Genomic DNA, 72,089 nt, shown 5'->3' on the forward strand with positions numbered 1-72,089 from the left:
AGTAAAAAAACTTACACTGGCAACATACACCATGACCAAGTGAGATTTATTCCAGGGATACAAGGCTGGTAGAATATTGCAAATCAATAAACGTGATACCTCACATAAACAAACTGGAAAGACAAAAATCACATGATCATATAAAAGATGCAGAAAATATATTTGACAAAATCTAACACCCATTTCTGATAAAAACTCTCAGCAAAGTGGGAATAGAAGGATCATACCTCAACATAATAAAGGCCATATATGACAAACCTACAGCTAACATCATAGTCAATGGGCAAAAACTAAAAACATTTCCCCTAAGAACAGGAACAAGACGGGTGTCCACTTTCACCTCTCTTATTCAATATAGTACTGGAAGTCCTGGAAGTCCTAGCCACAGCAATCAGACAAGAAAACATAAAAGGCATCCAAATTGGAAAGGAGGAAACAAAACTGTCATTAGATGACATGATACTGTACAAAGAGAACCCTAAAGACTCCACCAAAAAACTACTAGACTTAATAAATGAATTCGGCAAGGTAGCAGCATACAAAATTAACATCCAGAAATCGATGGCATTTTTATACAATAATGTACTCTCAGAAAGAAAAAACTAAAAAAGCGATCCCACCTACCATAGTAACAAAAAAATTAAGATACTTAGGAATAAACTTAACCAAGGAGGTGAAAGACCCGTACTTGGAAAACTGCAGGACTTTGCAAAAAGAGATAGAGGAAGATATAAAAAAGTGGAAGAACATACCGTGTTCATGGATTGGAAGGATAAACATCATTAAAATGTCCATATTACCCAAAGCAACCTATAAATTCAATGCAATCTCTATTAAAATACCAACAGCATATTTCACAGACCTAGAACAAACACTTCGAAAATTTATATGAAACCAAAGAAGACGCAGAATAGCCACCGCAATCTTGAGAAGGAAGAACAAAGCTGGAGGGATCACAATACCAGATATCAAGTTCTACTACAAGGCCATTGTAATCAAAACAGCCTAGTACTGGTACAGGAACAGGCATATAGACCAGTGGAACAGAACAGAGAACCCAGAAATCCACCCAAGCCATTACGCTCAATTAATATTTGATGAAGGAGGCAAGAACTCACAATGGAGTAAAGACAGTCTCTTCAATAAATGGTGTTGGGAAAATTGTACAGGTACATGCAAAAAAATGAAACTAGACCACCAACTTACACCATATGCAAAAATAAACTCAAAATGGATAAAAGACTTAAATGTAAGACATGAAACCATAAAAATCCTAAAAGAAAACATAGGCAGCAAAGTTTCAGACATCTCTTATAGCAATGTGTTTGCCAATACATTTCCTAGGGCTAGAAAAACAAAGGAGAAAATAAACAAATGGGACTACATCAAAATAAAAAGCTTCTGCACAGCCAAAGAAACCATCAACAAAATGAAAAGAGACCCCACTGTATGGGAGAACATATTTGTCAATGATACATCTGATAAAGGGTTAACATCCAAAATATATAAGGAACTCATACAACTTAACAAAAGGAAGACAAATAATCCAATTAAAAATGGGCAAAGGATCTAAACAGACACTTCTTCAAAGAAGACATACAGATGGCCAACAGACATACGAAAAAATGCTCAAAGTCACTAATTAGCAGAGATGCAAATTAAAACCATAATGAGATATCACTTCACACCTGTCAGAATGGCTACTATCAACAAATGAACAAACAAGTGTTGGCGAGGGTGTGGAGAAAAGGGCACCCTAGTACACTGCTGGTGGGAATGCAGACTGGGGCAGCCACTATGGAAAACAGTGTGGAGTTTCCTCAAAAAATTAAAAACTAGACTGCCATTTGACCCAGTGATCCCACTTTTAGGAATATATCCTAAGAAACCTGAAACACTGATCAGAAAGAACTTATGCACCCCTATGTTCATAGGAGAACAATTTACGATAGCTAAGATCTAGAAACAGCTCAAGTGCCCATCAACAGATGAATGGATAAAAAAGCTGTGGGACATGTATACCATAGAGTACTACACAGCTGTAAAAAAGAAGCCTCTCTTATCCTTTCGCACAGCATGGAGGGAACTAGAAAGTATTATGCTAAGCAAAGTAAGCCAGTCAGAGAAAGACAAGTACCACATGGCCCCACTCATATGTGGAATATAATAAACAAAATAAAACTGATGAACAAAATAGATCCAGAGATATAGAAGTGTGGAACAGACTGAGGGATCTCAGAGGGAAGGGGGGGGAGAGGGAGTGGGTGGGGAGAGATTCATCAAAGAACTTATGTTTATAAGCATAACCCATGGACACAGACATTGGTGTGGGGAGGGCCTGGGGGTGGGGTGGATGTGGGGTGGAGGGGATCAATGGGGGGAAAAAAGGGACCTCTGTAATACTTTCAACAATAAAGATAAATTAAAAATAACAAAAACAACACACTAGAAAATAAAACAAAAAAGTTACACTGGCAGTCCAAAAAAGAAAAAAATCCAGTGACCAATATGTATGTAAAAAGATGCTCAAGTTCATTGGTCACTGGAAATCGCAGGAAAAAGGCATTTTTAAAACTCCATGGCAATACTATTTCACAACACCAGAATTGTTGAAATGAAAAAGACAAAACCAAATAGTGAGGAAGATAAGGAATAACTGGATTTTTCAGGTACAGCTGTTTTAGGGTGTAACTTGGTACAGCTTTGGAAAACGAAGTGGCAGTACTGATTAAAGTTGAATTTATGTATATACCCATGAGACTAGCAAAAGTACCAGAAGATATGTGAAAAAATGTTTATAGCAACATGGTTTTGTAATTGCCAGAAATTAGAAACATTTCCTGTATTTGATTAGAAAAAAATGAATAGAAAATTGTGATAAAGTTATACAATGAAATGCTATAGAGCAATGGGAATAATGAAAAGGCAATAATACACAAACTAGTAACATACACAATAATATGGACAAAACATAAATATGATATTAAATGAAAAATAAGATATTAAATGTCTTATTCCTTTATCACAAACAATTTTGAGATTTTTGGACATATAGAAAATTCCAAAGAAAGCCACAATAAACACCTTTATATCTAACACTCGAGTTTAACAAATACTACTTATTTAAGAACGCTTTTTAAAACAGAAATTAAAAAATGTAAGCATGGTGAAAAACCCATACTCTATGTCATTCCCCTTTTTTCTCCCTAGGTTTTACTTTTACTCAACTGAGCCACAGCCAGAGTGTAATTCACTAATGTTTTTTTTTTATTTAAAGATTGTAACATATTGCTCCAGATGCTGTCTGGACCTTCAAAACCAAAAAGTTGTTTGCTCGGCAGGGCGTGGCTCAGCGGTTGAGCGTCGACCTAGGATCCAGGTGATGAGGGTTCGATTCCCGGTCAGGGTACATGCCGGGGTTGCAGGCTTGACCCCCAGTAGGGGGCATGCAATGACTCTCTCATCACTGATGTTTCTCTCTCTCTCTCTCCCTCTCCTTTCCTCTCTTTGAAATCAGTAAAGATATATTAAAAAAAAAAAAGTTGTCTTACTGGGGCCTGACCCAATAGGAAACTTCTTTTCCTCCCGAAGTCCATTAGGATAAAACAAACCATTCTCAAGGAATTCCAGTCTTTGTTTACTCCTCTGGTGGACAGGATGATATCTTTCCTTCCTCTTTCCTGAGTGCATATCAAGGAAAAGAGGTAATTTATCAAAATGTTAATCTATAATAATCTCAATCCCCTCCCTACTCTGATGTGTTAAGAAGATGAAGTTCCTTCCTTCATCTTGTTACATGCAGATAATTTTGTCTGTTTTTTCTTAAGTGAAGTCCAACAAAGAAGCATTCCTTTGGCCTTTGTTATCCACTTGACTATTTCATTAACTTCTTAATTAGAAAAAAAATATTTCTCTATGTGATGTCAGGAATAGCTGAGTAATAATAATGACAATAATAATACTCCCAGTAATTCAATGTGTATGTGTGTACACGAGTGTGTGAGGTAATTATTTGACATATCTAGAGGTGAAGGGAAAACCATTTAGAAGAGTGTTTCTCCTGAGAATGTATTAGAAACACAAACCAAAGCAATGATTTTCCTGTCTTTGGATAGTGGGTGTGAAGTTGCGCAGAGATTTTGGGATTTCAGTGAAATGCTGGTTTTGATGATTCCAGATACATGAAAAGTACTTAAACAGAGCCTAACACAAAGGGTGGGGGAAACGTCTTACTAAAACCAGATGCTTTGCTAGAGTCTTATGCAAAGGCCTTTCTTCTGTTAAGATATAAAATGTGTGCGCGGCTCCGTACGTGGTCTTACTGGTTTATTTCACTGTCAGGCCTACACTAACGGGGAGAAATGGATACGAGGTGGAAATGCAACACAGTGGTTGCCTTTAACGCCCTTTTTGCTTTCCTCTCTGCTTTTTCTTTCCTCTCAGTGCTGTCAAGTAAGTGGAGCTTATGAGTCATCATCTTCTAGAAAGGCCCGGTGGTGAGTCATTTCTGGGGAGTTTTAGGGAGTTGTAGTACGTGGCATTTGAAGCACATAAAGTATTTAACCCATGATTATCCTTAGCTGTTCATCGTAGCATATATGAGGTTTTCTTTTATTTCCACAAATGCACTTGACATTATCATTATAAAGGAGGGGGAAGTTTCTGACATTATTCACAGCAATATTCACACATGATTAGTGACTTTCTTTTCTTTTTCTGTTTGGGAGTTTCATTTGCCTTTAGGGTTACAACTAGAATTTTGGAAAAAATGTTTTTTCTAATTTTTTTTCTTTAATACTTCCACAAGCACCACTTTTATTGTTGCTATAGTAGGTTTTCCAATGTATCACAAATTCAAATATATAAAGCAATTCCTCTGGGTTTATGCTATTGGTAACCGCAAAAACAAAACAAAATGAGACTATGGGCTTCTTTTTAGGTAGTTTAATTGTTTAGAAGGCATGTGGACTTTTTTCTTTATTTCATAAGTGTTACTGTGTAGAAATATTCTATTTCCATTACCCAAGTTAGGAATAGAAATACAAAAAGAAAAACAAATTGTGAGTAATTATCTGTTCCCTTCTCACCTGACAAAATAACGTGGTATTAGAAAGCTGGTCTACATTTGTAATTATATCAATCAATTCATCAGTTAGTAGCTAATTAATTAGTTCAACACATACTTATGGTAGGTGCCAAAAAATATAGACAGGCATTTTCTCAAATATTTAGATTAGATGATTACCTACTTCAAGATATGTTGATTTTATGGAAAATAGAATTAAAAATTTAGAATGTGTTATAAAAAATTGACAATCTTAAAAAAGTATTGTCACTGATTTTTCTAAACCTAACATATATATATAAATACCTGAGATATCTATAAGAAAAAGGGCAAAAAGATCAAACCACTAAGATGTAGCCTAGACTGAACCATACATAATGCTCTGAGAGAGTTCATACCTGTGCATAGTTTAATGAAAACATCATATAATATTTTGTAAGATTTAGTGAAGAATAAAAATGAATCACCATTGATATTCCCAGAACAAATTTCCTTTCCTTGCATCAGGTGGGAAATGTCTTACAGTACCTGTTCCGTAATAGTTGCTAGTCCATTAATCCTTTTAATTTATTGTTCTAGTTTATTGTTCAAGTACTCTAGAATGTTAAAGATCCGTTTGTACCAAAATTTATATAAAATTGTTTCTACACAGATGGATTACTGTAAACAGACCTTCTTGCAATGCCAATACTTATTTTGAATGTCATGATTATCACCATGTCTTTGAAACTGGTCAATCTAGAGCTTCATTTCTTTTATATTTCTTCCTTATATCAACAAGCTATATAAAGTCTTTTATTTTGAAGGCAGGAAAAATGCTGGTAAAATATAAATTATTCAGCGCTGCATAACATTAGAATTTACAAATATACATTCTTTCTCAGTTTTCACAAGAATTCCATTCAGTGGGCAGTCTAGATAATATTATCCCTATTTTACCAAAATAGAAATTGGTTCAGAAAAATTAAATATGTCCCCAAGGTCACATAGTAATAAGTGATGGAGCTGAGATTCAAACCGAAAGATAGTTTTAAAAACTTTTGGTTCTGTTTTGTTTTGAAGTTTAAACATTTTGCATTTCAAACCTGTTTAACTAAAATACACACACACACACACACACACACACACACACGCGTGCCACTCCTTGGTATCAGAAAATACATTGCATTCCACTCCCTCTGGAAATAAAGATGAAAACTGTGCAAACTAAAGAGGGGAAAAAAAAAAAATCTGTCCTTCCGTTTCTTTTCCTTTGGGCTGTCAGCTATGAGTTGGTTTAGTGAGTAGTTTTGCAAGACTTGTTTCATTTTGTTTTGGACAAGGCTGAGCCATGTATTTCAAACAAAAGGCAGCCAATTACTAACTTCTGGTTGCTGGGTGTGGTCTCCCTTCACATTCTATAAAATCAGAAGCCCGAAGCTTCAGCTCTAGTGTGAAACTTTCAGAGAACAACCTCTCTTTAGTTCTTTGGAAGAAGGTGGAAAACAAAGTAAGTGCTGGATTTTCTTTTAGCTTTGGTTATTTTGAAAACTTTCTCATTATGATGTTACATGTCACTGCTTCTATAGGATTTATGGCAAATTGTGTTTAATATGTTTTGATAAATCTTTCTGTAAAATTACACTAGGTATTGATTTGTATTTTGGGAATCACAAATTGTAGTGTTTTGTTTTACTTAGTTAGGAAATATAATTTTGAAAATGTTAAGTTTGCTTAATACTGGCTTGTACTGCTGGTGAGTTACCATGGAAAAGAAGGAAAGAATGTATTTTCTTCCTACAAGTTTGAGTTTCCAAGAGCTGTGTGTGCCCCACATGGAAATCATGATGTAGGAGTTTCGTATAGGGAGGGAGCCAGGTCAGGGTGGGTTTCAGGAAACTTTCCAGATAGCATGGTTGACATCATTTATTTCTTCTTTTGTAAGGAAAACTAAATAGATTCCGACTTCATAGTGGTATCATGCCCTTTGTAATTAACGTTTTGAAATTAATGTTATTTTTACTCATGCCCTGTAAACAACTAAGAGGATCTGCTCATTAATCATGTCACTTAAAAAGGGTGTGGACACCTTATTTCCTGTAGAGTCTGTGTCATAAGCAGGCTTTTCAAGCGCTGATCTGAAAACCTACCGGAAAGGAAACATTTTCTGAGGTTGTCAGGTAGATAAATCACCCCTTGGGAATACCAGATGAGTCGTCTAAGAATTATTCTTCTTAATAGCATTTTGATTGTTGAATGAACTAATCGTTATAAAACTCCTTAGAAAAGCACAACACAAATCTCAAGTAGAGTTTTACTGATGTTGGATAAAAGATTTCTACTCATAACTATATATCTTATCTGGCTATGATTCATTACAAATGTTCCTTCAAGGATATTTCTCTTAGCCCATTTTGAATGTGAAATTAAGTGCCCCAATATCTATTTTCAAATGCTAGCTAATTAAAAAAGGTGTGTTCTTTCTTGCCTTGTTTATGTCTAAAATTATGTATGGACTTTGAAAAAATAATATTCCCCTCTGCCTGCATGAATGTTTTGGTGACTGGCAGGGAAGGCACATTGCAAAATGATTCAGATGTGGCGAAATGCTAGTTTCATAATTCTGAAATGGCCTCTTCTCTAGAAGTGTGTTTCCACCTTCCCTGGGTGGCAGCCACATCTCGCAGCTCTCCAACTTTTGACTGAGGTTGTCAAAATATCCCCTTCTAACATTATTAAGGAATCAGCTAGAGTCTCATGCTTATTAAATACTTTTTCAATCGAAAGATCTGCAAAGGTTGAATTCTGTATGTGATGTCAGCTTGCTGAGCTGGTTGTTTCAATCCTCTCTAGACCCGTTAATTTATGACTTATTTTAAAAATCAGAGCTAAAGCAACGGACCTATTACTTTCCAGTGACAAATCAAAAGCAGTTTTTGAAGGAAATGAGTTCCTCTTCCTTTAAAACAGGATAGATTTTTATCAGGAAGGTCAGAACAGACACAATTTATATAATACCTTCATTATGCTAATTTTCTCCTCTTCCGTCGTCTTGAGGTGAAGTTAAAGTTTGGCGCTTCAGAGCTACCATGCATTTTAGACACTGTTTATTCCAACATTCCCATTTTTACCATTGAAGACCCCTGGAGAAGTGTTTTCTTGAGGTCATACAACCAGTTAAAGAGAATCAAAATAAGGCTTAGAACTCCTCAATTCTTATTTTTTATATTCTATAGTTATGGGTAGAAACATTTGCTAAATTAGCATAGATGTGTCTCCTAAATAATTAACACTCATATACTATTTATTCATTCAATAATGCTTATTAACGTACTAAATGCCACGTGTTTTGCCAGGGATTGGAGGGACAGATGAATAGAGCTTATAAAGGCTTTCTGGAAGTTATAATGAGGCCTATGATGATTCTTAATTAGAAGCAATAGTTAGACAAGGGCTGTGGGTGTGGCGGAGAGAAACTGCATTCCCGCGAAGGGAACGCCCTACCCCGAGGCCTGGAAGCAGAGCATTTAGGAGACCGCTCTTCATAAAGTTCTTCTCCACTGGCCATGCCACCCTACAGTCTGATAGTCTTCTCTCACCCAGGTGGGTGTGAAAGGACTTGCGGAATCTATGTTTGAGGAGAAAACTGCATAAACCAAAGCAATGAAATATAAACTCCCTTGGGCTGAGGGGAAGCCTGTCACAGTCTCCATAGGTTAACCCTTAATGCATCTGATTCTCAAGTGTGAACTATTAGAAATAACATGGATCCTTTGCTCCCTAGTTTAAAAGAATATACAATATTCTGAAATCAAAAGGTATGACTTTACATATGCCTTAACGCTTACCGCCATTATCTAGAAAACTGCCGGAAAATGACACTGTTTTGTCAGGTACAAAACTGCAGCAATGACCTTGTTGGATGCCAAGATTAATGCTGCTGCTATCATTGCAGAAGTCTGGTCATGTAACTTGTCACCAGGAAAGCATGGTAGACCACAAAACTCGCTTCCTCTGTCACCAGTTCTGGAAGTAACCTTTCACTAGGTTGACAGAGAAAGAAATAGAGATTTAAAAAACTGAGCTTTTCTTTCATAATAATTTCAAACCTGCGGAAAAGCTGCAAGAATATTGCACAGAATTACCACATACTTTTACCCAGCTGTTAGCATTTCACCATATTTGCTTTGTTATTAAGTCTTCCCCTTCCTCCTTTTACCCTCTCTATATAGTTATTTTTTCTGTAACATTTGAGAGAACACTGCAGATACGATGTCCTTATGCCTCTAAATACTTCTTCCTGTATAAATTAAAAATGATACAACCATAGTGCAATTTTTAAAAATCAGGAAATGAACTTTAATGCTTACAAGCCCAGTGTTCTCAAACTGTCTAGTTGATGCAATTGCTAATGTACCATTTCTGGAATACCTTTTTCTTACATTTAGTAAGCATGGATGCCTCTAACATCTTGGGCATAGTTTTTGTGCATACTTACCTTCTTTAATTTTTTGCTGAATGAGATGAAGAGAGCTCTCTTTTGACACATGAGTATATAAAAAATGTTAATCTCTAGAAAGTTATACATATACCCACAGATAAATGAGATTGGTAGGCAGTGCATGATCAGAAACAAATCATTAAGCAGAAAAACTCTGGAATATTGTTAATTTCCATGGTCAGCCTATGTATAAGTGGCCAACTTCATCTCCAAGTGAGATAATGTTAAGGAGTGAACAGGCAGAATGGTTGGCTAAATATTTTTGCTGTGGAATTTGTAAGGCGTGTTGCAACTGCTAAGAATTTTTGTTTAAACACGCAGTTGTCTTTGCTTAATTAGCAGTACATGACAATTCCTAAGATTCCTTTAGAGCAATTTCGGACATCTTGGCAAAATCCTCATTTCTTTAAGCTTTGTTCAGAGCTGGTGGATCTAATTTGGCTTGGTTGGGGTTCCCTTTTCCTCTAACTGCTTTCCTGCGAGGGGTCCTATTCAGGCAGCTTCTTTTCCAGGCCATCCAAATTACTTCGGGCCAAAAATCTAGGAACTCAGGATGTGTTACAAAGCTGTCTCTTCCGTCGACACTGTTTTGTCAAATAAATTATTCAACTCCTTTATTTTTTATTTTGTTATGTAATTAATAGAGCAATAACATTTTCTTATACTTTCTCAAGTTTATGTTTTAAGAAAATGATGAGTGTTATGTGAAGATTTTTTTAGAAAGGAAAAAAAGTGACTGAAGCATGGGAAAGTTTTCATAAAATTCATTTTGAAGTTGTGAGTCTCACTTTTAAATTATATTTGACAACATCTTTAATCTTTGATCTCTCCTAAAGTTTTTATTTACTAATTGAAAAAAGTGGAAATATTCAATCGTGTTTCTGTAACTTCAGATAGTTACTTTTTTTTGAAGATTGATGAGTGATCACATCAAGCATTTTGAGGATTCTACTTTATGAAAGACATGGATGAGATGATAAAAGTGGAAACTTCAAATACCTGAAGCCTTGCCAGAAGTAGCGAGATGTTTTGAATGTGCCTATTAAGCAATAGGAAAGTGAAATTCTCTGCATGCCAACCACAATTGCACCAGGTTGTGCCTGCAACAGGAACTCCAACCTTGTGCACAATTGTACAACATGACTTTACCTTAGGAAACCACTTCAAATTGACCAATTGCTGAGTGGGGAGTGGGGAGAAATTAAACAAGTGCACAACATATTGTTTCTTCTCCCAGATGACAGAATAGTCATTTGGACAATCCCATAATAATTAAGTGGAGATAGTTTCTGCTTTGGATATTATTTCCCTCATGTATTTAATCTCATTACTTGGAACTGTGGTTATTTTTCAGCAGGTGTGCATTGAAATATTTTGTCTGGACATGCTGTTAAGGAGTCAGGTTACGGGTTTAACTCCTCATGAGTCATTTAGCTTCACATCAAGAATTTACAGTGGCCTAGATTACCCTTCCAGTCTCCCTCACAAGTATTTATGAGAGCAGTCTCCAGAGGGATAAACAAAAGGGTATGGAGAGATACCTGCTTATACCTTGAGCACAAGCTCCTAAAAACACATCCCCAGACAGAAAGGCTCATTGGTGGCTTCTGTGGATAACACAGAGAATACATCAGTTGTTAATACACTTTGGGTTTCCAAAATATTCATGGATGATTACATAAAAACACTGCTGACCCATGATAGCAATTCAAAACATTGCCCTTAAGATAGTTTCCAGTCATGTTGCAATTTCACCCTATGCTTCCTGTTAGAGCAAAGCACCTGGTAGAAAACAATCCATTTCCCAGGTCTTTGTGTTGGGTGGGAAAACATGTAGGCCTAGTAGTTGAACAGCTCAAGTAGGAAGGAATGGGAGCGCTCCATGTGCTCAAATAATTTTATATCAAGGAATGGAAAAAGATACTGAATTATTTGGGGGAGAAACAACACCTGAATATCTTTTAATGGATAGAATTTTAAGTCTAAATCAACTCCTGTAGATCACCACAGAGTGTTTTACCTTGTAAATGTAAATATTGTACTCTTTTTGTTCAAGCTGTGGTGGATCCATAAATTCTCTAATGGCCTATTAAACGATCTCGAATCTTCCATCTTGCCCGTCTCTTAGCCGTTCTCTACAGTAGAGGATGAGTAATCTTTTTGACATATAGGTGGAATCATATTGCTTTCTTTTTAAAAACCCATTAGCTTTAGGGATACATTTCCCAAAGCTTTAGGGATACATTTCAACTCATTTGCTGAAGCTTCTGTCAACCTTTCTTGTTCCAGTAAAATTCTTTCAACTCCCCAAGTAGGACCAGTGTCTCTGTTTTGTTCTCTTTAATTTTGCTGCCAGATTAATCTCAACTCATTTCAAGAGGCTCAGATCAGCCGGCACCTCCTCTAAAAAATTTCCTTAGCTCTTGTGTTTTCCCACTGAGAGCACACACAAACTTTAAGTTCACTGAGGCAGGGGATGATGTTTTGATGTTTTTTGCACCCCAGTGCTTGGCGTATAGTGAGTGGTCTGCAAGTTTAAAGCAATGAAGTGAATCCCCAGCTCCTCTCCTCAGCTTGTATGCTTGTAGTAGTCATCTGCTCCCTAAAATTTAAGACTGAGTAAGTCAAGAAAGAGCCAAATTTCTGAGTGGAGGCTTTGGGTTTCTATTCAAGGGTAAGACTCTTCTTTTAAAATACTTACATCTAGCATTTTATTATGTGTCTAAGAGTAATATCCTGGTAAGTCAAGTCAAGGCTACTCTATATCTTGTGTATGTAAAGGAATGGAGTGACGTATTATGTGTGGTGGATTTGTGGTTTGTAAAAGCATGTATTTATTTTCTTTCCAGAAACTTCTTTAAAAATGGCAATGGTATCAGAATTCCTCAAGCAGGCCTGGTTTATTGACAATGAAGAGCAGGAATACATCGTAAGTCAAGTGACAATAAAATAACTTAGTTAAATATTAAAAGAGAAACTAGTATGAATGAATAGATATTAATTTTTTCTCTCTCTCATACACAGAACACTGTGAAAGGATCCAAAGGTGGCCCTGGGTCAGCAGTGAGCCCCTACCCCAGCTTCAACCCATCCTCTGATGTTGCTGCCTTGCATAAAGCAATCACAGTTAAAGGTAACTAAGCCTTCCCCGAACGGTCCCCTCCTGCACATTGCAGAGTGGCTGTTTGAATGACTAGTGAAAAACTGATATGTGCAGTGGGAAGTCTGTTTCATTTTGAAGATAAAAAGATTTCTTTATCAAATGAAGCTATATTTCCTTTCTTATCACTGAAAAAAAGTTGGTTAAATCTGTAATATCTCTGCTGCCACAACAGACAGATATCCTTATCTGCTCATTTCTAGCATAAACTCAACACTGAAACCAACACCTCTGCTCACATTTAGGGTTTGAACTAAGATCAAACCCTAACACTGAGGGGAGGGAGAATTTCCTCTCCCTTTCTCATTCAAATGAGTAGTGTTGGCTGAAGCACTTCCTTTGATATATGGTGTTGCATCTATATAATTCGTATTTCTTAGTTTGTTAAGAACTCATTTGGAGCATCTTGATAATGAATCATTTAATGTTAGTTATTGATGAGGAACAAAATTGATTTTAAAAGGCAAGCCGCCCTTTATTTCCAGGTGTGGATGAAGCAACCATCATTGACATTCTAACTAAGAGAACCAATGCACAGCGTCAGCAGATCAAAGCTGCCTATCTCCAGGAAAAAGGAAAGGTGAGTTGGAGTGGTACATTTAGATATTTAATTTCAGTTTCATTTGTGTTAAACATGGATTTTGGAGCACAGTTACCTAGTTCTTTCAGTGTCTAGCACTGCTTTCCCATTACAACTCCAGCTGGAATTGCGGTATTTATCTACTTGATTGCAATCAAATCAATGCCAGCAAGTTTACTGGTTTCATATCGGTGTAGGTTCTTTGCAGATGTGGTGTTCTGCATTGGAGACAAGTCTTTAATTTCAAGATTACTGTCGGCAGTAAGGAATATGTACTGATTGAAATGTGTCTCCTGCTAAAATTTAAGCTGAGTTAATGCCTAAATGTAAAGTTTATACATACAATTATATTATCCACCTAAGAAACATCCAAACCTATAGAGAATTTTTATGACTTTATTTGATCCAAACTAACAACTAGCAGGAAGCAAAATCCCAACAGTTTTGCAGCTTATTTTATACATTAGAATCAAAGGAGGAGGCATAAGGATTGTCTCATGAAATTTATTATTTTTAGATTAAGGGGGCAGGAGAAAGCAAAATAGGGGAATCTTTGGGATTGGATGAAAAATAAACTGAGGAGACATACTTCTTTTCCTGGGTGGGTGCCGGATCGGAGTGACCTTTCGCAGCGCCTGGAGATGGCGTGTGGGGATGCAGGGAGCAGTGAGGGGTTCTGCCACCCAGGGCTCTGGTTGCTGCAGCCGCTCTGCAGGTGGTCGGGGCTGTGCCCTGAGGGGTCAGGAAAAGGAGATAAAGGAGATCACTCGGACATTTTAGATGCAAAAAGACATCATACAGGCTCACTTGAGGTCAAGATTGACCTTTGTCAAGGAAGCTCCAGGCCTCGTACCTGACTGCCTGCCATCACCCACTTTTCGTGAGGAATTTTTATGTTCATATTATCCTATGTGGTTACTTTCTGTCTCGAGGTTTGCAGGGCCCTCCTTTCAGGCCTCTGCTGAGCTTATCAGGTTTAGTATGTGGCCCTTTTTTCATCCACACTACTTTAAAAGTAAGCTTTATATTTTTTATACCAAATCGGGGTAGTGTTTTCTAAGGAATGCATTTAGAAAACTACATGTCAATGTCTGATTATAGTGCTTCTTTGAGAAGTGCAAACCTCAAATTTGGAAAAATTATTAATACATTAGGTATTTTTTAAGTGTTCTTACTGCAGTTTCTGTTAATACACAACCTTATGTTTTGAGCTTTGTGGCTTCTCGCCCACATAAAAGATTGGGAACCCTGTTTTATGGGGGATAAATGGGGATGGAAGGACACTTGACTTGAGGTGCTGAACACACGATACAATGTACAGATGATGTGTTATAGAATTGTACACCTGAAACCTATATAATTGTTATTAACCAATGTTACCCCAATGAATTCAATAAAAAATAACCTCACAGCTAAAAAAATAAATAAATAAAAATTTTAAAAAGGAGTTATCAAGGCATGCAATAAAATGTCATTCTAATCACCCTAAAAGATTAAGACAACATTCTAAATATCCTGCACGTTTTGGATGCGCAGGGAGGAGCTCTAAGGATGGTCGAGTTTAGGAACGAGCAGGAAGGTTACCTACAGTCCAGGTAGCCCTACACTGCTGTGGAACCTAACCTGCTCCTTGTTATAAAGCCTGATTCCAATCTCTGTGTCACAGCCCTTGGATGAAGCTCTGCGGAAAGCCCTGACCGGCCACCTGGAAGAAGTTGCTTTGGCTCTGTTGAAAACGCCAGCCCAGCTGGATGCTGATGAACTTCGTGCTGCCATGAAGGTGAGGAACCGGTTTAAGAAAAACTCCTCTCCTGAAAAGAATGTGTCGGTCAAGTCTACTTATGCCCCCTGTTGTATCCTCAGCATGTAGTGCAGGGCCTACCAGTTAGTGGGAATAAAGTGCATGAATTAATTCATTAATTAATGTTAGCATTAATAGCTGTGTTATTTCCACTCTCAACATGTTACTATATCAGTCATATGTCTCACTCTTTATATCTGTGTACAAAATATTGGTTTAAAAGCCATTTTGTTCCTATACTAGATAGAGCTAATTATAATTATTAAATATTGTGGGAAAGTTACTAAATGACAGATTCAAACAGATTTGGGGACACAAATCTTCTGGAATGAAGATTTTCCTACATATCTTCTCTTCAATTCAGGGCCTGGGAACGGATGAAGACACTCTGAATGAAATTTTGGCATCAAGAACTAACAGAGAAATCAGAGAAATTAACAGAGTCTATACAGAGGGTAAGTTTTAATGTCCAGCAGTCCAAGGGCCTTAGTTGGAAAAGGAAATGTGATATACTTTCCTTAAAATTGAATGTGGATGTTAATTACGGGGGACTTTGGAAACTTGACATACTACGATATTTCTTTATTGTTTCACATGTCTACCGTAAGCACACAGTGTAGCGTGATAGCATTCAAGTTGCTAGGGTGCTGAAGGGAGACAATGTTTAACAAGAATGTCCCCCTAAGACAAATGGCCACATAGTATTGTAATGGAAAAGTCAATTCAAAGCATTGAATTCAGAGAATTTTCTAAAAAAATTTTCTATTATTCTGAAATTTATTTTATTAAAATATTCTGTTGTTTTTTTTTTAATTTTTATTTTGAAAAGATAACAAAAGTAAATAAAATCTCCAAAGAAAATATTCTCCATTTGTCCTTGGAAGGGTAAAGAGCTAGGTGCTTATAATCTTGCAATGGAAACTTTTACTATTATGCACATCAATGATTCACTTTTTATCTCTAGTTGGATCCATAAGGATGAAAGACCAGCCACGGCTCATTTTATCTATTCAGTGAAACATCTCATTTAAATGATACGCTCAACGCTGTAAAGAGGGTAGCTGTAACCGGGTCTGAAAAGTGCAGGGTCTTTTACTGTTTTCCTTTTCTAGTTTCCCAGGCCAGTACGTGGCACCATAGGGGGAATCTTTCTGCTTGATTTTTATCTCAAGCAGAGAGAATACACCAGCCCTTGCATATTTTCAGAGCAATTTAATAAAAGAATCAGAATATGGAAGCTTTCACCCTTATTTTCTACATTTATTTCATTACCAATATCTTAGATCCATTTAGGAGTGATAATAAGAGGAGCATTATTTTTAGTTTTTTTATTCAATAAAACATAGTTTACAAAGGGAAATATCCATATTTCCCCCATTATACCCAAGACATAATCCAATGATGGCTTATTAAATTGCCCCATCTTCTAGTTAATTATAAATTCAGTTAATTTTTTCCTAATACAGCATTATTTTACATAGTCAAGTACGGGTGTTTACACAAATAAATATTTTAAATCTATCTATGTATATACATATATAATTAAACTATATTATATATATTTATAATTTTTAAAGTAAATAAATAATCTGTTCAGGCAAGTACCTCTGGTTTATTCTTTTAAATAATTATTCTATTCATCACATTTCTTAAATTCTGGCACATTTATTTCAGAATTAATTATTTAGTACTTATGCAATTCATATTAGCAAAAGCTCTGTGACTTGGAGGTTTTCATTCACAGTGTCATCTAAATGGCTTTCATTGCCCAGAAGAGGTAAATTTGATGATCCAGAGTTTTACTTGCTTCAATATCTCTATTTTTATTTTAAAAAGATAATACTTTGAATGCATTCCATAAGTCATTGAACATTTGGCATTGCAAATTTTAAGCCAATATAGAAATGTCTGATATAATTATCACCATTATTCATCATTAATTTACTGCAAATATACTTCTCTCATTTTTCAGAATTGAAGAGAGATCTGGCGAAAGACATCAGCACAGATACCTCTGGAGATTATCGGAAGGCTCTGTTCGCTCTGATTAAGGTATAACTCAAGTGGTTCAGGAAATGCCTCTTCATTTATGGAGAGTAAAAGTTTAGATTTCATCTCGCTCTAGAATTGAGCAGTTGACTCTTTTTCTCAAAGAATATTATTTACTGGATTTTAAGGGAATTAAGTGAATCTTGTGATTACATGCTAGAAAACAATTTACTGAGAGAATGGGATTTTTTTTTCAGGGTGACCGAGCTGAGGATTTTTCCTTAAATGAGGACATGGCTGATTCAGATGCCAGGGTAAGCAATGCCCCTAGAGTCACCTTTCTACCTCAGACAGTTCCTGCCTCAGGTGAGGTTACCACTGGATGACCTCCACATGGAAGCAAGTCTAAGATGCTTCGAGAGGCCAAGGGCACCTAATGTTCATCCCCTGAGTGGTGCGCACTGTTCTATACTTGAGCAGCCCAAGACAAAGATAGGTGGTCTTGGTGTTTTCAGTAGATCTCATCATTCATAAAGCTAGAGAGGATTGAAGGAAAACAATGAGAATTTTACGTGTTATTCTCAAGAACTGTTATGTTGAGAAAGTGGATTTTTAAAAAATTTTACCAGGCATAAGAAAGGGAAGTAATTTTTTATTAAGTGAAGTGGAAGGAGGAAGCACATATAGCATTCTTTTAACAGTGAATTTTGGAATGGTTTATAGATATGTTTATATTATAAAAATATTATAATTATAAAACAATTATAATAACATATTTATATACTTTCAAATATATTCTTATATATAGCATCATTGAGGCTGCTGGTTATAATATGCCAATCCATTGGCAACATTAGAAAAAGGTGCCATTTTAGGACCTGGAATTTCTGTTAAAAAAGTAAAGATTATTATTTGCATATGCTTTCCTCTTGGGATAGCATTGTCTCTATAAATTCATCACAGTGAATCAGTAAGAATAGAAATGCAGATTCTACCCCCACTCTGTTCATTGCAACAGTACATTATCTTGTACATAATAGGCATTCATTAACTTTTTGCTGAAAAGATGCATACATATCAGATCTGTTTGCCTGAAAAGTCCAAAATAGCTTCTTATGTCCACTGGAAGTTTGACCATTTTAATAGAAATTGTGCAAGCATACCAAAGAACAAAATTAGTATTCAAATAATTGCCCATAATTTAAAAATTATTCTTATTTGCTTGTGACATTTTTGAATGTGCTTTCCATTTTAAGACTATCAGAGCTCTTAGATTTATATTTATAGCAGCTACTTGGGTTAGTATGACCCAAGAGGAGGATGGTAATTAAGATTTCAAAGTTAACAGAGCAATTTGTGACAATAAGGTGGGGATTATCTTTTTCATTTATAAAACAGGAAATTATGTACTTTAATAAGGCTAAATTATTTGTCTAAGAGTACAGAGTTGTTAAGTTGCAGAGTCAAAATCTGAATCTAGAAATTCTAACATCAAAATTCAAGATCTAGGTTATGGTTGAATTATTGATTTATTAGTACCATTTACTAATAATTACTTTGAACAAGTAAAAGTAGAAAGACAATTTAGAGAGGTCCTTGGAGTTGTCTTAATATAGAATGTAATCTTAAAGCAATTTAATTCATCCAACATTTCTTCTTCAAACATATATTCAGCCTCTAATATTTGCAAGGCCCTTGAGAGATTCTGTGGAAGATACTCTCAGTCTTAGCATTGTCTACTCTGATCCTATTGGATACAAAGCTGCTGCCTAGAAAATCTTTGAGGAGATCTAACATTCTTGTGCAGATATCAAATCAGTAAATGGTCATGTGTTCATTTTTGTGTTTCTTGACAGGCATTGTATGAAGCAGGAGAAAAGAGAAAAGGGACAGATGTGAACGTGTTCATTACCATTCTTACCAGCAGAAGCTATCCCCATCTTCGCAGAGGTAAGAAGAAAAAAATGTCTCTTACAACTTGTTTATAGAAGATGCAAAATTTTTTTTGAGGACAAAAAAGAGAAAGGAAAGAGAAAAGTCTTAATCAGCAACATCACTCCTACACCAAATGAATGTTGTATAGTGCTCCTGACCCCTTAGTGATCTTTGTGCATTTGTTCAACTTGGTATAGTGATCATTTCATAGCATTTGAAACAGCTTTTGTGACTTTGGCATGTAGACCATGATTTGTTATTTTTACTCTTTCTATTCCCCCCAAATATTTGGAACAGATGTAACCAAATATACACATACAGCAGAACAAAGGAAATTACAATAAGGAAAAACAAAAAACTCAGGACTAAGTGCAAAAAAAGTGTATTTAGGTGCCCCAGAAACGAAAACCGGAAGGAGTTCTTGCCTTGAGCATAAGGTTTAGCTCTGAACCTGCTGGAAGCCACTGCAAATGGAAAGTCATGATGATTACCTCACATTCATTATCCGATCATAGCACACTGATTTCTAATGCTAAAATTAAGTGAAACTTATTGCACAGATTTTTATATAAGGGAAGATCCATTCGCTATGGCACTTAGCTCTGACACAGCAAGTGTTATGATTGTCAGTCATATGTCATTTCTAATAAATGTCAACACTTGCAAAAGTTGCCCGAAAGTATACAAGAACACCAAAATGGCCATGGGAGTTACATTCCTAAGGGAAGTTGAAATATCCAAAATATGCTCAGTTGAGTAATTAGCTTTAAAATATGTGTTTTGAAGTTCAGTTATCCTGAGGAGTGCTTTGAGTCAGTTGCCCTGATTTTGCTCAAGTTTGCTAAAGTAGAGGATGCTTTCTACATCTCTTAGTTTAACTGTTGTAATATTCAGTGTTTCAGAAGTACACCAAGTACAGTCAGCACGATATGAACAAAGTCCTGGACCTGGAGCTGAAAGGCGACATCGAGAAATGCTTAACAACTATTGGTATGTAGTCCTGGAGGGAGAAGAAATTGCTAAATTAAATTTACATTATCATTGCTGTCCCATAATTAAAAAAATATATATATATAACAAAACCAAAAACAAAACAACTCAGATATAGTTCATCTATGCTTCAGATAGAGGCAGCATGTAAGATAATGGCAATGTGTATTTAGCGAAATGTATACAATGGCCTTCTTCATAATAACAGATATCATCCTCCTATTTAAAAAAAAAAAAAAGATAGGCAGGTGGAAAATACTCGCTGAGCCCCCTACTTATGCCAAGCGATGTACCAGACTGGACATAGCAAAAAGTCAAGTCAGAATGGTCATTAAGAACATGAGATTTAGAATTCGATACAGATTCAAATCCTGGTCTGTCACTTGCTAATTGAATAATCTTAGGCAAGTCCAGAGATTTTGATTCACTAGTTCTCTGGTAGCTTCTGACAATGTCTTTAAAGAAAAACATGTTAAAGGTCTCTTATGCTATTCAGATGATCAGTTAGGACTGGGAACCTGAATTCTAAAGCACTGCTTCTCAAACATTAATGGGCACAAGATAAGTCCCCTGGAAATTTTGTTAAAATGCAGACTCTGATTTCACTAGGTCTGGTGTGGGGCCTGGGATTCTGCATTTCTATCAGGCTCCCAATTGCTGCCAATGCTTTTGGTCCACGAATCACACCTTGAGTAGCAAACTAGAGAACCTTACTAACTGACACATCTGTTAGTGTTTTATTTCACAGCTGCCTCTTAAAGCCTATCCTTTACCACTTAAAAAGTTTTTTCTTATTATGACATGAAAAAAGTATGTATCATGTGACAGTATGGCCGTGAACACCAACTGGTTTCCCTATTTTCAAGAAGAGCATACTCGGGATAGTATGAACTATAGAAGCTGCTATTGTTTGTCTTTAAGATAATAGGAAAGAGGTGATGGTGTCAGGAGAAAGACTACTCAAAACCAACATCTAGAGAATAGCTTCTCATTAGCCAAATATCCCATACTGAGAAGGTGGTGAGAAACGGGTGACTGGAGCCTTGCTTGCAAAGTTCTGTATCTCCGATTTCTTTCATTGCACCTTCTTTTGTGGTAAATACGCCAGCTAAAATGTGCCTCTCTTGCAGTGAAGTGCGCCACGAACAAACCAATGTTCTTTGCTGAGAGGCTTCATCAGGCCATGAAGGTAAGATTCTATTTATGTGATTTGCTTAGGGGGGAATTACTGCTAGTGGAGAGAACATAAAACTTCAGATTGTTTGAAAATCACACATATTTTAATATTTTCCCATTAAAGAGAACCGGTGTTCCATCCAATGCAAGAGGTAATATTCTTCCTTATTAGAATAAAATGGTTAGATTTGTTGTATTTTTTATAGGTAAAACAGTAAGGTGAGCTTGTAGATAATTTATGGGTTACTCGTGATTTGCATAAAGCCTGAGTCAGCACAAGCACAGGAAGGGTGATCTAATTTCGCTTTTAATGTATGATTTTAGTAAGCTACGTCTGCTAAGGTTGTGAGTTTTACAACCTCTCCCTTTCTAAGTCTCATTTGTTTTTTATTGTTCTGTGTTCTGTGCCATGGATTAATATGCCATTCCAAGCTTTTAAAATGTTGAGCTAAGATTCCTGAAGTAGAAGGTGTTATTAAGATGGATTGAGATACACTTAAGCCACTTTAACTTTCTCCTCCTGCTTACATCATGTTATGTACTGTGAAGACTTATGAAGTTGTCTTTAGCCACTCCAAAATAAGGAAGGCTTTAGAGAGAGAGACCTAAGCGTTCAACTAACAGGGAAGAGTGCTTATGAAACGGTGGGCGCGCCACTGTGTTCAGGCTGTGCGGGCCCTGAGCCCGCGTCTGCTCAGCGACTGGTTTAGGGGGCAGGCTCATGGGTGATGAGGAATGCCTAGTGTAGGAGAGCAGGAGAGGCCTGTACCCAGACTTTGGATGTCAGTGTAGCCTTGTTCTCAGCTAAGACGTGACAGTGAACAGGAATTAGCCAGACGAGGGGAGGGGTGGAAGAGATGGAGGGGTAAAGTAAGGTTGGTCCCGAAGGAGGAGGTAGCATTACCCTCTCCAGGTAAGAAATACAATTAGTGATGGTGCAGCAGCGGAAGAAGAGGTGGTAGAATTAGGCAGGGCATTGCGAGCCCAGATAAAATGGCTGGTTTCATCCTAAAAGAAAAAGAAGACCATTGAAGGATTTTAAATAGATGAATTAGATGATCAGATTTGCCATTTAGACGGTTCACTTTATATGTAATTACTGAATAGTTTAGAGAAAGGAAAAACTGGATGGTGGAAGGCCAATTAGAAGGTTGTAAAAGCTCTTAACATACTGCTGATGCAGCAACTGGGGTCTTGTCATTTTATCACTTGTGTAAAATGTGTGTGTGTGTATTTTAGTGCAGAGATAGTTTCGCTATAGAAACTATCTGGGTGAACAAAAGAGCTTCACGTTCAAACCCATATCCTGCTTCATTAAGAGCGTGCGCTGACTGAGAGCCAACCCTCGCTTGTTTTGGACAGGGTGCTGGAACGCGTCACAAGATCCTGACCAGGGTCATGGTCTCCCGTTCTGAGATCGACATGAACGACATCAAAGCCTGCTATCAGAAGTTGTACGGTGTCCCTCTCTGCCAGGCCATCCTGGTATGTTGTGATTTTCATAATGCTGCCCCCACAAATGATAATGCTTGTTGCAACTTCTTTAAAGAGAAAGGCTGACTTACTATATCTGTAAATTTCATACGTAAGATTAATTTGTTATATTAGGATATAAAATTTATAAGTAAATTTAACTTTCACTGGTAAAATCTGCTAGTGAGCTTTGTACTGAAAAAATACTCAAAATTTTCAGCATTCATAGAACATTTAGTTTCCCAGACATAAATTTAGCAACCAAAGTATTTTTTAGTAGGGAGATAATAATGATTTATTTTGCAAGTAGGGAGGTATAATTACTTTAGTTAATCAGAGGGTTAGAAACTTATTATTCTAAGTTTTTCCTGTCATATATAAAATATATAAAATGCATGTTCATGGGATCTCATTATGATATTAATGAATAAAAATAAAGACAAGTCAAGGGTTTTAAAGTTATTGAAAGATAGGTGACCACTTAAATTGAATTTTTTACTTATAATGAATAACTATATTGAGAAAATCACAAGCTTGTAACTTTCTCTGATGAGTGAGTCAGATAGTCCTCAAGAGGATCTGAAGTGGTAATGTGTTATATTTACTCAATTATGTGTGACATCTTATTCTTGGAAAATAGCTCTAATACACAACATAGTTATTTCAGAGAGGTTTACAATCTGAATCTTGACAGGTACTGCTTTTATATAATAATTAATTAACAAATATCAGTTAACTGCTATATGAATTATATTATTTAATTAAATAAGTAATATTCTTATCAAAGATCTTAGATAATTGATGTACTGTGATGTATGTTCTACAACTCGTAAGTCAACTAAGACTATAATTATAATTTGAAAATATATTGATTATGGTTTCAGGTAACATTAAGCATACTCTATTTTTTCATCAACAGGATGAAACCAAAGGAGATTATGAAAAAATCCTGGTGGCTCTCTGTGGAGGACAGTAAACATTCCTTTGATGATCTCAAGCTTTTTTATCAGAAGATTTTTTAATCATATCTTTTCATGCCATATTATAGATTTAAATAGGAAAGTTTCTTTAGCAGGATTAGCCTAGCTAACTGCTTTCTGAAAACTATAGCCTATAAATCATTTTTATATCACCACTCTGTATAATAGAGATAAGTTTTTAAAAATATATATTTACTTCAAACTGTAAAACCCCATAAACAGGTTGTTCTGGTAACATTACCTGAGAAAATTGTTTATTAACAGAAAATAAAATGATTTTACAGGACAATTGGTGTGTTATTGGTTCTTCTGTTCTGATTTTCTTCTGTCTGTAATGCAGTGGTTTAATTTGATATCAGGGGACAAGAGCCTGAATCCTAAATGTAAGTGTTTAATGAAATAGATGTTACATATTAAATTAAAGAAAATACAGAATTAGAAAGTAGACTCCTTTCATTTTATCATCTTGATACAGATTGTTGAGAGTGTTTCTAATAATGGATTTATTGCATAAACATGGTAATAACTGGACATTCTGCTGTATCTTGTGAATAGGTATAAAGATAAAATGCCAACAGCAATAAAAATGCCTCACTTTAAAAAAATGACAGTTGCATGTTTAGTTTTCTAAGAAAATGTGAAACTGTTTTCCAGAGTGGCTATACCATTTTACTTTTTCACAATAAACATACAAGTGATCCAGTTTCTCCACAATGTTATCAGCATTTGGTATTATCACTATTTTGTATTTTGGCATTGTTTATTTTTTTTTATTGTTGAATTTTGAGAATTCTTTATATAGTCTAGATACTAGTGCTTTGCCAAATGTGGTTTTCAAAATTTTCTCTCAGTATGTAGCTTGTCTTTTTATTTTCTTGAAAGAGTCTCCTTCACAGTGAACATCTTAAATTTTAATGAGGTCCAAGTTTTCAATTTTTTTCCTTTTATTGATTGTGCTTTTGGTGTCACATCTACAGAATCTTTATTTAAACTTCGGTGCTAAAATTTTTCTTCTGTTTTTTTCCCTTAGTAATTTTATAGTTTTCCATTTTAAATTTAACTTGGTAATCCATTTTGTACTAAATCTTTGTGTAAAGTGTGAGGCTGAGGTCAAGATTCTTTTGTTATTGTTTTTGGCTTATGGGTGTCCAATTGCTCTAGCACCATTTGTTCAATTTATTGGCATACCTACATCATGGTTCAAAAGATCACACTCAGTAAATGAGGGTTGAGACTTATGACTTTTTTCTTTGTGGAAGTCATGGAATACTGCTAGCAAAAAAAAGGAAGAAGAAAAGACATTTGTGAATATTTGCTAAGGGTTGATTATAATATGGGAACAGAGTGGTACAAAGGGAAGTGACTTGGGAGCCAAGGAGATCTGAGTTCTAATCAAGCCTCCACTACTTACTAAGTGACCCTGAACATATTAATTACCTTTTCTAAGCTATAGTTTTAATCAGTATAATACTATTACTGTTACTACTGTTACTGGGGAGATGACGAGATCTTGGTTCTTGTCTTCTTGAAGGAAAGATTTGAATCAAGAGACAAAGCGTAGCAAAGTAAGTAAGAATGTATTGGCCACAGCAAAAATATATTTAGGACGGTGAAATAAGGAAGGATATAGAAGCAGCTACAGGAGAGCCTAGGGTGGGCTGCTCTGGCTCAGAGAAGTCAGAGAGAGAAGGGGGCCTTGGAGACAGGTTCAGGGTCTAAGCACGGGACAAGCTTCCGCTACTCATTGCTCCCCTGGTGGCAAGTCTTGTGGGGTCCCTGAGAGGAAAGAAGGAGGAAAGGAATGGCGCTGGTGTGCTCCCCTGGCAGAGAGTGCAAGCTGGCTCTTTCATCCTGAGCTATTTAGCTCAGTCTTGCAGGTGGGAATCTTAGGGGAGGTCTCCGGGGAGGGTCTCAATAGAATATTCATAAGCTTCCCAGGTGGGCTCTTTCAGGGTCCTCTCAGCTGATTGGTTGGTGCCAGGGCAGGGGGTCGTTAGTCAATGTAGCTGGTCCTCAGGCAGCCACCTGTCACTTGTCTGGTTCTGCTGCTTTTCTGGGCCTGGAGCTGAAGTACAACTGAAGCCTAGATGTTATCTTTAGGGAGGAAACGCTCAGGGGGATTTAAACTGCATGACTAACGATATGAAAAGTCAGGGGTCCAAACTGCATGACCAGTGATATGCTAGGGGAAGAAAGGTCACCCTGGGGGTGAGGTCCTTGTTTCCCCAGTTTTACCCCTCGCTAGGCACCCAGGGCTTTTTGCCCTGGTGAGTTTCTGTACCTGGCCCATCGTCCTTGCCCTGCTCATGTCTGTCTAACTGCCTGTGTAGCGCTACTATTACTGCAACTACTGCTACTACTACACCACCTGCCTTACCGAGTTACTATAAAGACTAGAAATAACGGAGGTAAAGTGACTGACACTTAATAGGTGCGTAAGAAATTGGAGGGGCAGCTAAACATTAATTCACTTAAAAAAAAAATCAATGCTTCAAAATACTAAGATATTTGGTAACAGTAGGCCAATCAGTCAATATAATTGAATGAATTCTTATTTTTTAATCCATCTCTTTTGCTATAGATGACATAGGTCTTGTGGCGATTAAACTTAGATTAAGCTAATCCTCAGCTCCAAAGTGAAATGACTTTACGAAATGGAATGATATATTAGAAAAACCCTCCTGCACTGGGGATTTGTGCATCTGCTTCGGGCTGAGCCAGAAACACAGGAAGAGAAGGGCCCTTAGTGCGGGAAAGTCACAGCTCGGCCATGTGGACATGGCCCCTCCTCAGCTTGGCAGGAGGGCCGTGGGGGGTTCACTCAGAAGCCCAAGCCAGGCGCCTTGCAGATCCCCCCAGCTCTGCGGAGTAGGCCGCGCGCCTTCCTGCCGGTCACCGCTGCTCCCTTCAGGGCCCTGCAGGGGGCGCCCCTCCCGCCCCGGTCAGGAGGGGGCCGGGGCTCCCCGCCCAGCCCCGCCGCTCTCGCACCCGGTGCCCCCTTACCTGCCCGCCCCTCGCCCCGCTCATTAAAAAGTAACCCCCCTGAGGGCTGAAGGGAAGTAGAGTCGGCCACCTCAAGATATGTCCTTTGGGGAATATTCTTTTAAGCTAGTTATTTATTTAAATATTTATAGTTAAATATATAAATACATATATACTTATATATGTATATGTACTTATACTTTATATATAAATTTATATATTTATAAATTTGTATGTGTATATATATATATATATATGTCTTTGTTGATTTCGGAGAGAGGAAGGGAGAGGGAGAGGGAGAGAGAGAGAAACATCAATGATGAGACAGTCCCTGATCTGCCGCCTCCTGCACCCCCGCCCCATGGGAATGGAGCCAGCAACTGGGGCGTGTGTCCTGCCCGGGAATTGAACTGTGACCTCCTGGTTCATAGGTCGATGCTCAACCACTGAGCCACACCGGCCAGGCTAAGCTGGTTATTTTTTAAGAAGAGAAAAAGTACTCAGGAAGAACCAGTGACCTCTCCTCCAGCTGCCTAAAGGAATTCAGAGAGAGGACCTGCTCCCGGGAGGGAAATACCATCAGGAGAACGACAGTTTAATAGGAAGTAGGTGTGGCAGGCAGCGAGGAACCCAGAAAGTCTGACCCTTAGACCCCTGCCCCCTCGGATACCCCACTGTTTCTGGGCGGCCCAGCCAGAATGCGTTTACCAAACCTCTGCCCCTCCGCACCCCTCTGTGAGTCGCCCACCTTCCCTTTGCAGTCTGGCCACTAGGCCCCTTTCTCTTTAGCTGGACATGGCTTAGAAGCCTCCAATACCTGATTTGTCCTTGGGCCCGAAATCCTCACAGAACCCCTGCACGGACGCACGTAATTAAATTTGGTTATGCTGTCCTGTTAATCTGTCTAATGCCAATTTGATTATAGATCAACCAGAAGAGCTAAAAGGCAAAAGGGGAAATTTTCCTCTCCCCCACAGTTGTGATGAACACGAAATGAGATACCCAGCATCTAGCACACAGAAGGAACCCGGTCAATACTAATTCCTAGTAGCTGCTGCTGCTCTGAGGACCTTGCAATGCATTCCTACCAGAGAAACCTTTCTTTGATGTGATAATGCATTATGAAATGGCCTATAATATCAGAAATATCAGATCATTTCTAGCTACAGCAAAGATAAATGGAATGAGATTTCTTGCATGTCATAAACTATTATGGTTTATATGCTTTAGATTCTTTTCTCACTGCAGATTATTACATTCAATAGTGACAGCCTTTTAAGTAGTGGAAGGAAAGCTTATTTGTTGGCAATCTTTTTCTGTGAATGTGAAACTACAAACGGATCCAATGGAAAGGCAGGAAAAGCACCTGTGAAAAGGAGCAGAATAGAATGCAAGAAATTTTTAGATATGAGATAAAAGAAAGAAAATGAAAATGGCTTGGCTATATCAGCACATCAAGGATTTCGGGGTGTGTGTGTGTGTGTGTGTGTGTGTGTGTGTGTGTGTGCGCTTATTTCAGGCCTGTTAAACAAAACAAAAATACTTTCACGGCAAGCTTTTCTAAAACAAAGGGTTTATTGAGACCGGGTCCTGCAGAATAAAATCTGGACCACAGCCACAGGGCTGGGTGGAGCAACAAACACGCCCAGTGCCCTGGAGTGGATGGGCACTTTTATACTTTATGCTTCGGGGAAGAAAGATGTAAGTTGTTTTGAAAGAATTTACATTAGCTACAGATAAGAGGGGGCGGGGAAAGTGAAGCTGGGGCAATTTTATGATAGGCGCACAGTCTGTCAGGAAGAAACATTTACTGCTTGTGATTGGTTAGAGGCAACAGTCCCGAAAGTTCCTGCACATGGGGGATGTGGTGGTGTCTGAGAGTCACTACAGGAGTTGATTGAAAACTCTAACATATATTCAGGAATATGAGCAGTTTATCTAGTTGCCTCACAGCTATTAGTTGGTTAAATACTCTTGTCTCTTCCTCTCGCTCTCCTGTCCACTGCAAGGTAATTTAGGACATCTCAGAATTTTTCTCTTGTCAGGCCCCACCACAGGAGTCCATAGAAATTCAGCCTTAGTTCCAAGCTGAGTCACCTACCGAATAACCCACGTGGAAAGAAGGCTGTTTTGTCTTGGCCAGTCTAATGGAAATAAATGCCTAGTTTCTTGCTTCCCTAACTGGAAACAGTTATTGTCATTCCATTTTCATGAAGATTGTGACCACTGGAATGTTTGTGTTGTCAGAATGCAAACCAACTGTTGATTTCGAATGCCTCAACTTTTACATTTTAAATATTTTATCCTGATTTACCTAGCATCTGTGTATTTTCTTTTTAAATTCTCTATGTTTAGGTTTCTAGTTTAGTCTTTCTAAATCGATTACCATAGGGGTGGAAAAATCAGAGAAAAACATCTCTACAGAGTCATATAGGAAAACCAACTTCTATGTTAATTTTCAAATGGAGAAGAAAGAAAAAAACCTTATTGGTTTGTCTCTAGTGGGATTAAAAAAATGAAGTCAACTGTCATAATTTGAAGAAGCAGAGGAAATTTAGCGAAGCATGGTTACGTGGCAAAACAAAAATGTGGGTTCCTTGTCTGAACGCTACTGAAGCTTGAGAGCAGGCCATTTACCCAAACACGGGGCTCCTCTGCAGGAGGCCCCTAGGCTACTGCCCGGGTTGTGTACCCACAGCGCTGACGCTGAATGTAACTCCTTTATGTTGTCTAAAAATAATCCACTCTTCTCCATAAGCCCTCATAGTCAGTTTGAGGAGACGAAAAACAAACTTTTAGTGCCATCTGGTGTGAATTTTAGGCTGATTTAAACATCTGCTTTTAGATACTGCTCTGTACGTCTAGAAACAAAAAGCTTGGCCTCCCTTCCACTTCCTCCCCTGGTCACCGTCTAAACATTTTTGGAGTGTCTTAGGAGGAAGTGTGTCATTATAGAGGGAAGGGTTGAAGTCCCTGGCTCAGTGTCCTTTGGCCCTGTTGTTTGCTGATTAGCTTCTCTCTTGTACCAAGGGGAACTTGGCATTGGAGGTTAACTTGGGATGTGAGAGACTGGTGATTTGTTCCACAGAGGAAACTGTCATTATTGGATTTTAAACAAGATAGCATTCAAAGTTAAGTTTTCTCTGCCAGTGTTTGAGAACTTGGAAGAAAGACCCTATTAACAAAAGACAAACTAAGGGGTTTTACATTTGCTCCCAATTTAAGCTAAGACTTGTGAAATTTGAGACCTATTCATGTATGATAGTTTTTCTAAGATTGTTTTTTTTAAATTACAAGTAAATATTGAGTTACATTTTGGGTAAGTGTTATGTCTTTTTTCTGAAACAAAATAATCAAACAAAAAAAACCTACTTATATATAAAAACACAAATTTGACTTATTTAAAGGAACACTGCAGTAAAATCATTTATTAGATAATGTTTTTAAAAATGTGAATACAGTTAGTTCATTGTTTCTCCTTGTTTCGCAGTATTTTCGTGGAGTCCATGAAAAGACATATAAATGCATCCAACAGAGAGGCATTGTTACCTCATGGGACTCATTACTGCTTATTTCTATTTTAAATCTTTTCCTTGGCTGGTTCTTTCCCATCTTTATTTTAAAGATGGAAACATTGCCCGGCCGGGCGTGGCTCGGCGGTTGAGTGTCGACCTAGGATCCAGGCGATCGGGGTTCGATTCCCGGTCAGGGCACATGCCCAGGTTGTGGGCTCGACCAATGACTCTCTCATCATTGATGCGTCTGTCTCTCTCTCTCCCTCTCCTTTCCTCTCTCTGAAATCAATAAATAAAGGTGTATTAAAAAAATAAAAAATAAAATAAAAAGAATAAAGATGGAAGCATTTTTCATCTTAAAGGACAAGACAAAATAAAAAGAAAACAAACCAACAAAAAAACAAAGTGAAAATAAAATAAAAACCAAACCCAAAGCCTGTCTGTTATATGCCCCTGGCACCTGGTGCTATCATGAGCATGAACTACCAACTTCAATCTAGTAATGGGTGAATCATCACAGGGGCTGTTTAGGAAAAATGACATCAATACAGAGCCTGGGCTATTCACTGCACCATCCTACTTCTGTGATACTTTCTTGGAGGTGAATATGTCCACTTAGGGGTTACAGGCTCCCTTGATCTCTGCTCATAGGGCACAAATAGTGCTATTTAGAAGGCAAAGGCTTCATAACAAAAATGTTTTATCATAACTATTCACATTATGCAAAGAAGGAAAATGATAGATATGTATAATTTAAAGACAGCAAAGAATACTATAACTTTCCTAAAAGAAAATGCTGGCATAAAAACAACAAAAACTGAAATTATTTTAAGTTTAAAAAAATGTCATTAATTATAGTGAAATTTATTATTCACCGTTCTGGCATTGTTACATATTTTGTATTTCCAGAAAAGTGAAGAAGATGCTAGACTGAAAATTGCTAAAATACTAAATGAAAAGAATTTCTCTACTTGTTAAGGAAGTACATGATTTTTGACAGAAGGCACAGAACTGGACTTTATGTTTTAGGCACGATTGTCATATTGTGTAAAAAGCCTGTAAGTTTCTCTCTAGGGAGTTGTGGAGGGCATAGTTGTCCTACAAATAGGCATATCATTGCTCATTTGCGCTTTTTAACCTCTTGGCTTCAATATTTCCATTGTTTTTCCCCAAGAGAATCTGCTTTTTAAGAAAGTTTGTCAGCATCTGTTTTTTTCAGATATGTATTAGCTAAATTGTTTTGCAGTATACCTTTTACACTGATCTCAAACGTGCAAATTCAAAATTTATTTCAAAATTATTACTAGTGGAAGTTTTCTATCACGGTTTCATTTCATTTTTGATCTTTACCGCCACCTAGTGATAAATTTTAAAAACTTCCTCCTAAGTATATAAGAAGAGCGTGTGAAAAAATATCAAGAATCCTTGGATGTCCCCCAGGAGACTAAAGCTCACCACGTCCGCACTTTCAATCTGAAAGTGAATTTTTGTCCTGTTGAAGAGCTGAGTGGGTCTGTGAGAGATGGCAGAAGGTATGGCAACCTCTTACCAGAATCATCGTGGCCGTGCTGGTAACAAACAGCAAGGTGGTGAGGACACTGAATGCTCCCAGTGTAATCACTGGGGTGGGAAACAAACCAACAAACAAAAGAAAACAGCATGTTAACGAGCAGAAACACTCAGCTGGCTGTTAACATTATAAACTACCATTGAGAATTAATAACTCCTTTTAGAACTCAGGAATTTGAAAACAGAAGTCTGGCAGAAAGAATCCCTGTCCTTGGATAAATGATCACTTTTAAATACTCTTTGCTTCCTGCCCTCAGTCCTGTGCCAGTGGGCTCCTGGATTTATTGCATGGACTCGTGGGTTTATTGCGGAGTTCCCAGTGCCATGTCACACTATAAAGGGAGGTTTTTAAATGTTTAAGACCATTAGTATGGAACCGAGGGTCTATAGTTGACACAAAATGAGAAGAAATGAAAAGATAATATTGACAATAGAAATGTAAGGGAGAGAAAAAAGTACCCATTAACAGCATATGAAGTCAGATATTATTAAACTACTTCTTTCAAGGGATCTTTAAAATCTATTCCCAAAGGCTAAGTAAATTATTTCCTTTACACTGGGAACATTTCATTCATTTCCAGCTGTGCAGACAAAAAAGAAAAAAAATATTTTGTTTTTTTATAGTCTATTCTTAAGAAAAAAAAAATCCCAAAATAGACCTAGAAAATATCTTAAATTATTGTAAATACTTCTTTATGTATTTTTGTATTTATACAAATAAGTATTCACATCTTATTAAATTAAGAAAATGATATATATCACCTTATATAATATCTTATTCCTTCTCATATTCTCAACATATATCATTTTGTGTTATTTTTATTTATTTTCCTAATTTATTCTTGTATTGCCTCAGAAAGCACCCCTCTCTATGGATGAATCATTTGAAAATTTATGTTTTTTCTTCTTGTGATGGCTTACCTCAATAATTCTTATTACAAACCTAGGTATCTATGTCTTCATTTATTAACCTTAAAAATATCTATTAACATCTCTCCTCAAAAGATGAAGATAACCTTCTAATCATCTCCACAGCCCCACATACTCCTACAATTGTGTGTTAATTATATCACTGAGTTTTTCTAATAATTGCATTTGTACATTTAAATGTTAGATTAGTTTTAGAATGTTTCTGGCTCCAGATAAAAGAAAACGTGATGAATTATGGCTTAAACAAGCAAGGATTTATTTCCTGCTCATAACAAGTCTAGCAGTGAATGGCTCTGGGCTTGGCCCAGGGGCCAAATGGACAGCAACTCTGCAATCTCTTGGCCTTTTCCTCTGTGGCTGACATCTTCACTTATTTGCACCCGAAGGACCTGGAGAAAGGTATGTCCACAAGATTACCTTCTCCTTTTGTGTCATTGTTTGGCATCACTCATTTCTCCGAAGAGCCCTGGTTCCTTTTAAGGAAGACTGATTTTAGGAACCAAGATCTAGTCGGTGGTGTGCATATCTACTGGGGTGTGATTGCTTTTAAGACTGCTCAACACACAGCTGGGCAATAAATGTGTGTGTATGCCCACATATCTGTATTTACTTCCATACCTGTCTCTCTCTCTGAATTCTGATATTACAGCCCGAGGAAAGAAATAGCCACAATTTTACATGTATCAATTTGCATGCCGACTGGAAAGACCTTACTCTTTTCTATTGGGTTACCGGGCTCAGACCTCTGAGAGACCAAGTTCCTGTGGCTCACTAAGTGGAGGTTTGGATACTTCAAGTTCAAGGCTCACGTAAGTGCTGCCACCTTGTGGGCCTCTGCCGCAAGCTCAGTGGCGGTCTTCATCGTCATCTAGGTTTTGTGTCTAACTCTGTATTTATACTTATGTAAATAATTTTTTTTTTTTTACTACGAGCTGTATAATTTCATATAAGTTGGAGGACTAGTTAAAAACAATCCCGAGTTTCCATGAACAAATAACAATAACATAATTGAGAACATTTGTAAATGACAGCCTGAAATTGACTTTATATTCCAAGAATTTTTTTGATTGAGGTTGCAGTAACTTATGAAATGGGATAATCTTAACATTCTTCTTTAGCTTAAATTCCTTCAAGTAAAAAATGTAATTTACTTGTTTATATGTGTCTAATACATACTCGTTTACTGGGGTGTAATTACCATGAAATTGATAAAACATTGTTTATGGGAGATGAGAAATGTGTTGGGTAATTTACTTCTTAGATCAAATCCAAGAATCCATATGAAATTAATTTAACTTGTTATTTTATTACACTTTATAACTGCCTCCCTCCCAATGTCTTGTAAAAAATCATGAAAGAGATTATTAACAAACTATACCTGGATATTGAGGAACAGTCATTTCTGGAGGCCAAACTCTCTCTGGAGTAAATGGAATTATTTTTTCCTTGCAAAGACTGCAGGGGTGGCTCCAATTTGGCTTAGTAAACATTTATTCTCCTTGGGAAAATTTTTAATTTCTAAAGGTAAAATACAAATTACATTCTGAGATAAATTTGTAAACGCCAGTGATGTAGAAGAGTATGATGAATAAGCTATTTTCACCAATAGATGGAGCTATTGTCATTTGTAGGAAAGAGTAATGTCTGGTTATATATTTTTCTGCCCTCAGATTCAGAGAAATTATATATGTCCTCTGTGACCCACGGCATGCATTTCCATCACCCACCCTTCCCCCAATATGCACATACACACAATAGTGAGCTAGTGCTGAAACGCACAGAGCAAAACTAAACAACACACTATCTCATGAGTTAGTAATGGATTGGCCACAATGGAGCTACAAAATAAATTCAGAGAGAAATATCCAGCGATGAGTCTGACATTGTCATTATGGGAGTGGAGTGCGGGTTTCTCCTGAAGAATCAATATATTTTACACGGGTAGGATACTAGCTGTAATCCTGTCAGCCGCAGCGGCCACAGTAACAGAAGGGCCCTAAAAATAGAAGCCCATGGTAATCTGCCTGGATTACTAAATTCAGTGGGGACTTGGCAACAAATCAGGGAAATGTTTGAGGAAAAGTATTTAAATGTACCCTGAAGTTTTTATCTGCATTATGGAGAAATTTACAAGGCCCCCAATTCAGAGCTACTGCTTTGGGAGCTGCTTCCAAACCACCACGCTCATTTTGTCAAAATATCACCTTTCTGTCCTGCCTTTTGCGATTTAATGATGCTAAATCCATTCGAGGAGGCAACGAAAAGGTTTCAAAAAGGGCCTGTCTACACCATTCTCTGGTGTCTAAATTTTACATCACAAGGTCCTTACAGGTACAACTTTATTTTCTTAATGGTGGTAGAGAAGTTAATTAGGAGACTGTGGGTTCAAGTAAAAATATCATTAAAAAAATTTTTTTTAAGTCCTCACCTGAGGATATTTTTCCATTGCAGAGGGAGTGGAAGGGAAAGAGAGAGAGAGCTAGAGAGAGATTGATGTGAAAGAGACACATCAATTGGTTGCCAGGGATGGAGTCTGCAACTAAGATACGCGCCCTTGACCGGAATCAAACCCAAGACCCTTCAGTCCATGGGCCGACGCTCTAACCACTGAGCCAGGCTGGCCAGGGCTGAAGACATCATTTGAAATAAAGGTAAGGTCGACGTTTGTTTGTGTGTTTTTTTTTTAACTGTACAAAGATGTGTGTAACATTCATAGCTATATAGATAGAAAGGAGTTAAGTATTTTTTATGTGTGCTATGTGCTTATTGAAGAGAGAGGTGCTTCTGTTGACCATGAACTCAGGTTCAGAATCTAGAATAAAGCAAAGACAAGTACTTCTGGTACACCTATTTTCAGCATACATGATTAATTATTTTGTGGGCAGGCACTCAGTATACTTTTTCTACATGTTAGGAAATTTCATATAGGCCGTTTGGCTTCTCAGCCCCACATTCCCTTTTCAGTTCCAGAAAAGCTCTCTAAGGTTTTCTTTGTGCAGACCTCTGCTACTCAGGACGTTTTTATTTTCTTTGGTACTATAATTGGTACTAATCACTCTCTTCCCATTTCCTCAGGATCCTTTCCTTCTCTGTCCCAAGATGCTGCAGCTCTCCCACCCCTCATCCAGGTTCCTCCCCAGACAATTCTCTTGTTTACTCTTTTGATTCTTTCACTGAACAGCACTTTGAGGAATCAGGGAAGGCCTAAAACACAAACAGGAACACTTCAGAGAGTGTAGGCAAACTTTCTCATCTGAATCCTCTACCTGCCCCTGAGATTATTGTTTTCAAATCCTATAACCCTTAGAAATCTTCATCCCTCTTTTATGTGCTATGCTAGTTCTTAAACCATCTGAGTGACATACGCCAATGTTGGTTTCACCTGGATTATATTCTTTAAAAATATATAAAATACAGGGGACTCTGGACACCTACTCAAGTTAACATTCTTTTTAATAAAAATATGTATGCTTATTTTGAAGTCTTATTTCTATGTTTTTGGGGGAGGGGTTTATGAGTTGTTCCTTTTATTAATCAATAGTCAGGTATTTTGCAATTATCGTTGGGTTTGCCTTAGCATGCTCACCTGATTTCAGAACCTTATCAATATTGGAAATGTTAATATCAGCCAATGAGTAGATTCAACATCAATAAAATTATACAAGTGTGAAATATGATCATCAAAGACTGTCAGGCAGGGCAAATTATAACCAATGTGTGGCAAATTCTCTTAACCCTTATGATTTTTAGTATTTAAACAAAATATTTGTAGCATTTGCCTATAGCACAGCAACTTCAAAAAGCTGCTTTAAGACACTGATGTTGGAAAATGGTAGTCAAAAGAGCACAAGAAATATTCCGTTTTTAAAAGTATTGTGTTTTTATCCTCATGATGATGTGCAGTATAAAAAAGCAAATTACCTAGGCCATACTTTCTGTCCCTCTCTTGAAACACCCTCTTTGGATTACTATTTACTATAATCCTTTTTGTCTTTTCAGAAGAGTGATTCAAAAGCAGTTAACTCATAACTTTCCTATAACCTGCAGAATTGTGGTTAATTCTATTTTCTATTCGTTCCCCTCTGCCTTTTTAAAAGACTCGGTGTGACAGATTTATGCCTGAGATTAGCCAAAAGTGACATGGTATTCTTCACCTTTCGTTGGCCGATGTCGATCAGAAAATAAAAACTGTGTACTTCAGTATGTTTTCTCTTTTCTGTGAAAATACTGGGATTCAGGATCTTTGCCCAGTTGTACTAAAGGTGTTCTGTTTTGGTATCTGGGAATGTCTAAATATTATGCTCCTTTGATGACTAGCTTTTGCTGAAAACAAGCCCCACCAAAACTCAGTGGCTTCAAAGAATTACTTTAGCTCACAATTCAATGATTTGGCAATTTGAGCCAAACCAGATGGTCAGGTCCTACACTCATTTCACCTCAATTCTCCTGTGCAGGTGAAGTCAGGCCACAGGGTCTCCGGCATCTAGCAGACCAGCCAGGGCCTCTTCAAATGGCAGCCTGCATCATGCTTGCTAATGTCTTCATGGCCAAAGCGGGGCACCAACCATCCTAGATTCAATGAGTAGGGAAGGAGCCCAACTGCCTCTTGAATAGGAGGAGCTACAAAGAATTTGTGGCTGTATTTTTGTAAACAATCATCTCTGCCTCATTTAAAAGAATTCAATTTTGTTTTTACTTTAAAAAAAAATTTAATTGTCTATTTCTTTGATAATTGTGACATACATACTGGGAAGTACATGAAACACATATTTATGGTTTAATGAATAACTATAAAGTGAATGCCTAGACTGAGAAATAACCAGATTAATAATACAACCCTAGAAATCTCCTGTGTGGCCATTTCACCCCTTCCATTGTAGAGGAAATTATTACTTTGAGTTTTAAGGTAAAACATTTCTTTGTTTTTCTAAATGATTTTACAATGTATATAAGTAATACAGTTTTGTTTCCTCTATTACTGTATTTTTTTTAATGGAGTAATACTATGTGTATCATTTTGTGTCTTCATTTATCTAATATTATTTTAATTGTTGCATATACTATAGTTCTTCAATTTTTTTAATAGAATATTCCATTGTATTTTACTTATACATTATATTTTTGGTGAACATTTGGGTTGTTTCCATATTTTTATTATTATGAACTATGTTGTATGAGTTTATAAAAACTGTGGAGAGGTATTTAAAAATGGAAAAACCTAAATAAATGGAGCAATACATCATGCTCATAATTGGAAGACTCATATTTTAAAGATGTCAATTCTCCCAGATATATAAATTCAGTACAATCTCAAAAGAACAATTTATTTCCCCTTAACTTTCCTAAACACTGCTGCCAAATTAATCTGCCTAAAATATGCTTTTCTATCCTGTCATTCTGTATTTAGAACCCACAGTGATTTCCCTCCTCTCTAGAGCTGTGCTGTTTAACACTGACACCACCAGCCTCATGTGGCTACTTAAATTTACATTTAAATTAATTAGAATTAAATAAAATTAAAATTTAGTTTCTCAGTTGCACTGGCCACATTTCAGTGCTCTGTAGCCGAACGTGCCCACAGCGTGGGTGGGCACGAGTCAAGCTGGTCCCGGCCGGGCAGCTCTGCTCCCGGACCCATCGTCCGCTTCTGCGGGCGGCCAAGGGGCGCACGACCGGGAACCCTGGGCCTCAGTCCAACCTGTTTACGGTGGCGCCTCGGTTTTCCAGCGTCTCCCTTGAGGAACATTTCGGGTTAGGAGCGCTCTAAACCTGGAAGGAAAGGCTTCGGTTTTCGAACACGTCTCGGGAGTCGAACATGGCCCTGGCTTCCCCTGAGGGCAGGATCCTGAGGCCCCGCTGTGGGCTGTGGGTCCCTCGGTTTTCCAGCGTTTCGGAGCTCGGCCTCCCCGAACAGATCACATTCGGAAACCGAGGCACCGCTGTACTCAAAATCCCTCTAAAAGAGGGTGATCATTCCCGTCCACGCCTACTTTTACTGCAACTTGGATGCACCCCGCTCCTTTTATGCAATTCGGTTGGCGAGCTCTCATTGTAACTCCTCTAATAGGCTCTCTTGACTCCTTTATGTTAAACTTTTCCCCTCCACAATAATGATAATTCCGCTCGGTACCTTCTGGAGTAACTGAGCGCAGCATCTTCCCATCGCTTTACCTTCTTTTTTTTTAAATTTTTAAAAATTTTTTTTTATTATTGTTTAAAATACTCCATCGCTTTGCCTCTAGCCTGCGTGCGTCTTTCACTCTGCGGCGGGCCTCTTGCCCACGGCACATGTGTGGGTCTCGGCCGTGTTTTCGTATCCACTCAGCCCCTGTCTTTCAAGCCGTCCATGCTCCCTTTTCCCTGTCTGTCCAAGGCGAGGCGTGCAGTCGTGGCCTCGAAATGCGTCATTCTAAACAAATATGCCAAACAGACTACTTTCACTGCAGAGACTAGAAGGGGAATTGTCCTAACAGGTGGCTTAGGGCCTGTACCCACTGCTTTTCTATTTTCTGACAATGCTGTAAACGATGTACAGAAGAACGTAATGAACAAAGTAAAGAAGATTATAGGGATAAAAATAATGTCTATTTATTCACATATTCAGGAGCTATTTCTTGAGGGCTTTCAAGCATTTACTGTATATTAAAAGTCATTAGTTTATAGGCCTCCTTTGGAGACTATGAACTTTTAAATGTGGGAACTGTGTGTCTTATTTATATTTATTTATATTGGCACTTGCAGCACTGTGCACAGTGTATAAACCGTGGGGGACTGATGCATTTCAGTTGAATGAATAGTAGTGTGGTTAAGCACTGTATGAACATAATAATTAGCTCAGGGCCTATCATGTAAGTGAAACTTCAGGTCAGCATCTGTGAGACCAAGTGAGGAAACGACTGAGAAACTTTTTAAGAAAAGCATCGCTAACCCATGGTGTAAAGGTAATGAATCATTAATTCATCTGCCTTGGTTTCATTTCCTCCAGGAGAAGATCCTGAGACAGGGGTTCAAGTAAGTAGTATATTGACTCGGAGGTGATTCCAGGAAACACTAGAAGGGGAGTAGGAAAGTTAGAAAGAGAAGGCAGGCAATAAAAGGGGACATTATCAAGCAGGCTCCCACTGCAGATAACTGGAGCTTAATCCTAATAGGAAACTCTGGGAAACAGACTAGAACGCACACCTCAGAGTTATGCTCCCTAATGGATAAGGTGCAGGAGTACTGATACATTAACTCTTACTACTGGTTGGTTGGGGTTGCTCCTGGGGGATGTTAATTCCCGGCTCTTCTTACCAGAGAAACATGGGCTCCAAGGCAGATATCATTCTCAATTGAAGAATTGCCAGTGTTGGAAGTTGAAGTAGGGGAAGTATGCAGAGTCCAATAGAAAGCATACCTCATAAGTATTATTTAAGAAATAAATTTTAAAAACTTCTTTACATTTGCATGCATTATTTTTTCTATGTTTAGAATTTTTTAGGAAATACATACTTTTTAAATATCTTGGGCCTGACTACTTAATAAATGGAACAGTGAGGTATTAGTTTTGGTCTAGGTGCCATAGGAGTATTATTAAAACATTAAGGATGTCATGAACCAAGAAACTTTGAGGACCACTAGCCTACCTCTTCTTTTAAAATTTGTGTTTGGATTTTTGAGAGAAGCCTTTTCATGGGTAATGTCTATGGATTGTATGAGTCTGTATGAACAGACCAACCTGCTGCAGACTAAAGTTATTTTAAATTTCAGAAGCAGGAGAAATCTCACATGACTGTGTGCACACACTGTATTTCTGCATAAATGGTAAACACATATTGTATATATTGATGTGTTCTTTCTGGTAAGAGACTATAATTTTTATGGAAAATGTGGCCAAAATTCTTCATAGACTGTTTTTGAACCTCAAAACACCCAGGGCGCTTAACTTCAGAAGAGGTTCCTAATTCTTCCTTTAGCATCTTTGCTCAAAATAAAAAAGAAGCTAGTTCTGGCTTAAAATCTTGCTATTTTTACACTATCTTTTAAACAGCTTATAGACATGTATATAACCTTTCATGACAAATGCAGGTCACTGTGGTATTTGTTATTAAGTCTCATTCAGTGCTTCATTCTATAATTCCAACTGTGTCTCTATTTTCAACAGTTTTAATTGCTTACATTTTATATGCTATTGCAAGTCATTAAAATAACTTCTATAATAGGCAAATAATACATTAAATAGAACAGAGATGAATGATTTCTAAGTAAATAAAAATGAATATACAATACACTGGTAAAATATGTATCATATTCATAATAATCATAGATGTAACATAATAATACCTATTGAATACTTATCACACATAGTCCCTATGTGATTTATACGTATGTATCCATTACATCCTAACAGCATTCTCTGATGTAGGTTTTATACTTACCTCATTTGGGTTGCATCCATCCCATAGGAGATGCTGCTGGTGTCCTACTTTCTTCTTTAAGGCCTTACCATGTAATGCATGGAGTTCTGACTTAATGCCACATTCTGCTTCTCTTTGCCCAAAGGTTCTTTTGATAGCTGGAGCCAAGTCTGCCCTCTTGCACAGCAGTCTGCAAGTACAGGAGAATTACCTCAAACTATCACTACCGCCATCCACAGTTGTTTCCTGGGGTAATGTTTCAAATAAAGTATTTGCACTCAAATTCTTATTTCAGGGTTGACTTCTGAAGGGCTCCAACTAAGAGTCATCTGTACATTCACTTGCACATCTATGCACACATAAATCTAAAACTACCTTAAACTGGGGAGATAAAATGTATGTATCTGGGACTGAGAATGTACCGTCTCAGGCTTGGCATAATAGAAATTATTGGGAAGGAAGGATAAGAGAGTAGAATGGATTTCATCTTTGGGAAAAGCACTAACAATATAGATTCAAATAAAGACAAGTAGCCACATGGAGAAAGCAGAGAAAGGAACAGGTGGCCACATAGCGCAAAACCATGGCTGCACCGTAAAGCAGCCATACACCAGAGACGGAGGGATGGTCAAAATAATCAGCTACTTACTCACTCCAAGTTTTTCCCCATCATTTGGCAAAATGATGTGGGAAGACAGTAAGTTATTTAAGTCTGATGTACTCAGATCTGAAATGTGGGCAGCCCTATTATTGTGGGGGGTCGGGCGGCAAGGGCTGGACTGGCTGGATACTCCATTCACAAGCATGTAAGAAGCACCCACACTCCCACCCACCCATACTGAGGCACAGAGAAGCTGTATTGGTCTAGGAAAAGTGTTAAGAAGACTGTTCTTTGCTTATTATTACTACAGCTTATTATTATTGTTATTATTATTGATGTTATGTCTCCCAGGTACTGGCATTTCTAAGAATTGTGATTGACAATTCTTGTGATTGTCAATAAACTTGTGATTGACAACAAACCTCTCAAATGAGGTTTCCCTCAGATCACTAATTTATTTTGTTTTGTTTAACCTTTAAAAATGTTTAATTTTTTGGCCAGTTTCACAATTTTCTCTAAAGATTATTCCCCTCTTTGATTCTATGTCTACTTTACTGTAATTTAAAACGCCATGTTGTGGAGGTGGTGGCGGTGGCGGTGCAGCGGCAGCCTGTGTGTGTCTGTATTTCATAGGGAGCGACCAGTGTCATTTAACCTACGGCTGCTTGAATCTAGGTATGTCTCATTTGGCAGCCTGTTCAGAACAGAGTGGAAACTGCATGTTTCTCCACCAGAGTCCTTACAGTACATGCTGTGAATGTGAATGTTCGTTAGCATTTTATGGATCTATAATTTCTGCTTTAAAAAAAACAAACTATGAAAAGCAACGACCCAGCATGATAAGAGCACTGTTATAAACTTCAGCATCTTTCTCCAGTTTCCCTCCATTTAGTCTACCTTCTCCATGCCTCTGGATATTTGCTTTTAACTAAATAGAAAAACTGGGATCGGTTAAGGTCTCTAACCGGGTCATTTGCACAGAGCTGGCTGCACTCTGACCTGAAGGGAAGGAGGCTCAGGCGAAGCAGCCGCCGCAGGCCCGCCGCTGGCTTATTACGCAGCTAAAGGAACGGAAGTGCTGCTCTCGAGTGGGAGGTGGCCTCTGCCGCTCACTTGCTGTGTGGCTTTGAGATACTCAGTTAATCTCTCAGAACTTGGTTTGATTGTCTTTCATTGGGATCAGTAAATTCTATCTTGCAGAGTGGTTGTGAATAGAAAAGAAGGTGATGTATGGTAAAGAACTTTATAAAGAGCTCAGAGCGGTGCAAATGCAAAGTTATTGCTATCATGACTACTATAGCGGGCATCGAATTACAAATTGCTGTATTGCATTTTTGGATTTGGGTTTAAAAAATGTCCTGTAGCATAAAAGGATAAACCCCTTATTTTCTTTATTTTAGATGAGAACACTGAGGCATGATCAATTTTACAACTTAACAAACTGGATAGAAATGGCTGGCTGCTGAATTTGGAATTCAGATATAAATTCTAATTTAAAGGTAATAATTAGTACATGATAAATAAATACGCATATGCATGTGCACACAGATTCATGGAGAGAGAGACAGGCAGCGACAGAGAGGGAGAGATATGTGTAATGGATTTCATTTGGGACCTCACTGTGCCTTTTAGGATCAGCTCAGATTTTAATCTCAAATTGCGACTTTCCCAGGATTTCCCTAAGTTACCCTGCAGCTAATGTTGACCTAACACCTCTGCTTTGTCTCTAGCTTCTTCTGAATTCCAGTCCTCTCCTCTGTGTCGGTGGCTGCTCCAGGCATGCGCTGGATTGTTTTGGTTGTTCAGATGTAACGACAAAGGTCTTTACACATATTACTGCTCAACAGATATTTCTTATATTTTAAAAAAAAAAATCTTTATTGATTTCAGAGAAAGGAAGCGAGAGGGAGAAAGAGAGATAGAAACATTGATGATGAGAGAGTCATTGATCGGCTACCTCCTGCAGGCCCCCAACTGGGGATGGAGCCCGCAACCCGGGCATGTGCCCTGACCGGGAATCAAAGCCCCATCTCCTGGATCTTAGGGGGACCCTTAACCACTGAGCCACACCCAGCTGGGCAACAGACATTCCTTAATTGGGTATTAAACAGTCTTGTCTTTCACTGTTTTTCAGTCATTTTCACTACCTCAGGCTTAAGCTCTTTACCTTATTTCTTGGGCCTCTCTTCCCTCCTAAACCCTTACCTTCTATTTAATTTTGTGCTTGTCCCATCCCTAAATCCCTGCTCCTTTCCTATCCTGAGCACATTATAAATCCGTTTATTCCCCTCACCCCAAAGTCCCTAGAATAGGCTCCACCTAGAGAAGAAGAAATATCTGTCATCTCATCTTTGTACATCCAGTGTCTGAAGGAGGAGGTGTCTAACTTGTAGGAGATAAAAAATAAATATATTATTGTTTGATAATATAATAGATATATGATTACTTGATAAATGAATACAGCAAGGCATTTCCTAAGAGGAGTTCTAATACCAGCTGGAAAACCAATATCTATTGTAAATATATTTTTCTCAGCCCACAACATATTTAAAATGGGTTTATGAAAATGAGAATAGATTCTTAAGCACACAGTAATGTTTACCAAGTCATATTTTAAACGTGTTGTATACTCCTTGACACTTATATTACTTCCCTTAAACAGAGCACTCTCTACAAATTCACTGATCTTTTTTCCCCTGTTGCTTTTGTTTCACTTTTTCCTTGCCCTGGAGATTGCTGTTGTGCTGGATGTAGGCATATTCTAGAAGCTTCATTTAAAAATTAATAAATGTGTTTAATTGGAAAATAAGAACTGCTGTATTTTTTATGGGCGGGAAGAAACTTCTGCGCTAACCCTGATCCTCAGATTCTTTTTCTTTAATGTCACTCTCTGTAGAATTGCTTGATCAACGAAAGCGTGTCTCCTGATGAAAACAGACTGTTCCTCAAAGAACAAATTAAGGACTTTCAGTCCTGGAGGTAAAACACTGTGAGTTCATCATGCAGTGCTGTAAAACAAATGTGTTATGTGCCTGGCAACTCCGCCACACAATCAACAGGAAGCCTGAAACGCTGAGATGGGCTGATTTGCACTTTTTCATCAGGTACTTGCAAATGCAATCAAAATAAGCCAACAGGATTTAAGACTTCTTGCCATGACACAGCCTCTTGGAATTTTTATAAAACCTTTTAACAAATTATTATTTCTTTGGCATCAAATGAATATTTTGATTTTTTATTATTATTATTGAGTTTTTAGAAAGAGAGGTGGAGCAGAGAAAGAAAGAGAGGGAGAGAGACAGATTTCGTTGCTCTGTTTATCTGTTCATTGCTTGCTTCTTGTATGTTCCCTGGCTGGAGAGCGAACCCACAACCTTGGTGCATGGAGACGACACTGTAACTAACTGAGCTACCCAGCCAGGGCTGTATGTTGAATTTTTGAAAGCCATCTCAAATGCCAAGTTCTCTTTGAAGGTGCAACTGTAATAAGAATGACCTCTCAGGAAGCAACGTGGTATAACGCACAGAACAGAGGAGTTGCAGACCCTTCTTAAGCCCCTCTCATGACTTTCTCTTTTTCTCTCTCCTTTTTTTTTTGGGGGTCATTTTTCCCATCCTTCTGTCTTTAGCCTTTTCTCTCCCTTATGCTCTTTTTTCTTAGTCTCCAGTTCAAACTTTGTCCACAGTGAATGCCTGCTTATGGAAAAGTTAAAGTAGTTTAAGTACTGATTTCTTGGGAAGTCACTTCTATTCATTCAATAAATGCTTTTCCCCCCCCAGCAACGATTGTGTGGTAAGCACTCTGTTAGGTATGAACATGATTTCAGTAAGCCATAGTCCTTAAAAGGAATTACTTAAATGACTGTCTCCCAAATAAAGCTCTGTTATTGTGGGTAAAATGTATACCCCAAATTCATAATTCATTCTTTTCAATAAATTCTTTATTGTTATGTGAATGGTGAATGGTGCCTGGAGGGAGAGATGAAAATTTATAAAATGTCCTGTTTTTTATGAAATATGGATCAGAGGATTTAACAATTGATGATTAATTTATCTGTATCTGACTTAACATATTCTCAATTCTGCACTTCAATTTAGGTCTTTATTAATGAAGTGGTCTATCTGGATGTTTTATACAGATTCAAACGTGTGATTGTTTTGTGAATCAGTGTTGTATGTAAGACCCTTACATGCTTTCCTTGTGTACATTTTGGACTTGCTAAGACATCATAAACTGTAAACCTCAGCCACAGCACTGGAAAGATATATGCTATTTCTATTTGTATAGTCAGCTCATAGTCAACAAATATCATCCCTGTGTTCCTCCGGGTGTTTCTATCATGGAGCACCCTGGGTGAAATCCCTGTGAGTGCTATGCTATACATTCATCTACCAGAAGCCAATCTGAAAAATAAGCTTTTATTATAGACTAGGTCTTGGAATAAAGTAATTGATTCATAAATGAAACTGCACTCAATTGTGTTACTGGTTGAATTGTGTGCCCCCCTCCCCTAAATTCATATGTTGAAGTCCTAATCCCCAGTACTTCAGAATGTGACCTTATTTGGAAATAGGATCTTTGCAGATATAATTAGTTAAGAGGAAGCCATACTATAATCAGGTGGGCTTCTAATCCAATATGATTGGCATTCTTATGAAAAGGAGAAATTTGGGCACAAAGACAGACATTCAAACAGGAGAAAGCTAAGTAAAGATTGGAGTCACGCTGCCACAAGACAAAGAACGAGCAGAAGTTAGAAGAGGCCTGGAGCGGACCCCTCCCTAGAGTTTTCAGAGACCATGCATGGCCCTGTGAACACTGGGTCTCAGCCTGCTGCCTACAGAGCTGCAAGACGGTACAGTTTTGTTTACGCCACTTAGTTTGTGGTATTTGTCATGGCAGCCCTAGGAAACTAACACAGTTAATATTTGAGTTACCTATTTTGTTAAGTGAAAAAGGTAAAACAATGCAGTGAGAAATATGCAGGACCCTTCACCAACTGTCAAATCAGGAAATCCCCATGCTTTTTTATATCCTCTAAGAACTGCTTGGAAACAGTGATGAGAAAAAGATTTGCACCCACTAATTTAAGAATAAATCAGGGTGTTAACTTCGAGTGTCTTGAGGGAATTTAGATTAATAATGTATCTTCAGCAGACTGAAAATGATAAAAGCATTCTAGGTGGGTCTTTAAGTCTGAAACCAAACTCCTTCAGCAAAGTTCATGAATGCTCTCGGAATCCTTGAGTGTCCTGATCTCCATTTATGCTGCAGAGGTAGCTCTAAGATAAGCAAAATCTTAAGCAGCCAGGCCCTTATTGATTATGCATCGGCAGAGGCTGGAAGATGGTTTTTGTTCTCCCAAGTGGATTGTGAGAGCCTCGTTCTGACAACATGCCTGTGCACGGCTAAATGAAGCTTTTTAAAAAGTTGACAATACAAAAAAAAGAGGTGTAAGCTCCACATTTAAGGGTCTGAGAACACACCTTTGAAACTAAATACAACAAAAACCTAAGTCGTCCACATCCTGTGCTGTGCAGGGAAACAATATGCAAGCAACTATAGAGTCTTAAGAGAAGATAATAGAGAATGGAACAGAGCAAAACAGGGGAAAACGTGGAAATTTAATGAGCGACATTAATAAAAGCATTGCTATGTGGGAAATGTGACATTTCCAGATTTTAGCTACAGTACCAAATTGCTCTTGGAACATGATGTATGTATAGAATTCATGCAATAATAATGCCTTTAATCTTAAATGTGCCAGTTGCTTTTCCAAGCACTTAATCTATTATATAATTTAATATTTACACATGCCTTTCTAACTGGATTCTCTTATTATTTCATTTTACAGATAGATAACCTGAAGCCTAGAGAAGTTTAGTATCATTCCTAGGGCCAAACAGCTAACTAGCTGGAGGTTAGGTATGACCCCCAAACCGGTGCTCTGTATTATAGCTCTGAGGCAACAGAATGTCCCTTTCAAAAGTGGCCATTTTTTCAATATAAAAAAAGGACAACATATTTAGTATCTGTAGCAATTTCCTTAGCCCTACCAAACCGAGTAAGCACTGTAATAGTGATATACTTAAGAATTTGCATTTTTCACCTAAAATCACCTAAGGGTCAAAGGCTTGATATCTACTTGACACAGTTTGGAGAAGATCTCTCTTAACATTTTTATTCGGTACCATTGAAAAAACAAGAAGTTTCTCTGACGCATAGAAGTTAGTGACTATGAAGAATACTTTGAAATCACCATCCTGTATTGCAGGCTGTCTCTACAGGTAAGAGCGTTGGCTTCCCTGTCTCCCTGGGAGGGGAAAGTAAGATCTGGAGATTAGTTGCTGTGAATCATTTTTATGTATATCTAATGAAGCTTTATTTTTCAGTTGCCAAAAACTAAATGGTCTTACTGGGGAACTACTGCCAAGTTGGACACCTGTTATAGTTTTGCTTTCCTTGGTATTATTAGACACTGTGCTATAACCAATCTGTTTCAACAGTGCCTCCAGCAAACCATTTCGCTAAGATCCCCGGTATTAACGAACTGTATGCAGCCTTATTTTTCCTTGTTTTAAGAGGGGAAATATATCCCTTAAGACAAATGGGAAGCTGATGTTAACATTGTGAATTGATTCTTTAACTTTAAAAATGTGCCTTCTTAAAAAATGCCCTTAAAAACAAATAGAAATGAAAGCATGCATGAGATCCAAACATATGTCCAGAAACAGGAAGTTAGAAAGTCAAGTGTTTCCTGCCCATTCATAGGTCACCTTTAAGTGTTTGCGACATCTGCACACCACAAATATTATTGTTTACTGTGTATTTTCTTTAAATTTATTACTTATTTTCCTTCAACATCCTAAGCAACAATAGCTTTAAAGCCCATAGGTTTTTATATACAAGTTACAGACATCAAACATATTGCTATTAAAATAAAACATGTTGATTTGATTCAACTCTGTGCCACTTAATGTCATTTGCATCACAATTTTAACTCACTGCAAAATGCGTGGTCTTAAAACTGCCAACAATAACTGGCATCCTGATCCTACCCAGTCAAGAGGTCGGAAAACAAGTTAAAATAAGAACTTATTCCAGAACTCAGATCTCCCAACTGCTTGTTCAGTTATTTCTATACTCTGTGGCTCTCATGCAATCTCAGGAGTGTTTTTCACAGTCTAAGGAAATTAAGCCTGGATTCTCACTTTCCTCCTGTCTCTACCTTCCCTTGAGACAATCTTTATGGACTGCTGTCTCTGGACACCCTATCACCACCGTGGCTGCTTTCTGCACCAGCCCCTCCTGAGAGGTATGTCCTGCAGGATTAATAGTCTTCCCCCTCCGTTCCCCAGAAACAGTTTCTCTCACATGACTGATAGTGTTTCATATCAATTCAGCTCTGCAACACGTATATTGAAGCTTTTTTGCCTGGTTGGAACCACATTCTATCCAAGTAAGATATTATTGTTCTTTGAGTCAAAGTTACTATTCTTTTGGTCAGCACTTCTTTACAGGTCCCATTTTTGCCACCAAAGCCTCTGCTGGGCAATAGTTTCTCATGGTAAAGTAGGTGGGCTATTAAGTTTTACGTGTCTAGTTTCAAATCTCAGTTACTCAAAATTTCCATGAAAAAGTGGAAAGTCATTAAAAGAATAACACAATACGTTTATAAAAACAAAAACTGAGAGAGCAAAAAAGTTGTCAGGCAGGCAGATGAGTGGAGACTGATCTGGTAGAACACACACACAAAAATAGAGACATAAGTTAATAAGAAAAAATGCCAAGAATCAAGTAGATGTGTGATGTAAAAATCTTAGGTAGACTCAGGAATTGAGAGTCCTGGTAAAGGTTGGTCTAGAATACAATGACTGAATGAGAGTCTGAGTAATTATATGTTGTAATCACATAATTACTAATGCTATGGTGGTAATCATTTTTCAATATATAAGTCAATCAAATATTGAAGTGAATCAATATATTAGTGAATCAAACATGTTGTACTAAGACTAATACAATATTATATGTCAATGATATATAAATAAACCTGGAAAGAAATATGCCTTGAAGTTGCAGGGACTTAACAAAGACTTACTAATACATGTTTTGAATTCTGAAGCTATTTAGAGGACTCTCCAAAGCAATTATTTTCCTCCTAGCTTTTCAAGAATCCCATCTTCCTACAATTAATGATGCTACCAGTTCAACAAGTGTCTTCTAGGGTAGCTTCAGCAGGGGATGAGAGATTTTGAAAATTAGAACCAGAGTTACCAGATAAAATAAAACACTCAGTTAATTTTGAATTTCAGATTAAAATGAATAATTTTTTTAGTATCGGTTTGCTCCAAATATTCCATGGCACATACCTAAAAATGTTGTTTATCTAAAATTAAAATTTAACTGGATGTCCTGTATTTTTATTTGCTAAATTTGGGAATCCTAAATCGAACCTACTTTTAGGTATCTAAGTGTAAAAGTGGAGTGTCTCTTTTCTGCTCCAAACACATTGCCTAGAACTAGTGGTCTTAATTCAAGTGCAAAGGAGGCTGGGAAATTTGAAAAGCACATGGATTAGTGGGTATTTTTGTATTTGTTTCATGGTTTGAGGGAGAAATTATAGGAATTTAAAAATGAAAGGAACCTTTGATGACATTTAGCCAGGTTTCTTATTTTTACTGATGAGGAAACTAAACTCAGAGAGGTACAGGAATGCATTAATTATATATTGCTATTTAGTGACTGGGTAAGAATCCTGGGTCACCTGAGTCACAGTCTAGGACTCTTTTCATTATACAGAATGGTCTCTCCATAGAGCTCGCTTCCATATTGTGTATGATTGTTTAAATCACACACATTTGTGGGAAACCTTCTCATGCTTTGATTTTCTTTGTAATTGAGAAGCCAAACATGATGCTTATTGAAACTTGCTCTGATGGGGAGTTCAAAAAATATCTTGTTTGCATAATTAGAAGGAAAATATAGGTGGTGTGAAGTTACAGAATATACAAAGATGGAGGGACATCTTTCAGTTCATATTAAAACATTCAACTTTTTTCTTTTTTTCCTTTCCCCTTTTTCTAGTAAATCAGAGTCCCAGCTACAATACATTAAGTGACGGACTCTAATCAGCGGCTGGAGATGGTCTGAGTTCTGCGCCGGTGAGTGAGAAGCTGGCACTAAAGGCATTTAAGCGTCTTCTAGCCATTTCACCCAGTTGATTGTAACGATTGTTGATTGTAATGATTTTCGAGTCATTTTCTATTAGGGGAAATGTCAAAATCTGTATTGTCCAAGAACTCAGGCATTTGTAAAAAAAAGAGAGTATGAGATGTGAAAGTGGAGAAGAAACCACTAGTTGTGGACAGTAGCTAATCTAATAGCTGCACTTTTTCTTTGATAGATTGAAGTGGCTCTTTATCACTGCCAACCGCTCCCCACCACCCTGGCCTCCCTTCCTTTCCCTCCCCCACATCATCACTCCGTGTTGATGACTCCGACTGCAGGGTTGTATTTGTGAAGTGCTTTGTCATTTGTACCAGCAGAAAGGGTCAGCATTTGCAACACTTCCGACGTAGAACTTCCCTTTATTGGTGTCATGCAAATTGTTTTTCACTCATGTTGTAAAAGGTAGGTGCTATCAAAACACATGGCAGGTAACCACAGTAGAAAATGGATCTTACACCTGTCTCCATGCACATGTATATCTGAAGCAAAAGTTTCTTGAAATAATACCTTAGCCTTGGGTAGTACACTGACATTATCTTTTCTATGTTTTTATTCCTTTCTCTTTTGTGTGTTTCCCAATATTACTTGGATTGGAGTTGAGGTTCTATGAGTTCTCCTTGTACTTGCGTACTAAAAAATATTGTAATAAATTCACTTGTGGATAGGGTAAGCATCAGTGTTTCTAGAATTGTGCCTTATTTCTTTCAGTTTTCATTTTCACATCTTTTCATATGCACTTAATTCCATAACATACACTTTTCATCTTCGGATGATGTGAAATCATTTTACTTGTTTTACATAGCATGATTCTAGGCACCTAGACAATTTTGATAATAATGAGAAGCATTGAACAAAAGTTATTTTGGGCCGGGCTGGGTGTGGCTCAGAGGTTGAGCATCGACCTAGGATCCAGGCGATCGGGGTTCGATTCCCGGTCAGGACACATGCCCGGGTTGCGGGCTCAATCAATGACTCTCTCATCATTGATGTTTCTATCTCTCTCTCTCCCTCTCCTGTCCTCTCTGAAATCAATAAAGATATATTTTTTTAAAAAAAGTTATTTTGGTTTTGATATATATTCTTTATTCATTTATCCAAGCCTTCTAAAAAGTGTTTAAAATTTTTTGATCTGTGTGAACGTTGACACACATCATACATTGTCTATATAATGGATATATTTGTATTGATTCTATATCTCAAAATAAAAATTTAACAGTTTAACAAAATAATCTAGCTTTGTTGTTAATCTTCACCCGAGGATATTTTTTCCATTGAGTTTTAGAGAGAGTGGGAGGGAAGGAAGAGGGGGGGAGAGAGAGAGAGAGAGAGTGATAGAAACATTGATGTAAGAGAGACACATCTGTCAGTTGCCTCCCTCATGCACCATGAACCTGCAACCCAGGTATGTGCCCTTCACTGGGAGTCAAACCTGCAACCCTTCAGCATGTTGACAGACGCTCTAACTACTGAGCAACACTGGGTGAGAGCTAATCTAGTTTTTAAAAACACATATAATATTAAAAATGAGGTTATCCTAGGAGAGGTGGTAAACCTGGGAATCTAAGTCTTTTGTAACAGCCAATGGGGTGCTATGACGTGATTTACTTGCTTGTTTTTCTTTCTTACAATTCTTTGGTGGTCTTGGCTCAGACTTTGTTTCTTGTTATAATAAGCTCTTGATTTCTTATACTTTCTTCTAGTAGTGCTCTGAGTTCGTTCCCATGGTGGAACGGTAAATAGAAATATTCTCAGAGGACGTAGGTCACTGCTATAGGTACAGTTTCCATCACCGAGGACAAAAGTGCATTGCGGGATGGGGCAGAATGGCAACTTCCCTTCTGCGTGAAATGTCTCTTGACTCCAAACACTCAGAGTTGGCGGGGATGTGATGCCACTTTGGCCCTTTGAGGGTTAGCTTCTGGAGCACTGAGAGTCCCACGTTCGTAGAGCTGATGGCTGCGCTCAGATGGCTTTAGAGGCAGCTGATGGAAGGAGGGGCACAGCTTGGGGGGGCAAGCACATAGTGAGCGAGGGTGCGGAGAGGAAGTTGAGGAGGGGGAGCCGTCAGGGCTGCAGTTCCATTCTTATGGGGGCAGGGGAGCTCACCTACGAGGCCTGTCAGTTTTTCGTCACTGTGAACCCATCGGTACCCACAAGCTGGGGACAGCTGGGAAAACTGGCCGGTGAGAGGAGACAAGCAGGATTATGAGTGTGTCCTCTGCCGAATAGGAAACACCTGTGACCACCCCGTACACTAGGGTTTAGACACTGCAAAGCCTCCTGCAGCGGAAACCACGCCCGGGATGTAAAACAGCAGAGCCGCTCTGTCTGGCCCTGCCGGCTGGGTCCTCGCTCGCCTCCGTGAGAGCCTCTGGCTTCTGTCTCTAACTGAAGAGCCATAGAGCTGCCAGGCTCTGGGAAACTCAGGTTTCAAACTAAAACTACTGATTCAGCTTCAGAAAGAAAGAAAACTGAGATGCGGAGGCAAACATGCACCAGACCCACCCATGCAGGCAGTGGCAGGAACGGGGCCGGCCGCATTCTCCCGCGCACTGGAGCTGCTGAGTGCGACGCAGGAGAAAATAGCACACCTGGCTTCTGTTTGACTTTCTGATGTTCATGACGTCGGCTGGCTAATTCCTATTGATCCTACATCTCACATGTGACTATCAAAGAAATATAAAAGGTATTAAATGTGGCCAGGGAAAGCAAAGCTCTGGGCAGACGGCTTGTACGAGACTGGCTGCGTGTTCTGCGGTCTCTGGGGTCAGGCCAGGCCGGGGCTGGAGGGAAAGGAGCAGAGCAGGGCACAGAGATGCGGGGAAGCGAGAGGCAGCCCCGGGGCTGGTGCAGCCGCAGGTCCAGCGGGCTCCTGCGCGCCTCCCTCCAGAGGCTCTGGCTCACCTAGGGCCGCCTCCCTCGCCTCGCTCTGCTCTCTCTACCTGCTCCAACACTTCTTTTTTCTTTCCCTCTTCCCTCAGCACTTTTATTTTTCTTACATCGTTACCCGAGGATACTTTTCCATTGCTTTTTAGAGAGAGTGGGAGAGAGAGAAACATCGATGTGAGAGAGACACATCGATTGGCTGCCTCCTGCATGCGCCCTGACCTGGCCGGGGACGGAGCCTGCAACCGAGTGTGTGCCCTTGACCGGAATAAAAAATGAGACCTTTCCACGTGAGGGCCAATGCTCTAACCACTGAGCCAAACTGGCCAGGGCCTCTTAGCTTTTTTTTTTTTTTAATCCCTTTGCCTTCCTTCATTCCCTCTTATGTCCCTTTTTCTTTGCCCTCCCTCCCTCCCTCCCTCCCTCCCTCCCTCCCTCCCTCCCTCCCTCCCTCCCTCCCTCCCTCCCTCCCTCCCTCCCTCCTTTTCTCCCATCGCCAAATGACTTTTCTACAAGTTTACACTGATTTACGCTCACACCAGCATGATAAACATATACCTGCTTCCTCATAGCACTCTGACAAACACTAGGCATTATCAAAGCATCTTTACTCTTTCCCAGTATGTGAAGAGAAAAGTAATCTCTCATGTTAAAATTTATTTAATGTATTAACATTTTTGAGATTGGACATCACATACCAGGGAGGGATATGCAGAATAGCAGCTGCACCTCTGTATTAGGGGCTTTTCATTATTATCACCTCATAACAATTCTAGAAAGATTCTCTTTTCTATGGAAATGAGAAGTGAGGCTCTAAAAAATTAAGTAACTTTCCTGCAGAACACACCACTGGGAAAGTGCAGGTGTGTGATCAAGCGGCATAGGTTTATTTTATGAAAACTAGGTGCAGAATGTTTTCTTAGGGGCAGATAATGCATAGCATTCAAGGAATATGAAAAAATATATCTTTATATAATCATCCTGCATGGTGATTTATTCCACATACACAAAAATGCCACTTCCTACACATAAGGCATTACAGGTAAATAGAAAACAAATGTGTGCGTTTTCCACAAGGAACTCACAATATACAGGGGTTGGCAAAAGTAGGTCTGCAGTCCTTCATATGGAAAATAATACGCTAATTAATAAATAATAATAGAAAAATAAATTCTGTGTTCTAGGTACTCACAACTGTAAACCTCCTTTTGCCCACCCTGTGTTAAAGAAAATAAGTAATAAATACAATACACGTATTCTCGGGTAAAGAAACCAAATAAAGGCCACATAATACAGGACATCGAACTCCAGGGCCCATACTAATGACTAATTATTGGTATCATAATGGCAAAGGTAAGGACATATTCTGAAATGAGCAAATCAATGGGCAGTTATTAGTACTGTATTGAGATACATTTAATTCATATTCTGGTTAAAGTCAGAATAAAATAAACTATTGAAAAGTAACAGAAGCCGTGGCAGGTGGCTCGGTTAGTTGGAGCATTGTCCTGTACACCACAAGGTTGTGGGTTTGATTCCTGGTCGGGGCACATATCTAGCTTGGGGTTTCAGTCCCTGGCCGGGGCACGTACAGAAGGCAACTGATTCATGTTTCTCTCTCACATCGATGTTTCTCTCTCTCTCTCTCAAGTTAATAAAAACATATCCTTAGATGAGGATTTTTAAAAAAAGTAACAGAAGACATAAGGTCAGAGTCAGAAAAGCATAATGAAAGAAAAAAACTGTTTCACACAGATGTAACCCTACGCCAGTGAGTACACAATGCAGACAAAGATATATGGAATGAACCTCAAAAGACAGTTTCTGTAATTATCTAGCACAAGGGCAGCAAAGATGTTGTAACTTCCGATTGACTGTGGTATCGAAGTGGAGCTGTGTTGAGAAGGATTCTGAGCCTTAACAGGAATGCATTCAATAATTAATTAGTCTGTCATGGTTAGGAAGGCCCATAATCAGCATAGGTACCAAGTATCTGTCATTCCTGATTTGGGGAAATATGAAAGATGAAGTTCCAGGCTAGAAGAAAAACTTTTATAAAAGAGCAATTAATTAGCATCCCTGTGCCTAATACTGCACATTAAAAACGACCAATCTTGAGGAAACGATTATAACCATAGTCCATATTCAAAGTAGTAGGTACACTGAGAGGTAACAATCTCATTGTCTCTGTGAATTCAGAAACTGATCTGTCATAGAGTTGGACAGCTCTGAATATATTTAAGTCCTATTATTTTCATGAGTATTTGAAGTGGGCACTCAACTCTTCTGCTGGGTGGTGAAGGGATGTAGGAACTGGAAAGATTCCAGCTCATGTGTGCGTCAGTGAACTGAGGTGTAGGAGGTGGCCCCTGATACGGTCCTTTTGTTCCACGTACACTCACCCCTCTTTCATGTTATCAGGGATGAGTGCTTATTTAGGAGGTTGAGTGAACACTGGGGTGAAATGAAAGGCACTGCCTCCTCACTTCACTCTGCCATCATAGAAGACTCAGTCCTTGTAAGGCCCTCACTGGCCACTCATAACTCCCTTCTTTTTAAGCATCAGCTGACAATTTTTATACAGTACCCTTGGTAGAGAGCAGTGAAGCATCCTGCTACTCAACAGTGAGAGCGACGCGTTAGAGATAAAGGTGGATTAGATTTTGTTCACTCTCCTGTCCTGACTGTGAAAAGTGTAACACTCGAGGGGTGGAAATTATTACGTGAAGAGTAACATGCCTCTTTCTTCTCTTAGGACATGTGTGGGAGGAGCCTTTTGCACTCTCATGTTGCTTCAATACCGTTTTCAGAGTTTTTCTATAGCGTGAGTCATCATGGATCCGAGTCCTTTGTGGATCATTTTATGAACAGTTTTGCTGTTGAGAAACAAGCCTAATAGGCTTGGCCCCCTCAATATCAACATAGACTTTGTGAACTGAATTACAGGTACCCTTATACTTTCACACATATGTGACCCATACCATAGCAAGCCATACACCAAGCTCCTGTTGCCTGGAGAACATGAATGGTGTTACACAGAACGTGTCATGGTTAGAATGGAAGATCAGTTTTCATTTTGGGTTTTAAGCAGGAAGAGTTTTCTTGCTTGCAAAGATCATGAAGACCCCTCTCATATACCAAAATAAAAGAAAAACAAACATAACACAAATCACTACAGAGAACAGTGTTTCTACATCATTACCTAGACATTCCCAATGCTAACAAAGACAGGCTCGAAATTGAAAGACTATCCTTTCAGGAAGTTGTCAAGCAAGAACTAAGACTGTGCAAGGGTCCTGTGGCAGGAACCACATATCCAGGCACAGAAGACATGGTGTGGGGCTAGACTGAAGGTGCCAGAACAGCTGCCAGAGACCATCAAGACAAAAGCTATTTGGCCATACTGCTTAAGGTGATGATAAATTCCTAGTGAGGAGAGATGCAATAATTAAAAAAAAACTTACTGTATATCCCCTAATGTATTGTCTTTAGATATGCACAGTAAAGTATATATAGTTTAAAAAACAAGACCCAGCTCAGGAATGAATCTATGCAGCTCCCACAGATTTAAATTAAAGTGATCTTGAATAGTTTTGAATGTTGTGAAAAGATATTTTTACTGGTTTTGCTCTGAGGCTTCACATTTTTAAAAGAATTATGAACAATGTTATCACTAAGTGGTTTATCGGTATAAAGACACAAATCACATAAATATACATATACACAAGTTTATAATAGGTTACAGTGAATAATACAGTATGTAAAGCCTACCATTAATTTTGCAGTAAGGTCAAGGCAATGCTATTATCAGTGATAAAGGAAAGCAAACAGAGATTCTTGACACAGTCAGAATTAAGCATTAATAATGTCTCCTTTTTATGTCTTAATTGGGGGTGATTTGCCTCTGATAGCACCTTTCATTATGGGTACAGAGGGGCATCTGTGTGTTCCCTTTGAGATGTCCATTGTTCTAATTATTCCTACATGCTGGCCATCCTCCATGCATGTTAAATAATACCAGTAATGCATATTTAGATAAAGCAATATGCTTGGATATATTATAGATGCTATGTCAGCCTGGGATTGCTTTTTTACTCTTTAGTCTGTAGAAAGCTGTGTGGCTATTTTACACTGATAGGCATTTATATTGATTGGACAGGGAAAGTAAGCCCTCATTACAGGGCTGCTAGCAGGGTAATTACAGAGTGGCGTCCGCGCTGGTATATTAGGAACCACGCTCCCCTTTAACAGGACGTATTAGGCAAGGGCAATGGCTCCGAGGAATACTCTCTTTGTCCTGGTAATTGCTTACAGTCACACCAGGGTAGAAGGGTCTTTTTCTTCCCACCCTTCATCAGTCTGACATTGGGATATTGGCTATTAGATTTACTTGCAATCCTTAAAATTATTTAATTGTGGAAATCCATATATTAGGATTTGCTTCTTTTTAGACTTTGACCTAATTGTTTAAAGGCCTGACTTTGAATCCAGGCTCTGCCTGCCACTCACTAGCTCCATGAACGCAGGGAAATTTCTTTGTTTTCAAGCTTTAGTTGTTTTTTCGCTAAAAAGCCAGGTTAATAATAGTGTGGCCCCTTGAAAATTTATCAAAGGAAAAAAATTCTGGATAAAGAGAAATAAGTATGTGGAAAATGGTAGCTGAAATGTCATGATGACTATGATACATGAATCAATTGTCCAGAATCTAAATTATTTTATGATAACATGTTACCTTCTCACTGCTGACTTAAACTTCTATCAATTTGTTTTCTGCAACATTAACAGAAATCAGCATATAAGTTAGTGATTCATTCTCTTAAAGACATTAAAAAGTCCTCTTGTCTGTGTTAGCCCTCTTCCAAGTTCTTAAAACCCTGTCCATTCAGCTGAGCTTCCTTTCTCTGTGATTGGGCTTCTTATTTGTTTGCCAAGTTACTTGAATTTAATGCTGCTGAGAGCAAATTTGGATACAGATCCAGCACAACTTGAGAATCTTGGCCAGTCAACAACTGACGTGTTTTCCCCTTCCTCTATGAAAATTCAGAAGATAAAAGAGTGAATGAAATGACACCTTCCAGGCCTCAGACTGCTCTATTTTTTCTCCCACTTCTTACAGAAATTCTGGTTCTGGAATCAAGGCAGGGGCTTTTAGAGCCATCACCAGTATTAACATGTTCTCTATCACAGTCTCCATTTAACAGTGTTTTACAATTCCAACAGAGGTATCTGACTTCTGCTCTGAAATGGGCAGAGTTTGGGGGAGACTGACAAACTCTACAAGAGCAGATATATCTGGATCCCAGTTCTAGTTTGTCTGTCACTCCTTAGCTGTGTGATAAGTGACCAGTTACTTAGATTCTTGGAGCTTCCATTTTCCCTATTTATGCAATGACTGCTACCAGGTATTTTTTTAGTGAGAAGTAAATGAGAATATCTTCCCTTTTGCTGTGATTTTTTTTTTTAGAATTTAAACTATGAGGAAGTCCCCTACACTTGTTTCCCCTGTTGACAGAGTAGAGACTACACCTGCGAAGCTTTGAGGTATGTGTCAAACTAAAAAGATTTCAGCTCTTTTTTATAATATCAGGATTAATAAAAAATATATGTCTGGAAGAAAGAGCCATATTGTCTACTTGGGATGCAGTGCTTATTCCTGTACATTGACAAGATTCTTGGAAACATATCAGAGGCAAAGGACAAGATGAAGACCTTTCCTTTACTACTTAGATCACACATTATCTGCCGGATATAGAGCAAGTCAATTAAATTCTATCCTTCAACAGAATTAACCTCTCCTTTTATCTGCAAAATGGGCCACCTTAAAACTTCCTATGGGAAGAAATTTTGAGGTTCTCCCTGTAAACACTGGCTTTGCAAAATATCACCAAAACAACCTGGAGATAAGAGAGAGCTGAATTAATTTCTTTCTACAGAAAGGGAGAGCACCGCCCTCTGCCTTCCCCTCTTGTCTCTTCCTCCCTTATTTACAGTACAGTGGGACGTTTGAGTGAAGGAATAGCAAACAGTTAATCAAACATTTGATGGGTATTAATTACTTTACACTTAATTACGTGCCATGTGGATCATGTTGAGCTATTGATTACTGGCAAACATACATCCCACTGGGGATAAGTGTGATTTAACTTCATCCAAAGAGTCAATTAGTCCAAGTAACGTAGAGGGAGCTGGTGCTTCGCCTCCATAGCTGGGGTTTCTTGCCAGGAAGGATAGATAAGCTGTTTATTTGTTCATTAAAACACAGTACTACTAGCAACAGGAGGCACTTACCAGGTGTTACTGAGATTGGTAAAAGGTCACTCTGCGTTCTCAAAGATTAGCTGCATGGTGTAGAAGCCACAGGAGCAAAGGGAATCTCTTGACTGAGAACCCTTGAGGAACTGGTGAGGTTGAAACAGGCCAGTAAGCCAGGGCGAGTGGAATAGGGAAACTGAGACAGATAGCTGAACAAGCTGACAGAGCAATTTACAGCAGATACAGAAATAACGTCTAGGCCTCAGTTATATATCAGCTCCAAACCCAGAAAAGCAGCAAAACCAACTGAGCCACACCAGCCAGGGCGGATTAAATACTTCTTGTCTCAGGACACGATGGAACTGTGAGTCAAAACCTACTGTAGCTTCCAAAAGGGTCCATGCTGGCTTTCTCAGACAGAGGAAGATAAATACTGTATGATCTCACTTATAGGTGAAATCTAAAAAAAACACAATTCATAGATACGGAGAACAGATTGCTGATTGCCAGAGGTGCAGGCAGGAGATGGCAAAATCGGTGAAGGTGGTCAAAAGGTACAAACTTCCAGTTATAGGATAAATAAGTCCTGGGGTTGTAATATACAGCATTTTGACTATAGTTACTGTACTGTATATTTGAAAGTTGTTAAGAGAGTACATATTTAAAGTTCTCATTACATGGACAAATAATTTTGTAATTATATGTGGTGATGGGTTTAACTCACTCAATATGGTAATTATTTCACAATATATACATATATCAAATCCTTATATTGTATACCTAAAACTAAAATCATGTTATATGTCAGTTATATAACATGAATTTATAATTTTTTTTTTTTACCTATCTTAATAGTTAGCAATTACACGCCTAGGTAATTATTCAAAACAAAATTTTTGCCCACAAAAAGCCTTTCCAAGAATATTTATTGCTGCTGTATAAATAAATGCTAAAAATGAAAAATAACTCAAAAATCTATTTACAAGAGAATATATAAACTGTGGTATATTCATATAATAAAATATAATTCTATAATACAAGGGAGTAAACTCTTGATACACAAAACAATATGAGCAAATCTTTAAACTGTTAAGCTGAAAGAAGCTATACACAGAGTATGCATTTTATGAAGTTTTAGATATAATCAAAGCTAAGGAATTGTAATAGAAATTAATTCAGTAGTATCTTTTGTGGTGGTGGAATTTACTGGGAAAGAACACAAAAGAACTTTTGTTTTGAAAATATGCTGTGCCTTGAGGGTGTGGATTTTACCATTATATGCATATTTCCAAAATTATAAAACTCAGCTTATCAAAATTTATCATTAAGAAATGGGCATTTCACTCTAAGTAATTTATACCTCAATTTAAAAATGAATGTAGAGAAACCATTAATAAAAGTTGAGATCTTATTACAATTCTGTTTTTTGTTTTTTTAAAGTTATATGTAGCCTTTTTACTGAGGTCTTAGTGAGTAGTTGGTTTGGGTTGCTTACCAAATTATAAAAAGTAACCAACTTACCAACTAAGAACACCTGAGTCATGCCTACACTAACTATGAGAGTGCACTATGTACAAGGACTGTAATGAATCTAATCCTGTGTTCCTGAGATATTCCCTTCCTGAGAAAAATAAAACAATAAAATAAGGTCCTCTGGTTTTCTGATTTGACTCAAAGATACAGAGTAGACTATAGGCAGAAGAGAATAAATACGTAGCACTTTTATTCACTCCCCTATTTTTTTTCCTAAACCTGTTTTCTGATAGAAGTTGAATATATGATGTCAACTTCATATTTGTTGGTGGGATCCTGGAACTCAGGCAACATATTTAGTGATGATTAATTATAGTTTTCAGTAGTCAGTTGTCTGGGTTTGCATAGTAGCTCTGCTACTTACCAGCTGTGTAATGTTAGGCAAGTTACTTAAACTCTCTATTGTATGAATTTGTTCATCTGTGGGGGTGATAACCACAATCTCAAAAGATAAACCTATTTCATTTTTAAAATTAATTAATTAATTTTTTAAAAATATATCTTTATTGACTTCCGAGAGAGGATATCTTTATTGACTTCCGAGAGAGGAAAAGAGAGGGGGGCGGGGGGGAGAGAGAGAGAGAGAGAGAGAGAGAGAAACATCAATGATGAGACAGTCACCGATCAGCTGCCTCCTGCACGCCCCCGACTGAGGATCGAGCCCACAACCCCGGCATGTGCCCAGACCAGGAATCGAACCCCGATCGCCTGGATCCTAGGTTGATGCTCAACCACTGAGCCACGCCTGGCTGGGCAATAAACCTATTTCAAAACATTGTCTTGATAATAAATAAGATCCTGAAAGATGTCTGACACATAGTAATTACTCAGTAAATATTAATTGTCATTATTGCTAATACTAATAGCATTCTATACTGCTAATTAAAAGCAAAATTACTGTTTTGGAAACCAAACAAACAAATGGTCGGACCTATTCTATTATTGAAAAATATCAGGGCAAATAATACTAATTTTCTAAAACAGGCTTTAAAAAACCTATTATAATATTCTCATAGGTCATGTCATTATTAAGATAGTGGCTTCTTAATATATTTATAAATATATTAACAAAATTCAACAAAATTAATTGACAAAATTCAAAATATTGACAAAAACAGAACAAAGTTCTCCTGCTGTATGGAATTAGTTAATATTAACCACTTAAATATTAGAGAATTATTTAGCCCTGCTAAAATAATAAGCACCTATGTCATCATAATTAATGGCAATTTCCTGTTCTTGATAGATAACTATCAAGTTCATATCATCTAAGGGCTGTCATGATTCATGATAATAAACCCATGGCCTTACTACAGAGAAGGGTAATTATTTTCCTTTTCATTCTTGCAAGTGGGCAACGATCCAATTTCTTTAAAGAGAATATAAAAATATCTAGCTTGAAAGTTAAAAGAAAGTCCAAGGCTCATTTTTTCTCTCTCTTATACATTTAAATTGCTGTCTTGCTTGATTCTGGCAATGATACCATAGATGTAGATTTTGCAAGCATATTAATAACTGGAGACTTATCTTAAACTCACAGAGCTTAAAAAACATAGCCATAGAATCAAAGGCAGATGTAAAGTTAATCAAATGTCTGGAGAGTCCTGCTATTTTTAACACAGTTTTTTCAACGAGATTAGAAAGAGTTCAATAATAATCAATACTTCAAGAGTTAAATCTAAAATCTCCTTGCTCTTCATATCAAGAATTACAATGAGAGCCCAAACCTTTACTTGATCAAGTAGAAAGATATCAAATTAACAACTGGGCCTTTATTTTGGCAGGAGTGGTGGGTTCCTCTTTCTAAGTGTGGAAAACTGCATGGTGCACATTTTCAGGTGGAATTTATTAACTGAGGGCTTTATGGAAATAAATGACTGGATGCAGAACCGGATCTTCTCTAAAGAACAAATTTTAAATAAATTTACTTTATTGAGCTTGCATTTTAGTCCTCTCCATAGCAAAGACCTGTAACCACTTTGGAACTATACTTATATTATGCAATTGTCTTCGGACCTTGGAGCTGGGAGAAAATAACTTTCCATATGTTACAAGAACACCATGGTCCTTCAAAAATCCTAAATATAACCCTGCCAAGTAAGAAACACATATCTTGGAATCGATATCTACCATTATTTTTAATCCTAAAGTCTTTAAGTAAACCCAGTAAATATTTACATTTGTTGTAAGTTTTGTGGGAAATTGAATCTATCATCTATCTATATCTATCATCTATCTATCTATCTATCTATCTATCTATCTATCTATCTATCTATCTATCTATCTATCTATCTATCATCTATCTATCTATCATCATCTATCATTATCTATCTATCTATCATCTATCATTAATATCATCTATCTATCATCTATCTATCTATCTATCTATCTATCTATCTATCTATCTATCTATCTATCTATCATCTATCATCTATCAATCTATCTATCTATCTATCATCTATCTATCTATCTATCTATCTATCTATCTATCTATCTATCTATCATCATCTATCATCTATCTATCATCTATCATCTATCTATCATCTATCTATCTATCATCATCATCTATCTATCATTATCTATCTATCTATCTATCTATCTATCTATCTATCTATCTATCTATCTATCATCTATCTATCATCATCTATCATCTATCTATCATCTATCTATCATCAATCTATCCCTTACCAACCAAGCCTGATTTGGAAGCAGGCCAGTTTTATTAGGGTTACATTGGTAAAGTACGAGCATTAGTCAAGTTGTGGCAGGTCTTCAGAATTACTTTGTCATTTAAAGTAAAATGTTGTGAATCTTTTAGATACAAAAAACCCCTAACAGATTTCTATGTATTAGCGCTCTTAACCAGAGGTGGTTGCTCCCCACCCTTCCAGGGAATATAGGGCAATGTATGGAGACAATTTTGGACACCACTGAGGGGTGCTACTGTCACCTATCTAGTGGATACAGACCAGAGCTGCTGATAAACATTTTACAATGGACAAGACAATCCTACAACAACATTATTTTTCAGTCCAAAATGTCAATAATGCCAAGGTTGAGAAACTGTGACATGCATAATCAAAATATATTTTAAACCAGTTAAACTGATTTTACAGATCTGCCTGTATTTCCTTCCATTAATGTGAATAATTATTTATCACTTTATGTATAGTAAGTGGTACCTAAATAGATTATTGACTAATTTATTATCTAAATAGTTTATTCACTAAAGATTTTCTTAGGCTTAAGCCACAAAATAAAACATACCAATTTTGTCTCTATTAACCACTTAATTAACTGAAACACTGCAAAATAAATGTTTCCCTAAATTAAGAAAATAGCATAATGTGAAAATGAGTTATTTAACTTATTCGATTATAAGAATTTTTCCTTATAATTTTAAAATCACTTTTACAGACTTTTTGGGATTATTTACTTGTATTGGTTTTATGTTTTAAAAAATGATTCTAACACCCCAGACTTTATCTGGAGTGCTGTGTCCTGGCAACGCACATAATAACTCCCTCAAGGTGTTCAGCAAGTGGATCTCTGAGGTCATATAGGTAGAACATAATGGGAATATCTGGTTGATATGACAGAACTCTAACTATAAATTCAAAATCAAGAAATAGGCTCTAATGCATGCTTAGTTAATGTATGCTTTCTCAAAATATTGCAGATGTTATTGAGGAAATTCTCTTCTATTTTTTAAATTGGCATTTTTAAAACTTGTGCTATAATATTTTTCTCTTATATATATCAACTACATTAAAAAATTGTATTAGTATTGTTTAGATATCAGTCACAAGGTTAAATAACAAAGTAATGTAGAGGCAGGTATAAAAGAAATAAAATATTCTCTCGCAGTTCACATACTGGCAACAACCAAAAAAGTAAAATAATGGAGGATGAGTTTTGAGTAATACAGAATATCATTTGATTCAGTACCAAATTTCATCATAAACTAGGATTATAGTTCAGAAAATGGAATGAACAATGAATATATATGGAGTAATAAAGAAAACTTCATAAGTAAGGTTCACCTTGAACTTGGATGCCAAGACATGAATGAGATTTGTGTAAGGTAAAAGTTAAGACATAGACAGGGTAAAAATAAAGAATGTCAATAAGAGTCTAAACAAAAGGCAAGAGAGAGGGGAAAGAGATGTCTTTCTACTGTTTATTTTGGATTTTAAATAAAAGTCTATGTTATTTTTAGTCTTCCTCTGCAGTATAAATGGATGTATAACTAATTAATGGGTAGAGAGATAATTATTTTAGGAATTGCATCAGTTTGTCAAGATGAAAATATTTATCTTATTGATAATTTTGAAGGGCTATTATTGTATTATGTCTAGTAAGAAATAACATTCAGTTTATGTATCACTCTTAGAACCAAAATGTTCAACTCTATAATTCAAAGTGCTATATCCAATATCATATTAAGTATTAAAAATACAATTTAAGCCACACAAATCAGTTCTTCTGGTGTTATAACATAAACTTCTTACTGTCCATTTGATTATGTATGTCTTAACTATTATGATCATAATGATTCTTACATAATTGCATTCATTATATTACCAGTTTATTGACATCTACCATTTGCTAAGAGGTTGCTGTGTGATCTGTTGTGATCTGTTAAAAAACAAAATTCAATTGATTAAATTTTAAAGATCATATTGGCTTTATTCAACTATCCATGAATCAGACAGAATTAAATCTAGCAGTCAGAAAGGAGCTCTGAGGAGCTGTACAAAATAAAGGACTTCTATAGGCAGAAGGGAGCAGGAAGAAAGAAATTGTACTAAGCAAAAAGTGGATTGGTTATTGCAAGTTTCCTTATAGTGGATGGCAGGGGTCTATCAGGCAGATTACCTGACTACTGTTGATCAGGCGACTCCTGATTGACTAGTTTAAGATTTCATTTCTGGGAGAGCTGAAACTGTAATTAACTTAAGTCTCAGTTTGGGGCTTAGTATAAGCAACTCCATTTTGGGCCTGTAGTCTTGTCTTTAACAGAACTCTTTAAATGTAATTGAAGAAAATAAATACCCTTTAAAACCACGTCTGCCTTATAAGGCTAATGACCTGTGCAAAATAAAGGCTTTGTTCTCCTGAGCATCTTTGATAAGGATGAATTTGTAAGGACCCGCTGTGTTGAGATTAGAGTAATCACCACATTTTACTGTTAAAAGGCAAAGAAGAATTTTGAATCCTGGTGTGTGATGAGGAAAGTTGTGGAAAGAAAGAGAAGTCTGAACAGTTTGGCAGAAGCTGGAGGATGTGTTTTGGAAATGGTCCAGAAAAGTTTTAATTGCAAAATATCTGATATTTAATTTTAAAATGTTTTGCATTTTTGTGAGATCTGTCTTATCTATATCAACCATTGTCTATATATCACCACCATCATCATCTACGTATTTAATTCCCTATAATTTTCCCAAACCTAGCTTTATCCCCAAAGTACATTGTATATGTACTCACAGATTCCTCATAGAAGCAATTCACACAACAAAAATAAGGGAAAAAACTGGATTCTACACCTTGGAGCAGTAGCAAGCACAGGACAGTGAAACAGTCCCTAAAACAAGAGTCAAAGCTGACAATGTGAGGGTAGTAAGCACTGAGAATTTGCAGAAATCACCAAGAAGCTATTGGGATTTCTCTAATTTACAAGATGAAATTCTGTACTATACTAATCTGGATATTTTGGGGTAGTGACCACAGAAAATACCCAGATTATACATATATAATTCCACTTAATGTCATTTGAATAAAGCTGTTTCATTTGATACTAGATAATGCAAAATAAGATACCTGAGAGATTCACCCTAAAGGCCCAGGCCCAGGGAGACTCCCCCAGTGAAGCATCCTCAGAGCTCCCGTTCCCCTCGCTCACAAAGTACTGAATCCTTTGTCTTGTGATAGTACTGAGTTAAAATAGCCTCAGCTTCTCTCCTATTGCCAGCAACACGACTGTTGCTTATCAATGTTTATCGAATGAGTTAATTCACTAGTACCACTGAGCAGAGCAGGAATATCCTTTTTTCTGTTTATATTCTTATAACGTTAATATAGTTTCCTTCCTATAGAAAGTACTCAATAAATGCTTACTATTTGGATGGAGTAAGATATATGAGGTTATTCAAGATTCCCTCTAACTTTATTGTTCTGAAAAATCTTATAGGCATGGTAGCTACCTTTCAGTGGGATTTGAAAGGTGGTTAAATCTTCACCTGCCATTAAACTGTTTTCTCAAAGGCTCAGCCGATTGGTGTGGTAGAAAAACCTGGTGTACTGTTCTAGCAAGATTTATTATCTGCCTGCCTGTGTGGGCAAACCACTTGAATGTTTCAGGTAAATTGGGAAGGTAAGTATTTCAGAAGACGGCTGTGGGTATGTCAGATAAAATACCTTCTACTGCTTAACAGAGTTTCAGGCATGTGGAAAGGATGACAACAAATGTTAATCCCCTTTTCTTTTCCAAAATTTCAAATATGGAACTCTTTGAATAAATGTGAAAAAGTTTCAGAAGCTCCCTATGAGATTTTCATGTATTTCTAACAATATTCAACAACACTCAATGACAAAGTTTGAAAAATAATCATAATTAGCCAGTTGTTACCTTACTAAGGACACAGCTGTAAAGGAATGAGATATAGGAATAGCAAGTATTTATGAAAGAGTTTTGAAAAGTCTAAAGAGAAGCGCTCACTGTTTAGGCCAGCAGCAGCTGATTCTTGCTTTCCAGGGGTTAGCATGCAGACACTGGCACCAAGCAGAGGAGGGACGGCTAAGACACAAATTACAAGCGAATGGGGAAATAAGATGATAAAATATCAGAGAGAAGCTTAACACAGAGTTGTTAACCAGCTATCAAAGTACATGACTATTTTTCTTTTACAACTCTATACACCGATCCTTCCTTTGTCTTCTTAGCCACTCTTGTGCTCAAAGCAGTCATCCACTACATCTACTGCCAGGCATTTACAGACTCCCAAGGATGACAAATGGAAGAGCCTCTTCTGCTTATAGAATTGCAGCTGCAGTTAAAGTGAAGGGGAAAGTATGATTCTAGAAAAAAGAAAATGAAATAAAACACATCCACCATTATGCCTTCCATGTCCTGTCTCCACATTAAATAATTTCCTGCCATAAGGTGGAGCTATATCCTATCGGGAGAAAAGTATTAGATGTAAGATCTGGCAAAAGTCCACTTAGATCATTTTTCACTTGGCTTGTGGTTTGTGATCTTAAAAAGTTAAAATGCATGGCAGCCACCCCCAAATCCACCACCAACCGATGCAGAGAGAGTGGTTATTTTGGGGCAGCTTGGATTTTAATGTGGCGAAAAGGTGTGTGAAGGCAAGCAGGACCTTGTTTTCTTAGCTTTTGCTGTAAACACAGCTTCAGGGGAAATTCTTTGAAATGCTGAGACCTGAGGTGGCGGGTTTTGAAGCCCCCCTGAGGTAGTACAGAGAAAGCACAGGTGTCTGATAGTGTTTGCTCCTGAGTAAATCCTTGGGGACATCAAACAGAGTGTTGATAAACAAAATGAAAAAATAAAAAAGTGCTTTATTTAAAAGAGTATATTGTGTTGAATAGAATATTGCTAGAACTTATGATATAGGCTTATATGAGCTGAAAGAGAGGTTTTGCTTCCCAGTTTGTGATTGTTAGAGGTATGGCCATGAAAACCCCTAACTGTGTGATCTGTAAAACCCTGGCACCTCCACCCAAAGGAAAAAAATGATCCCCTGAAGAGGGAGAGCACTGCAGGCTTCCTGATAACACATCAAGGGTAATCTAGATAAAGGAAAATGGCTCTACAGGAGTGTGTGTTGCATGACTCCCTGGGCAGTGCTCTCTATCTGAAAATCAATTAAAGGGCAAGGTACACCAGCTCATAGCTGGTTTGGGATTTCCTCTGTAGAGATTTGCATAGAAACCTTGCAAACAACTAACACCTATTGTAAAAAAATCCAAGGATGGAGTTCATCTTGGTGGAGAAAAACCTCTAGCCAACAGAAACTGACTGATATTGGGAATTCTTTTTTTAAATACATGTTTTCTACTGATTTTAGAGAGAGAGGAAGGGAGAGGGAGAGATAGAAACATTGACATTGATTGGCTGCCTCCCACACACCCCTCACTGAGGATTGAGCCCACAACCCAGGCATGTGCCCTGAACAAGAATCAAACCGGTGACCTCTTGGTGCATGGGATGACGCTCAACCCACTGAGCCACACAGGCTGGGCAAATATTGGGAAATTTTTATAAGCAAAAACTCACCTAATGGGCATATTTGTTTTTTTCCTATGGATACCATAATTCATTTGAATATATGCAACATAAAGATCATTTGTACTATGTCACTTATTACATTCCTAGTGAAAGGAGCAGGACTTTACACCTCCAAATATGTCTCTTTGGCATAAGTATTATCTTGAGCTCTTTATTCTGTTTTAAAAATATATCTTTATTGATTTCAGTGAGAGGAAGGGAGAGATAGAAACATCAATGATGAGAGAGTCATTGATCGGCTGCCTCCTGCACACCTCCTACTGAGGATCGAACCCGCAACCTGAGCATGTGCCCTGACCAGGAATCAAACCATGATCTCCTGGATCATAGGTCAATGTTCAACTTCTGAGCCATGCTGGCCGGGCTAAGCTGGTTATTTTTAAAGAAACTAAAGACATAGGAAAAGTTTTGAAAACTGAGTAGAAGTTACCCTCTTGTAAGAAACATTTACATTTATAAGGGAAATCTCCAATTATAAGGGTGTGTCCTCAATACTAGGAAGAGAAAGATGATTAAATTTCTAGAAACTCTTATTAATGTAGAAGGCAAAGACCTAAGTCTCCATAACAACCTTATCCTCAAGCACTGTGAGTTTCCTGATAACTTCTTGTAACTGGCTACCCCAATCCCCAACACCTTCTTTTCTCTTTAATTGGAGATGGTATTTAAGGTGGTATGTTGGGCCATTTCAGGGAGTTACTCAGTTTTCCTATCCATGTATACAGAAGGTTATTAAACTTTTGTTTGTTTTTCTCCTATTTATTTGTCTTTTATTACAGGGAATTCTTTGCCAAGAACCTAGAAGGGTAGAGATAAAATTATTTTTCCTCCCCTACACTAGAGTCCTGTAAGATGTGTTGGTATTATTAGCTTCATGTTTCCATATAATAAAATCAACACTCTTGAGGGATAGCAGGCTTTCATAGGGACTGTCAGGACAAATAATATTAAATACTTCTATGTGAATGTTCATTCAGGGCACTAGATACTTTATATGCACTATGTAATTTAATCCTTACTGTAATCATGTGAAGATTATATTCATGATTTTTATTTTATAGTTTTAACTACTTGTCCATAGTCATACAACTACTTAGTGGCAGCAAGTGTGATGCCAGAGCTCTCAAACTGTTATTGGTGGGGTGCTCTCTGTGTCTCCACCTGTTACTGGTGGAAGTGGAGTTCTTGTGATATCGAAAGGAAAGGAATTTCCTGAGACATGCACGGATGAACAGTGATCTTTATTTCTGTGGAATTAAATCCCTGGGTTTAATGTCGCATTTTCCTTCATCCTACCATGGAAACATGTCCAATCTTGTTTTCAGCAGGGCAAGAATTAAGGCCACTGCCCAGAGTCTCTGCTCCATATTAAAGTCCGGTCTAGTCCAGCACCCTGGTCCATGTGGGTACTTAAACCCATATAGCTGTGACGAAGAGGATATGTGAATGGGGGTCATGGAGCAAGAGAAGAGCAAGAGGGTGCAAGAAGGGAAGGCTCCTTTGTTGACCTAGGGTTATATATTCTCGGGTTTGGGAAAAACCAGAAGCTTATTCAAAATAAGTAATCAGCTTCCCAAATTTTTGCAGGCTTGGGTTGGGGTCCACCCCATAACCAATGATCTTTCCCCCAGGTTAAACTGATAGGCAAGCACCTTTCTTATATCACCCCCATTTCCTTGTGCATGGGGCCATTTCCCCTTATGTTCAATCCCTTCCCCCACTGATCTGCAGGGAATGACAGGTGGCTCCCTGGGGAGTGTGAGGTTGCAGCTTCCTGGTGAAGCTATCCAGATGACCATGCTTATAATGTCTGGTTTCCCCTTTGCTCTCTTCCTATTACTAATATTAATAACTAGCTAATTACAACAATAACAACCACTACATATTTGCTTGAAGACATTTTCTATCTTTAAGGTAGTTGTCGACCAATGTATTTATAATCCCATATTGTTTATTTATAGGCTATCTATCATTTTTCTTCAAAAAGCTCACTCATGAGGTCAGGGTCCTTATATGTCTGGTTATCTTTGGTTTGTCATAGAGCCTTGTGCTTTACGGTTCCTCAAACAATATTTTCTAAATATATAACCCTTAGTCCTGCTGAAAAACCTGTACATACAATGACTCATCCTTTTCATTTATATAATATTCCTCCCCTCAAGCAACTTTTCTTTCTTTTGTATTTTCATTTTACCCTGACAAATGCATGTTTGACTTCTTTAAAAATGTACTTTTGTTGTTGAAATAGGGCTCTTACCC

The 72,089-nt window shown here is 37.7% G+C and overlaps 1 protein-coding gene across 1 annotated transcript; it reads left to right on the plus strand.

Moving 5' to 3' along the window:
* Positions 1 to 6,344: 6,344 nt before the first annotated feature.
* ANXA1 (annexin A1) lies at positions 6,345 to 23,918 on the plus strand. The gene is made up of 13 exons (XM_016206676.2): positions 6,345 to 6,554; positions 12,395 to 12,474; positions 12,570 to 12,678; positions 13,191 to 13,285; positions 14,952 to 15,065; positions 15,451 to 15,541; positions 17,059 to 17,138; positions 17,333 to 17,389; positions 18,932 to 19,025; positions 19,905 to 20,000; positions 21,131 to 21,189; positions 22,539 to 22,661; positions 23,569 to 23,918. Exons 2-13 carry the CDS (start codon positions 12,409 to 12,411, stop codon positions 23,623 to 23,625), a joined length of 1,041 nt encoding a protein of 346 aa, XP_016062162.2. The 5' UTR covers positions 6,345 to 6,554; positions 12,395 to 12,408; the 3' UTR covers positions 23,626 to 23,918.
* The last annotated feature ends 48,171 nt before the right edge of the window (positions 23,919 to 72,089 follow it).

The sequence above is a fragment of the Miniopterus natalensis genome, chromosome 12 (genome assembly GCF_054644295.1).
Source record: "Miniopterus natalensis isolate mMinNat1 chromosome 12, mMinNat1.hap1, whole genome shotgun sequence".
NCBI classification, from domain to species: domain Eukaryota; kingdom Metazoa; phylum Chordata; class Mammalia; order Chiroptera; family Miniopteridae; genus Miniopterus; species Miniopterus natalensis.

What these genes read in the sequence shown, in the direction of transcription:
- ANXA1 (XM_016206676.2), top strand. Translation starts at nt 12,409, where the DNA reads ATGGCAATGGTATCAGAATTCCTCAAGCAGGCCTGGTTTATTGACAAT. An exon ending in AACTTCGTGCTGCCATGAAG is followed by an intron (nt 15,066 to 15,450) that starts GTGAGGAACCGG and finishes TCTTCAATTCAG; the next exon opens with GGCCTGGGAACGGATGAAGA. An exon ending in TAACAGAGTCTATACAGAGG is followed by an intron (nt 15,542 to 17,058) that starts GTAAGTTTTAAT and finishes CTCATTTTTCAG; the next exon opens with AATTGAAGAGAGATCTGGCG.